Source organism: Xiphias gladius, chromosome 10 (genome assembly GCF_016859285.1).
Source record: "Xiphias gladius isolate SHS-SW01 ecotype Sanya breed wild chromosome 10, ASM1685928v1, whole genome shotgun sequence".
In the NCBI taxonomy this organism is placed as follows: Eukaryota; Metazoa; Chordata; class Actinopteri; order Istiophoriformes; family Xiphiidae; genus Xiphias; species Xiphias gladius.
In genome coordinates, this window is record NC_053409.1 from 14,397,209 (window position 1) to 14,469,297 (window position 72,089).

The 72,089-nt window shown below is 41.6% G+C and overlaps 3 protein-coding genes across 5 annotated transcripts; 1 reads left to right on the top strand and 2 right to left on the bottom strand.

The window, feature by feature from the left end:
* Positions 1-17,883: 17,883 nt before the first annotated feature.
* On the bottom strand, positions 17,884-49,638 carry rnf144aa (ring finger protein 144aa). 3 transcript variants are annotated; one of them, XM_040137660.1, is made up of 8 exons: positions 49,002-49,638; positions 31,985-32,135; positions 30,508-30,612; positions 29,333-29,393; positions 27,209-27,425; positions 25,484-25,631; positions 24,939-25,028; positions 17,884-22,958 (listed from the first exon to the last, which is right to left on the bottom strand). In XM_040137660.1, the coding sequence occupies exons 2-8, from the start codon at positions 32,117-32,119 to the stop codon at positions 22,827-22,829; spliced, it is 888 nt and encodes a 295-aa protein (XP_039993594.1). In that variant the 5' UTR covers positions 32,120-32,135; positions 49,002-49,638; the 3' UTR covers positions 17,884-22,826. The 3 variants fall into 3 exon arrangements, with proteins under 3 accessions (XP_039993594.1, XP_039993595.1, XP_039993596.1); XM_040137661.1 differs by lacking the exon at positions 49,002-49,638 and adding an exon at positions 34,110-34,189; XM_040137662.1 differs by lacking the exon at positions 49,002-49,638 and adding an exon at positions 33,546-33,646.
* Positions 49,639-51,510: 1,872 nt separating this feature from the next.
* On the bottom strand, positions 51,511-56,902 carry rsad2 (radical S-adenosyl methionine domain containing 2). The gene is made up of 7 exons (XM_040137759.1): positions 56,806-56,902; positions 53,776-54,173; positions 53,529-53,690; positions 53,105-53,334; positions 52,861-53,010; positions 52,198-52,230; positions 51,511-51,897 (listed from the first exon to the last, which is right to left on the bottom strand). The coding sequence occupies exons 2-7, from the start codon at positions 54,086-54,088 to the stop codon at positions 51,733-51,735; spliced, it is 1,053 nt and encodes a 350-aa protein (XP_039993693.1). The 5' UTR covers positions 54,089-54,173; positions 56,806-56,902; the 3' UTR covers positions 51,511-51,732.
* On the top strand, positions 54,935-59,016 carry cmpk2 (cytidine monophosphate (UMP-CMP) kinase 2, mitochondrial). Its single transcript, XM_040137758.1, has 5 exons — positions 54,935-55,571; positions 55,902-56,016; positions 56,415-56,616; positions 56,837-57,070; positions 58,616-59,016. The coding sequence occupies exons 1-5, from the start codon at positions 54,981-54,983 to the stop codon at positions 58,734-58,736; spliced, it is 1,263 nt and encodes a 420-aa protein (XP_039993692.1). The 5' UTR covers positions 54,935-54,980; the 3' UTR covers positions 58,737-59,016.
* Positions 59,017-72,089: the final 13,073 nt, after the last annotated feature.

Here is a 72,089-nt window from a genome sequence, read left to right on the forward strand (position 1 = left end):
CAGCCTTTGTGATATAATAGCTAGTTTACCTGGCAGAATGACATTTCACAGGCTCTGAGCCACCATAAAGCTAATTGTTCTAGAGCGAGAGGGAGAGAGCAGTTTGTATGTGTGTGCAGCTGATGATAAGAGGAGAGCGGTCGCTCCATTTGTGCTGTAGAGGCCAGCGGAGGGTTAGAAGTGACATTTATCTCCACATTGAGCCTCAGACCCAGCCGTGGCCTGATGTACTCTCTCTGTCTCTGCCCCTGCTTTTTGTCCCTATTGCCTTACGCAGACTTTTTGTAGTTTTATTCCTTTTAATAACTGTTTTGCATATGTGTGTGCATGCAAGTTGTTAGTACATACCTCCTCATCGACCTAAACCAGTCACAGTGTGTGAGAAAGATATGGTTTTTAATTAGGCCCAGTGGCTCTATTTCTCCTCTCAGTATTCAGCATAATGTAGAAGGAAAAGCATAAGGTGGTTTCTCTACAGTGTAATTCCGACATGTTGTTCTGGTTGCTCAGTGCTGTTTGCCCTGTCCATCTGTCTTATTTAAAATGAATATATGGTACAAGTCTGTTTGTTCGAAACAAATGTCAGCTACTAAATAAGGCACTGCTGTTTTACTGAAATATCTCACAGCACAGTCCCAACATAGATAAAATAAAGCTCTCTGTTATCTTTGATTTTTAATTTAAACAACTATCAGAGATGATGTTGAGAGAAAATATGACAGAGCTCTCAGACTGAAAAAACTCCAGTAGAGTATCATGACATTTATATATGTTACAGGGTCTTTTGAGGGACTAGAATTAGGTATTTACTTACTTTACTTAATGCATTTTAGTATTTACCGGTGTTGTTACAGTTAGCAATTTGTTGGATATGTAGCATTGTGAGTTGCTTTGTGAATTGGTTTTGATCTTGATTTATTCTGACAAACTAGAAAACAGGGCAACTGATCAATATGGGCTGATAATTAATCCCATCATAAAACATTCCCAACTCTCAAATTGGAATATATTTGAGCAGACAAACTAAATTAATTCTAAAACTTTCTGGTAATTAGTTTTCGCTAAAGATTAAATTAAGAGCAGCTGAAAGTATTGTTTTCTGTGGTTTAACTTCTCACCTTGCTGTAGTGATGTAGACGTGTACACAAGGTTGCGTCAGTACACAGTGAGATCACTGCTGACTGTGTGTTAAAGGTACAAAAAAAAAAACACACTTCTGACCACACCCAACCAAAGCCATCGGAGATGCCGGGTGTGGTCAGAGATGAACAGACTAGAAATTTCAATCATATCTTGCTTATTGATGGTAGGGTTAATGAGAGTAATTTTCGGTAATGGGTAATGGGTAGGTTTCTCATGAAGCTGCCAACACCATCACCCCACCACACCAACTCGGAAAGATTCGATTTTTTGTTGTTGTTCCTAACTTGGAACCAATCACAACATCCTGTGAAGGTTGTTGCTTTCAAATAACGTTGGTGTTCTTCTCTTGCGTTATTATCACTGCATTGGAAATGCATATTATCCCTTACTTTAATGTAACTCCTACTGTATGCTGCTTTAGTTTAACTTATGTTTGTCATAGACCATATTAATGTGATTCTCATTCTGGTTCATTGTAAAATACTGCATCTTGTGGGGCCCAGGAATTGAAATATAGCAGTATGACTGCCCATTATTCCACTGAATCAGATTCTTTATATAGAGTCTGACAACACACTCAGAGAGTAGAGACCTGCCGCTGACATGCTTTGTATTGATTCTGTCTGTCTGACATTCAGATATCCTTGTCTAGAGTTTCAGCAGAGAGAGAGAACGAGATGGAGGGACAAACAGAGAGAGAGAGAAGAGAAAGCTCCCAGAGGGAGAGCAGCTGCTCAGCAGTGCAAGATACATTTCATAATGACAACATATTGCTATTGATTCCAAGTTTGAATGGGAGCATTGATTTGATTGAACAGTCATTACATCGTGGCCCTTAACAACCATAATGTGATCAGACTAAAAGCATGTCTAATGTTATCGACCCAGGGAAACATTTTTCAAGTGTGCATGTGGAAAAGTAGTCGACTTTAAAGGAAGAGTTTGATATTTGGGGAAATATGCTTATTCCATTTTGCCAAGAGTTAGATCAATACCAGTCTAATGTCTGCATTAAACATCACTTTAAAGGAGAGATGTTGTTAGCTAACAGTAGCATAAATACTGGAAAGCAGCTAACCTGACTCTTTTCAAAGTTAAAAACACACCTACCAGCACCTCTAAAGCTCACTAATTAATGTGTGTTATTTCTTGGTGACCAGCAAGACAAACGTCCCCATAAATCCTCAACTTGTCCTTCTTTCCTTTCTGTTTGTGAATAGATTTAAACAAACAAGCAATAACTTGTTAATTTGTGATATTCAAAGGCGATGGCAGGCATATTTTTGAAGCTTTGAGAGGTCCAGGCTCGCTGTTTCCCCCCTGCTTTCAGTCTTTAAGCTAAGCTAAGCTCAACGCCTCCTAGCCCTAGTTCCATACTTAATACACAAACATGAGAGTGGTATTGCTCTTCTCCTCTAAGTCTCGACAAGGAAGCGAATAAGTGTATTTTCCAAATTACTATCAAACCATTTCGTGTAACCAGTTGGACGGAGGTTTTGAACTGGCAACGTTTCTGTAATGAGTCCCGTTTGCTAATCTTTGGTGCATCTCAATCAGTGCATCTCAAGTTTCAACAACAGCAACAACAGCAACAACACATATGAAATGAAATTTATGGACCAAAACTTGTAAAACAATTTTAAAAAAACATAATGTTAGTTGAGACTGAGAGAGAAATAAAACATCTACAGCAATGGCACGACTTGCATTTGAAAAGCCTACATTTTCAGGTTTAGTCATGCTACAAGTAAGCATCCTTTAATGTCATATTAAATATACGGCAGCACATTCATCTATGCTGGCAGGTTTTGAAGAGGCATGTCTGCCTGCTTCTTTGTTGAACAGACTGTGGGATGTCACTGTAGCGTCACTAGGTTTCTTCTGCTCTGTTCCTGTCAAAAAACCCACAGGCCCACCCATCAAAGATGGCCTCTCTGCTTCCCACTTAGAGAAATAGATGGAGTGTTTAAATGTTTTTGTCGAGTCAAATGGCACCAGGCAGATGACTGCATGCCATTACCATAATTTACCCCGATGCAGGCTGTCAGGGTGTATCATCAGCAGGTCTGTTTCCTGCCCTATGGAGCTTCCAGGAGCTTATAGACAGGTGTAGCACTCCACAGTCACTCTGTGAAGCTCTACGCAGGTTCAGATTGTTGCTCAGTTTGGCAAAGTTTTGTTTGTTTCCTGCCAGAGCTTGTCACCCAGTAAAGTTAGCTTCACTTCCTCTTCTCTTGTGACAGCTGAGGGGTGCTGAGTGGCACTCGTCCTTCAGTCTGTCTGTATGTCCATCCCCACCTGTCTCTCTCTGCTAAAGCTTTCAGGGGCTGCCCGCACAAATCTGTCAGGCAGATGGGGGGCTGGCTTTTTACATGTCACTTGAGGGACGCCCAGGCAACACAATCTGCGGCCCTCAATGCAGTGTGTTTGAACCTTGTGAAACCTGCATGGAGAATCGATGCAGCGCCATGCACAGCCCAGATTCTCTGAAGAATCCCTCCGTATCCTGGCTGTCTGTGTCTACCTTCTGCCGGGCTCTTTTAGAAGAACTCTGCATCTTTTATTTATCCCTTGAAATAAGGCTGGACCCTGACGAGAGCATTGGCTGCACAGACAGACACACTCTCTCTCACACACGCATATACACACACACACACAAATGGGCCTCCTTCTGTTAGTGAAAAGTCGGCAATTATGGAGAGAGAGGGGAGGGACAGTTGGGATTTGCATATGTCGCTGAGAGAAGAAACTACATCTCCCACAAGGCCCGGCAGTGGAAATGAACCAGCTGTCCATGGTTTGTAGATCAGATCCCATCCTCTTGATTACGAAATCACAGAATAATAAGGACCAAAAAGTTGTGGGCCACGCTGTTTGTTCCTCCTTTGTTGTTCCCTGGAACAGAAGTTATTTTGCTTCTGCTGCCTCCGAGCTGTTTGCCATGTGCCAATGTTTGGTGCACTGTGCTCCACTTGTTCTCCTTCTCACACAGAAAATCAGAAGGCTCCAGCCCTGCCCCTCCAAAGCTGTCATGTGAACTCCCGCCTTTTGTTTAATTTACATTTTGAGGCACAGCCCATCAATTCCCCCTTTTCCCGCTGCCCCCTGCCAACACCTCCACCCCACCACACCAACTGGCTTCATCAAAAATGCAGAGTTCAAACTAATTAGTGACATTTGGCCGTTTGTGAAACTTTTTCCTCTCCAAGCTCAGCTTCTGTCAAGCATGGCCTCAGCTCATGGAGGACTGGAATACTTTTTTTCATCAGTATCAAAAACCTGAATACTATACTGTATGTCAATGACAGAAAGCTATTCTATTTTTTTACCACAAAATATATACAGATTTGAGTAGAAATCTAATGCACATTAAAGAATGTGATACAAGTAACTCATGTGATAATAATCAGGTTTGAATTAAATAAAACAAAGGAATAAAAAAAGCTATGCATGTTAACATAACACTGAACAGAGTACCTATTCAAGGTTCTGTTATAATACTGAAGTATTGCATTAACTTGCTTACTGTATAGTATGACTTCATCAGTACGTTGTGATAGTTCACTTTCCATCCCTCAAAATTCGACAATACTTAAATAATAAAAATGAATGAATAAAAAATGATTTAATGTTAAAAACAATAGCACCCATTAAACAAATCCAGAAAAAAAAAAAGTTATGAAAACTGTTTGCGTGTGTGCTCATATGCACACTATGCGGGTGCCTTTCAGCAAATTTAAAGGTTTGCTTTTGTCACGAGAGACAACTGTCTCACTGAATAAAAATAGCTCTCAGTATGAAGGCAAACATCTGTAGGGACGAAAATAAATAAATGAAGTGAAAAAATGATGACATGAAAGCTTAATTACACAGATAAGTATTGGAGTTCTGATAGCAGCGTGTGCAGAAGTGTAGAATCTGGGGATTGTACATATAACACACACATTCCTGTTCAATGTGACTTGGCCAGTGCAGTGATATTTTCAAAAGGCCTGTGGTTAGGTGTCTCTGTACTGCCAGCTGTTCTTCACTGAGGGTGCAAACAGGTGCTGTGCATATAATTTTTTTTCTATAAATAGCCTTGTTTTTAGCTTGACCACCATGCATTTTTGCATTGAAATGGTTGACAATCTCAGTCTACAAATGAATCATGTAATTTGTAAAAACAAAGTTAAAGTTGCCAAACAATGTTTTTATATTAACAAAGGATCACACAACTACTTGTATGTGACTATGGTTGCACATAGCGATGAACCTACAGATAATTTACTCCCGCCCCTGCAGTTTCCCACAGTTCTACAGAGCTTTATCGTGTCATGCAGCTTTTTTTAGGGCCTACAAACCTCTAAAGATCCACTGGAAAGTACCTGTCAAACACCAAACAGAACACAAGCATTCAGCAACTCAAGAGCGAAATAAATGTCCTAGGACATGTCCCAGCATGGTGTATTCCCAGCATGGTGTATTCACCATAAATGTGGCTATTTTGGCTCTATGGTGGTGCTAACATTGCACTCGCCACCCCCATTGTTGAGATTCAGGTAGACAAGGACTCGGGCAAAACAACGTATATTGCGGCAACCGACACAAGTGTCCTACAGCTTTCCAAATAAATATGGTTTGAACATGAATCATTTAAAATGCTCGTCTCTGAGTCTGACTGAATACAAACACAGAAATTAGCCTCCTGGAATGGTCATTATGCTAATTTATAGGGATCTACATCTGGGGCAATGATGCGGCTGACCTAATCACCCTGCATATTAATCTGCACACGCCAGTGTGTTTACATGGGTGAGGCCGACTTTCATTATACCGTTATACTGTGTTCTGAGGAAACTCAAAAAGCTAATGCAATGGCGAATTATGCAGTGGAATATTATGAGGATGAGTCATTTCACGGTGGTGGTCCACTGTATTTATGCAAGCTAGAATAAACAGACGAGGAAGTAAAACAAACAGGCAGAAAGGCAACAGCACCATTCTGAAAGACAACGCACCTCAGGAACAAGCCGACTGAGTAGAAAACCTTTTGCTGCAGAATCCAGACTCGAAAAAAGAGATGTCTCTGGTGATTATAGTAATTCCAGCAGTGGAACTACAGGGATTGATTTTGCAGCGCTTCAACATGGTCCCCCTGGAGACTTTTATTTCACCTCCCCAAAATTGCCAAAAGACAGGGGCTGGATATACGGTAAGAAAAAGTGCTAACAACATGTAAAATGCTTTGTGAGGGATTACAATATGTGTCCCCACCGGCAAACACTGGCATCTGGTTATATTCTAGGACCCAATGTAAAAAAATTTCAAAAATAAAAGGAATGTAACATCTTAGATTAGTGTCATGTAGGGGGATTAGGTCAGCCGGCAAGTTGCCCCAGATGTAGGTCCTTGTTAGTTAGCCATGACCGTTCCTTGCTGCTACAATCTGTATGTATTATCCATAGTTTTTGGAGCTTGACCTATACTATCAGAATATCTCAGCCTCTGCTGTTTGGATTTTTAACATTCTTTTAAAAGCTGTTTCATGTAAATTCCCCTACCTGATGGGAGTGCAGGCCTAAATCCGTAGACTACTCCTTAGAATGACCAAAACTACAGTTAGCTATACAAATATTAATGTCATGATCTACAGCAATGGCAACGGTAGATATTTCTTGTACATTCAGCAATGCATTTTTGAATTTAGCAGCTGGACATAATCTCTTTGTCAGGATTAGAAAGATTCCTGCTGTGATGATGGAGTTGAGTCAAATTGCATCGAGTTGCAGTCCTGTCTGTCATATCATCTCCGTGAGATCCCAACATCGATTCAGACCAACGTGACACAAGTCATGACTTAGTGTTGTGTCACTATGGTTATATATATATTCCATAGGTGCGTAATTATTCATAATGTCACAGCACCCCCATCAGCTGACTCACCAGAAATTAGTGACATCTTGTCAAAAGTGTTTGCATCTCTGACCTTTACCAACATTGGTGTAGTGAAATGCATGTTGCTGTTAGCTTTGATTTGATGTTGGCTTGTTTGTTGTTTCCATCCAGATCTTCAAAAACATCTCTAAAATCGAAAAAGCATGGCTGCAAGGCCAACAATTTCTGCCAAACTTTCTTCTACCGCTATGTTCGTGTAGAGTCTGGGCGAGAGGGGAGCACTTGAAAATGAGCGAACAGCGGAACATGGTGAGGAATGGAGCAGTGCAGGTGAGGAGAGGGGAGGTAAAAAGCTGACAACGTTAATATGGAACCAAAAGGAGAGTGCAACCTGGCAGTCACTCAAATCCTGCACCTGCACCTTTATAAAACAAGCTCTCCGGTGTGCCTCTCTGGCTCCCTCTCTCTCTTTTTTCCCCTCATTTCTCTCTTTTTCTCCCTCCCTTTCTCTCTTTCTTTTCCATGCGCTGTGGCTTGGGGCGTTGTCATTTTCGGCATGTTTTCTCTATACTGTGCACTCTGTGTGTGTGTGTGTTAATTGCGGCTATCCTTGGGGAAGGAGAGAACTATGAGGAGGACCTGTTTGAGAGTAGTCGTGCCAGCTTCTGTGGTACGGCTCAGCGTGGAGCTACCGACACCTGGTCTGCCTGAAGGGCAAGAGGAAGGTAGACTTGCTTTTTCTCTTCTCCCTCCTTCTGCCCTCCCTTCGCTATCTACCCGACCTCTCTCTCTCTCTTTCTTTCTCTCTCTCTCACTTTCACACACACTCTTTGTCTCTGCTCTCCTCGAGTTTGGAGAAAACAGCTGCTGTACAGCCTGTGCGCTGGCTTCCCACCTTACCAGCCCAACCTATCCCATCAATCATGGCACACTACTCACCGCTGTTTGTATGGATGCAAGTGTGCTAGAAAGGGAGAAACTTGGAACTTTGTGGGTCAATGACTTTGAAAAAATGTATCCAGAAGGCCTGAGGCCACCATACCAGCTGACAAGGCTTCATAATTTACAATAAGACATCAGTGACCAAGCTCAACAACTCTTGATCAAAGTTAACCATTCGGGAGTAGGCACAGGATTGCCAACTCTCTGCACCTGTGGAACAGATCTTTAATATCACTTAAAGGACAATTCTGCTTTGTTACCTCTTTGGTCTTATTTTGAAAGTTTTGGTCATCATTTCTATTCGTTATGATAAAAATGTACTTTCCAAATTAATTGCAAAGATGTGGGAACATGGCTGAATCCCTGAAATGAAGTCAGACTTGTAACACAAGTAGTCAGATGATCAGACAGTTGTAAACAAACTAAACCATTTTATTTTGAGCTAAAACTGAAAGTGATTACACCTAAAATCTCAGTAATAATCCCTCTTTACATAGGAAAACTTTGTTGCTGTGTTCCTAGATCTCAGTAATTAAAGAAATTGTTTGACATTTTGGGAAAATATGCTTATTTGCTTTCTTGCTCAGAGTTAGATGAGAAGATCGAAGCTCTCTCATGCCTGTAAGTTAAGAATGAGGCAACTTCCAGCATCTGGTGAAATGTGGTTTTATAGGGGTTATGGTCTTTTTCTTGGCCGAGCACAGTAACTTCTTGAAAGTCCCAGAAAGTTACTGTGCTTACGCCAAAATAGTTTGGTCCATAACCCACCATAAAACCACAATGAACAGTTTTTGTTTTTTTTTACTGATTAAACAAATTAGATATGATGTGTTAATTAGCGAGTATGTGGAATTTGTTACATTTGAACAGAGCCAGGCTAGCATTTTCCCCTGTTTACAGTCTTTGCGCTAAGGTGGGCTAACCAGTTGCTAGTGGTATCCTCATTTTTACCGTAGAGACATGAGAGTATAGATCTTCTCATCTAACTCATGGCAAGAAAGCAGATAAGCACATTTCCCAAAATGTCAAACTACTCTTTTAACAAGTTGAGTACACGTAAATCATAACTAAAAGTAATGATGGCAAAACTACGAAAAAAAACACCCAAGTTGCAATTAACGTAAAGTAAACTTTAATCAGAAATCAGTGAATTCAGGTGACTATTGATGGTGTCAGTCTTGCCTTATTGGATTCCCTTTAAGCAGAAATATTCCTAGGATGATCTGTTGTTTTGCACAGATTCCACATTTTGATACCATATTTCAATAGAATCATATCTATGGAGATTCTTGGTGAAATTGCATCTGTAAAATGCTCACGTTTAACGTTGGACTAACTCTGAAACTGGACTGTGATCTGTGTCTGTCAGCACAGTGTGGCTTGGATTTATAGTCCTCAGTGCTTTGTTGCTTTGTCACTGCTCCTTGGCCTTTGCACTCAACTTTGACATTAACCATCAGCTTTGTGGCCATATGTGCACATGGTGGTTGAGTGATGAAAAAGTTGCCCGTTTTCATATTCAAGTCTGACATATTGAGGAATGGAAAGATGCTCATGGAGCGCTTGTGGGCAAAGACAGTGACATACGGAAACAGTCTCTCTCTCTCTCTCTCTCTCTCTCTCTCTCTCTCTCTCTCTCTCTCAGATACACACACATACACACACAACTCTTGGTCAGCAGCACAGATGAGTTCTGGGAAAACAAGCAGCTGCAGGAGGAGGAAAGGACCATAAGGCTGGACGGCTTGCCAAATTTCATCATCTATTATGGATTGCCTGAGATGCACACTCTACAGCAACCAGGGGCATTTCTCAGATTCACATGCAATCACAAATCTGCGTGCACACATACGCATGCTATCATGCACACTTCTTGATATACAATGGTGTGGCGTTCCAAACCCCCATACCCTATGTAACCAGAACATAGAAGGCCACACTGACACTGTTACATTGACACACACTCATGCATGATGCATTACAGGATGTCACCTCATTCATAATATTCTCCTTAGTAAAGTTTTATCTTCGGTAAGCTGGGCTTCAAGAGCATAAATCCTTTTTCTATTAGCAAAACAAATGATTACCATTTGTTGTTATTCTATTTTGTGCTAATAATTTATTATATCTAATATATGTGGCTTGAATATTTGTCCTTATTTTTTTACTTTCAAGTGGCATGCATGAGTCTTTTTTACACCACCACTAGGCGTCAGCAAATTCAGTAATTTTCTAATTCTACACACAAGACCTTTAATTGAAAATGAATTAATGAATTAGGCAACTGCAACAGAGAATAAATGTGTCTAGACACACAACTATTCTCTCAGTTTAAGTGAAACCGAACAGCTGACAAGACCGCTTCACGCAAAGAAATAAAAAAAAAAACACCCAAATTAGCGTCCATGCCTGATAAATGGTCACTCGTGGATACATTTGTTGCACTGGTACTATGACAGCAAGCCAAAATGAGGTGATATATGACATATACTATAGGCAGGAACTATGGATATCTTAAAGACCAGTATCTTACAGAAACAAGAGAGTCAAAAGAAGATTGTTACCACTACTTAAAATTGATGGGGTGCTTAGGAAATGTCAATAGCAGAAGGTATTGACAGTATTCTCCTGCAGATGTTGATTGTGGAGGAAGTTACGATGTCTGATAGATGCTGATTTTTACTAATTTTAAAATCAAGGCAGTGGTTTTATGTGAAGGCCTGTTTTGCTAATCTTATATCATAATTAGATATAAATTATTGAACTGCTCTTCTACGGTCTAAGCCGCTGCTACTCAGCTGTGCTCATTGCTGCTCTTAAGTTTACATGAATCTGTGTACTGCAAGTCATCTTCTGTGCTGTTTATATTTGCTATGTAACAATTAATAAGAAGATTTTGTTTACTCCAAGGTTTTTGCAATTTTTGTGCATTTAATATGCTAAGTTAATAATTATCTGCTGCATAGTTAATGTTTCTTAACCTACTGCTGAACATCAGGTACATTGTTTGGTTTCCTTTCATCCATGTCAATCTCCTAGATAGCATATTGTCTGCAAAGGCTTTGAGGTGTTTGTTGGGAAGTGGCCACATGACGTCAGTGACCGGCCTTTGCAGAGAAGATGTTCCCTAGATAGTATATTCCCTTCATGAGCAGAGGTGCCTAACAGCGGAATGGCCACATGGCAGCTGGTGACTAGTCCACATATAGTACATACAATGTAACAGCTGTTGTCAGACTTGGTGTCCAATATAATTTTGTGCTGTGCTGAGCTTGGTATATGAAGGATGAGGTCAGAGGCTAAATGGCAAATATCAGCTTTGTACACAATCTGTATTCACACAATAAATCTGTTCTATATGAGTTGGCTAACTGAAATGGAGTACAGCCTGCAAGACAGACATTTCAAGTATATTCATACATATAAAATATATATCCAGTGCACCACGTGATATTTAAGCTGTCTATTCTATACTCACTCTCTTATTTAGCTATGCTGCTGCTGCAGTGCTCATTTGCAAACACTTGCTCTTGCAGTGGATGCTACAGCTGCTTTTGTGCTGTGCTGGACTCATTACGGCTACTTACTATAAATAGCATTTCATAAGCCCCACTACCACCCCAGAATCCACCTGTATAAGGTGCAAGTATGTTTCACCAGAAGTGCTTTTCAGATGGTTGAACAGCTTCCCCCTCCCTCCATACCTTTCCAACATCAGATTTGGGAGGCTGTATCCAACAATATCTGTAACTTTCTGAAACTAACAAATCTGACATTTGCACCCACCTCATGCAGCGACTGGCCAGCTCTCTGGGTGTTAGAGAGTAAGTAGGGTTTGAACTTCTCTATCAAGCACCCTTTTTTCATTTTTCACACAACTGTTGTATGTCATAATGCAACATGTCCTTAGCAACATTATGAATTCCCTCCAGGAGAGACTGTCTGAAAATGTGCTCGGTTATCCCTCTTGCCCCTCCCTTTGATAGCAGGGTTTTCACCCCACCTGTGAGTGTGGTTGTTCGAAACAGCTATAACCTCTTTTGCCTGCCAACATGGTCAGCAAACGATTTGTATAAACTAGTTATTTTCTAGCATAATCTGGCCCTGAGTCTCAGTTTTTCATAGGGGAGAAATTTATTAGTCACTCCCCAAAACCTGGGTGGGGAGTGACAAGGCCATCTGACCCCAAACATGAATCATTTTCACTTCTTGGAGGGTCTTCACTGTAAGAATTTGTCACATTTTGTTTTAGAACTAGTTCAGCGCAGGTCATCAGCACGTGTGGTATACTCACCCTTTGGTCTCACTGAGACTTCAACAGAATAGAAGTCTCCCACCGCAAACCAGTCATGACACGTGCATGGTGTTCTGATTTTTCATTTTCATATTATTTGGTATTGGTATTTGGTACTCTAGTGAGTGGAACATTCAGGCAGGTACCTTGGACATACAGTAGGTGCCTCGTGGGCCTCAACAACACACAGCTCATCCTGTGGTTACATTTGGTCTTGGCATTCTCGGTCCCATCTTCAGGAAGGGAAATGGGAGAACTTGTTGTTGTGCATGTTTGTGTATCTTTTCAGAGGGAGTACTTTGGCAGGCACCATTACCGCTCAGCAGTAAATTGCCTTGTAAATTACAGTGCCGGGGTAATAAAGCCAGATTTGTATATCACCGGGAGTGGAGACTGTGTCTGTCTTGTAAATTTAATTAAACAGCAGGTGCAAAATCAGGTCATATGGCTTTGATGTGCCCCATGTGAGAATGACAACCAGACAAAGATTCTAATACGGGCAGCATTTACATATTTTTGCATGCGGCGGGCGGCTTGTACGGAGGTAGGGGGAGCCTCGCCTATCACCTTGTAGTGTATTAAATTGCCCCCAAATTAAAATGGATTCAAATTAGCTGTCACCTCCAATTTTAATAGATCTACAAAAAAATAAATAGTTAAGCTCTTCAAAAAACAACCTCGTGCTTGTTTAGAGTGTGCATAAACGCCGCCATTACCTACACCTAGTGCCGAAAGAAACCCTTTTAGACTAATTGGCTCTCATTGCCTGTCTACTGTACATTACACAACATCAGAAACAACCTGTAAGAGTGCGATTGAAGTACTTCTCAAGAACTTCAGTGAAGCAAAACCTGTGAATGCAGTATAGCATATTAGTCAAACTGTGGTTTTCGAGCCAACGAGAATTGTGTTTTAATATAGATCTCCTTCTGGCTGATGTGCACTGAAGCCAAAAATCATCCTCTTATGGCTGTGCTTGACCTGTGACACTGTCAACGTGCTGTCTGGGCTCCAGAAGGCCCTTTCCTGTATCTCAGTTTGAGCTTTCTGCCAGAGAGCCCACAAACGTGTCAGCGGCATCAGTTGACCTGACGGCAACACCTTCGCTTGTTTCTTTTCTTTTTTTGTTGGGAGGAAGTGGTTGATAATTACCACCTAGGATGTAGCCATCTGTGCCGCCCTTTCACGGCCTGTTAAGCTCGCTTTTCAGAAAGTTTACTGTTGACAGAGGGCACGTGAGAGGAGTGAATACCAGAGCGTGTTAAAAAGACTGCACACTCAAGCAATAATAAAAAGCAGCGCTAAGGAGCTGATTTACGGGCAGAAGGTGGAGGAGGAGGCAAAGGATGAAGGGTAGGAGGAGAGGGGTGGGGGGCAAGGAGTAGTTGGTGAAGTAGGGAGGGTGGCTTGGAGGAATTGGTAAGGTTGGTGTAAACTCAATAAGAAACTCGCATCAAGAATAGTAATCCCGGGAACTTGTATCTAAGTGCAGCTAGTGAACATCAAAACACTTACAACATAATGAAGTGAGTATTTGTACTTACTTTCGCAGTGAACTCACACAAGTTCACAATCCTTCTCATCTTTGTCCCAGCATGCACACTTTCCTCTTTGCCAGCTCTGTAACTTTTCATCACACCCATCCATCACTCAGAGCTACCTATTGTCATCAGCCATGAGGGACACCTGTGTTTCTGCAATAAGGCAGCAGTTATCACCAAGCTGTCGGATATCTGTCACTATGGCATGATCTATGTGGAAACCTTCACTGTCAAAACCTGTCAAATATCATCGAGTCTTAAAGCGAAGTCGAAACCACAAGCACAGACGTGTGTGTGTGTGTGTGTTTAAGAGAGTGCGTGTATATGTGAGAGCGAGAGACAGAGCAGGCTGAGGGAACAGGTGCATGGCTGGAAGCTGTAGTGGTGGTAGGAGCAGTAGGGGCTCAGTACAGTACATGATCTCTGATAGATGATGGTTCCCGTTCCACTGATCAAACACCAATCAACCGCCAGTGACTAAAAGACACATGACTGACGTTACATAAAGAGCAGTGGGCTAGAAACTCATGCGGCTCCATTTCACCAGCTTCTTGTTAAATCCACAGATGAAAATACTTTTTTTTTCTACTGTAGCCTCAGGTATTTAAAAAGAATCGATTTGCAAGCTCAGTTAAAAGAAAAGGTTTCCCGCTAAATCAAATGTGAACTGAAATTGAGAATATTTCTTTGAGCGATTTCCCTACAGTTCTCTTCACACCTGGCAATATCGTAGGCAACTAAAGCCTATTTGTATTTGACTGCTCACTGCAAACCGAATCCCTGAGGTCTGCGCTGTTCTCAGGTATGTCATCATGACGGAAAACAGAATTTGTTACTTTCCCCGCGGCCCTCAACAACCATTACCCTCACCAGGCGGCCTGCCATCCCAACAGGCCTGTCAGGGGCCAGGTGAGGAGGCTCAGGTGATTGACCCCAGGCAAACTTCTTCCAGACAAAATTGAGAGAAAGGAGGGAGAGTGGTGAAAGAGACAGGATGCAAGTGGAGCAGGCAAGCAAACCGAGGGGGTTGTGGAAGAAGAGGTGGGTTGAGGTAGACGAGTTTTATTAAGGCGCAAAGTGTGGAAAGAGGGCAAGTCAAGCAAGACTAAAGGTAAAGGAACAGGAGGTATGTGATGACACATGAAGAGGGGTAGAGAGAGAAGGGAGGGAAGATGGAGGATACGTGATTCAGTCTGTCACTGACATTGACAGGCTTTTATGCTGAAGCATCTCGTGTAAATCAACAAGGAGTGACAGTGTTGTATTTAACATTCTGAAATACTGGATATGGCCTCAAAAAGTTTCAGCAGAGCTGACTGAAAAAAACCATTTAACATTTTGCATTGTAATTTAATGTGAACATGATTTTGTTTTACCAGTTTGTGCTGTTGTTATTGTTATTAAAGGAATTGTTTGACAGTTTGGAAAATATGTTCATTCACTTTTATGCTGAGAGTTAGACGAGAATATTTATACCATTCATATCTGGACAATAAATGTAAATAACAGCCAGCAGCCAATTAGCTTAGCTTAGCATAAGAACTGGAGGCAGGGGGGAACATTCTTCTTTTTTACTATACAGTGCACTACAGTAACCCTGCACCATTTTATTGAGCGTCCAAATTCTGAGGGTGTTAATGTATCTACTATATAGTGCCCTCAAAAATTCCTCAATGGTACAAAAAAAGAAACGGTCATAGCACATACAGTACTTTTTAAGAACAATCCCACAATGTAATGGTTCGCATTTCATAGACGTGAAAGTTACAGTGGCGTGATTCAGTTGATAGTGATGATGCATACTGCTGATAGTTAAGTGTCAGAAATCTCAATTGACAAATCAGTAATCTATTACATAGTAAGCAGCGAATGAGGGAGTGATTTCGGACACAATCTATTTTTTGGTTGGTAACAGCGACCTCCTGGAGTCTCTGCTGGTTGCTTGGCAACCTCATGGTGACTCTCGGAGACTCCAGGAAGACATTTCAGTTTTGTACGTATTAAACACACCAGATATAACATGTTGACAAGTGAGCTTTAGAACTGACTGATTTTTATGTCTGATTTGGACCAAGCCAGGCGAGCCATTTCCCCCCATTTTCCAGCCTTGATGCTAAGCTAAGCTTATCATCTCCTGGCTGTAGCTGCAGACAGACATGAGACTGGTATCATTCTTCTCATCTAACTCTTTGCAAGAACCTGAAGATATTTTCCAAAATCTCGAACTACTCCCTTAAACTGACAAAATCTTGCTTTAATATGTTGATACATTCCAGATGTCCATCAGTGCTAACAACTATTTGCTAGAATTGGGCTTTTTCAAGTCACAATCTAAGCAGCTGATTGTTAGAACATCAACAAATATAGTACATCCTTTGTAGTTGATTTGACAGACCAGAGCGCGTTCTTGCTGAACCACAGGGAGCTAATGAGCGCTAATAGGTGTCACAGGCTTAAGGGACAGAGAGTAGTGCAACTACATGCTGGGATAAAATAGATCAGAGACAGGACTCTGTCATCTTATGTCAGTGACCGGCTGGTGTACAATGGCCCCTGGTCGTAATTAGAGTCCTTTGTGCTGTGTGTGCAAGTATGAGCAATTGCACATGCCTATTATTAACCCTTAACCCCCATCGAGAGCTGGCAGAGAGCTCTTAGCTTTAAATGTCAACGTGTGTTTAGTCCACTCTTTCCTCGGCAGGGGCACTTGCCTGTCAGTGTGACATGTCGGGACTGAGGCAAGAGCCTCCAGAATAGGAAACGGTGCTCACTGGGACAGAAAACACATAGTTGTATGATGCTGTATGGCCTGAGGACACTATCTGGTCCTCAGTGACACATGAGCTTTTTAAAAACAAGGGTGCTCAACCATGCAGAATGAATCACTGATCTGTTTGAACCCTAGCTGATTTGAAATTTAGTGGCTATTTGATATGTGTGCAAAGGTAGGAATAGATGTGTTGCCTTTTGGTATTTGATGTATTTAAAATCAATGTGTACATTATTATTGACAAACAGGCTGTGCTGTTTTTACAACCCTCTAGTTCCCTCTTCTGGCAGATTTACCATTTACCATCAAGCGGAGCCACGTATTGCTTACATTACTGCCGAGTCGTAACGCTATACATGACACCCACGTGAATCCACCTTGAGAATGCTGTTTGTTACCTAGACATCTCTCACTACCGAACTCTGGTCATGCAACATGGGGAAATCAAGACATTTGTACCAACAAGGTATTTAGATAAATGACAAGATGGCGTTTGATCAGACTGGCTTCCAGGAGGTATGGCTTTCCCGTCTTCGTCAGCTGTTACTAAATTGGCATTTTTATTTTTAGGTCTTACAAGGATTAGACCAGTGGTTCCCAATCTGGGACTTGACACCCCCACACAAAGTTGCAAGATGAATCTAAGGGGTAATGAATAGATTACTGTGGTAGGAAATTATAAAATATACAGTATATAGGTACATTTTGTTACCTAATCCACTTTATTTTTCAGACTTTTCTTTAGTCTTTGCTTGCTCTCTTGTGAAAGACTGGATAGTTATTTCTTTGGGCCTTAAAAAAGTACACAAAGTTCAGACACGTGCAACGTATGACAAAGCTTGATTAAGGGGTCACAAGAAAAATATATAAAGTGGATCAGACTCTAATCAGAAAATGTTCTATTCAGTCGAAAAAAAAAAAAGGTATTTTGACTTCTGCGTGTAATAGGACTTTTTAGACTCTTCTACTGTGATGTTATAGTATAGGGGCTGAAAAGTTAAGAGTTTGTTGTTTAGTTTGTAAGTGCAGAACAACAGGGGAGAGGATGCTGACAGAGAGCAGGAGGACAACTTGGCAGCAGGGTGTTGGAAGGTAAAGCCAGAGCGGACCAGCCTGATCGGCTGGCAGCCAGCACACGTGTGATAGCAGAACCTTGTGTTCTATACAGAGCAGATGCAAAGGCCCCATCTCTTCTCTTTTAATCCATCCATCCCTCAGCAATGCAGCTTGGCTCCCTGTCTCCTGTTTCTCTGAGGTTCCGCTCTTTGTCTTCCAGGCGATACAGTCCTCCCTGTCCCTCTCTCCATCTCCGTCCCTGCACCCCCCTGGCTCTCTCTCCCCCTGTATCATACTTCATTTTCTCAAGATAACACATCAGCTTCAACGCCCATCCACAAACCCTGTCACCATGGTGCCCACAGATGGTAACTTCCTGTGGTCCTGCCCAGTGATTGGTTGAGAGTCTTCCAAACAGAGAACAGCTGGCAAGGGATGATATATCACCGAGCGTTTGCACTTTCATTTTCAGGGTTGTCTTGTTAATGCTCCCAATCCAGCATCTGGCAGGAAATAGACACAAAAGCAGAGAGAGGGAAAGAACAACCTGTTCTTTGGCAGACCGTAACAAAAGGCTGACACGCGTCTGATGAACAGACAGAGCTGCACTGGAACAGACAGAGCTCCCTTTAATATGAAGGAAAGATGCTTGATGCAAGTAAAACAAAGACCTGATAAGAGGATGTGAACATTCTCTACAAAAGGTCATTGTTAAGATCAGAAAATGATACGCCTCCTAAGTTTAAAAAAAAACAACAGTATTTAAAAAGTTATTGTGTGACTCAAGTTATTAATTAGGAAGATTAGAACAATTTATAAATGAAAAGCAAATGACATACACTTGTGACATCCATTTTTCATTTTTGATGGTACATTATTTCGCTTGTCTCCATTTATTGTTGATTATCTCCAAGAAATAGTAAAAATGAACATTTTGTAGCATAAGGTCTAGATACCTCAAAACTAATTGTGGATTTTAGTTGCTCTATTAAAGATGTTCAGTTATAATTTTTCATATCCAATACTTGGGAGAATGACATTAGAAATGATCATCTCTTGTTTAACTGATGTCAATGATTTGTGCAAATCTTGTACTGCAGGTCCCCTGTTAACAGAAAGGAGAAATATACACTTTCAACACCAGAGGGAGCCATTTCACAACCTAATGGGCCACAAGACTTCTTCATGCTATGTTTGAAATATTTCAGTACATTAGTGTGAGTGAATGAAGAGAGCACAATCACAAAAAAACAACAACCTTTAATACCTGGTGTCACAGTGTTAGTGGAACTGCAGATATACCGAGATGCCGAGTCTAAAGTTGTACAGAACTGATCCCAATATGGCATTGTACAATGTTTATTTCCTTGTTATCACCCAGGTCAATTAACTTTCAGTTACTGGTTAAACTAGAGACATTGTTAAACATCTCTAAACAAAGAAGCCTTGTGTACGGACATCATTTCCCCTGCCAATAATCCACCCACCGAGGTGTCTGATTGAAATTTAATTGACTGATCAGGCCTCAAGAATTTCGCTCTTTAAAAAAGCTAATGCAAAAAAAACAAAACAAAAAAAACAAACAACATGAAGTCAACCTATTGAGTGGAGGAAGGCTGACCCCCCCCCACCCCATCCCTCCCCTCCAAAAAAAAACAAAAACAAAAAAATAACAAAATCAAAACAAAACAAAAAAACAACCAAAAACTGACTGCTGGGTGAAATGGTTCGACGCTACCATTCCACAGATCTTTAGAGGCTACCGTATATTAATATTTAACATGTAGAAGTCAGAGAAAAATCATGCAGCTTCATCTCTTGACACAACAGGTTATAAAATATAAATTGCTGCGCATAACAAAACTTAAGATAGTTGTAAAGTGTAGGCTTTGTAATATAAAGTTTACCTTACTTAACCATTCAAGGGCCGAATATCAGAAATATCAGGAGCAAGCCCTTAACTCAGTCAAACTGTCCTATTCCAACACCTGTGCTGATGTTAGGAGATTAACTAAACCTTTATATGGAGCCCTGGCAAACCTCTTCTGGCCCTAGGAAATGAGTATTTATGCAACGTGATGCTTCAGTGATTGTAATGTTTGCTGTTTGGCCCTTTTTTGTTTGTTGCATAATATAGTATCGACCTGTTCAGTGGTGCCAGCAAACATAGCTAAAGAAGCGTGTTGTGTAAAAAAGAAAAAATGGACGTGGCCATGATTTTATGTGACTTTTGTTAGTTTGTGCCAGCTCAAGACTCCGATGATGTTTTTGTGTTAAAATTGATATATTTGAAATTCATTTTTATCCTGGTGATATCAGACCCCTGATAGATTAAATCACGAAATCCCTTAAAAAGTACAGTTGCAATCTCTCATATGTATTGACTTTTCTGTTGAGTTGACAATGATTTCAGCTGCTGAACTCCTCCACTAAACACTGCAGGCAGACACCATACCAGACACATCACAAGTCATGTCACCAAGTAAAACAATGAAACCCATTTACGGTGCAGCGCTTACATAAAGAAGCATTGAAATATTTTCCACCCTTTAAAAACTGTTAATATATTACAAATACATGGTCAAAATGCACATACAGTAGACAGCTCTGTTTCCTTATCCCTTCCAGGAAATCTGCTTGGCACGATTGTCATGAAAACAACGAAAGCTTCTGGAAATTATTTTAGGTTTAGGACCTTAGTTTCAACAGGTACAAAATTGGACTGCCTTTGATATCAAATTATCGTGGTCATACAGTAGGTGAGGTCAGTGAAAGCAACGCAGGCTACAGGTAAGGTACTCAAAATACAAGGCTGCTAATAACGAGGATTATTATATGGAATATCAGAGCTAAATTTGAGCGAACAGGGAGTTGCAGATGATTAGCTACTGTTTAGCTTAGAATAGCTACTGTTGTTAACTATTGACCGACCTTTTTGGTAACTGTAGCCACACATCTCATGAAATGCTACATGAACACTGGTGAATTACACCAGAAGAAAGGACAAAGTAAATGGCTTATTGAAAACACTGGAATGGCTTTGCATGGTAGCAAAACCCAATAATCTGTTTAGAACTAAATTATTTAACCTGTTTTTTTTTTTTCCTTTACTGACCTAACATGAAATAAGTGTTTTTGTGAACTTGTTCAACTGTACAAAAAGAAAAAAAAAAAAAAAAAAATCAGATTCCCCGGAAGCAAAAAGACATTGACAAATGAAAAGTGTCTAAACTCTGTCCAGGATTTCAAGCTAGCAACCTTAAAATATGGCTAAAAGACGGATAACAGCAACAAATATAATGAAAGTAAAATAGATAGTTTCTGAAGAATTCCCTGATTAAATAAAAGCCATGATATGCACATGTACAGTGACATTCTGCAGCTTTCACTACACACTCCCATTACGACCAATCGATAGCCTTTTAAGAATGGTAATGCACAAACTTGCATAGATAAAGTGATATAGTATAGAGCAGCTTCGTAATTATATGCCCAAAAACGGAACATTCTTTTATATTTACTCTATAGGCTTTTCTAATGTCCCTGCAAGGAATAGCTGCTTGGTGTTGGAGGCGTACCTACCAACAAAACAAAACATCAACACTTGGACCACTAACATATGCAAGTTTGCAATTTGGGGCCTGCAGGTACTCGTTAAGTCTCAAAGAGTGAAGGATATGATCTGAGTTAAGTTTCAAATGGCTGGATGGAGGTTGATCAACTCTCCTGCTCAGAGAGGCTTAGGAAATACAGGCCCTAGGTCACACAGAACATCAGTGGAGGAAAGTTGGGTTTTTTTTTCCCTTTTTTTTTTTTAACAATATGGCTATCAACAGTGTGGCTTATGGATGACATCATTGAATCATCTGAATATAAAGGGCTTCACTGACTGTCTGTTATGCTCTAAAAATACCTTTTAACATGCTTTCCCTGGGATTATTTGGATTTTGACTTTGAACTCTTTTTTTAAAGCACAGGGAAATGCCCAATTTTGGCTATTCTCAATTTAAGGCTATTCGTTTCTATTTGGCTAAACCACCAACTGGGGACTGAGAATTACAGGAGTGACATCTCTTTTGTGAAGTACTAAAAGGGTTCCACAACACGTGGATACAAAGTCCTTTGATAAAGTTTAAATTAATGCTAACTTAAAGAGGAGCACCACTCAATTTGGGAACTTTCTGAACTAGGATCATGAAAATACGTAACATCTTCTTGAAACACAATCTCTCTCTTACAAAGATGACTCCAATATATAACGTTTGGAGGTCTGTCAACGAGAATGAATTAGGAGAGATGGTATCAACAATTACAAAAAGAACATTTGGCTATAAAACATAAGCTGATAGTTACCAAAACTAGTTATCATTGTCACTTGACCACAGAAAATCAGAGTATTTTTAGATTTGAGTGGCAATCCCCTTTAATACCTGTACCTAACAGTTCGGAAAACACTCAAAAGTACAACACGGAGACACTACTCTGGGCACTGTTCTATTAAAAGCGACAGGTTATAAAACATTGACATCATCAAGAGGACGTGCTGTACATTGAGTTGAGAGTGACAACAGCCTCCCATCTCTACCTCAGTCGTGAACATGACAAAGAAATCATGTTCTTTGTGCAAATCGAGTGAACACCAAACATGCGTGGTGTAACTCTAATGCTACTGACTGAACCTGTAGAGCTACATCAGGTGTGGTGGTGGGAAAAAAAGCTTTTGTTGCGTACGACAAACCGACAACACAGAGCGCAAAAAGTAAAAGTTTTTCTCTAAGGTGGCTCCTGCATGATGTTGTCCATACAAGAGAAAAAGCATTTCTTAACATTGATTTTTCCTTTGTAATGACCCACCAAAATACCACAGCACAGTAACCCACAGTGAGGCCACTTAAGGCGGCCTAGTCTTCCTTCACATCCCCAAACCACCAACGTCTTACACACACAGACATAGTGGTCCTTAGACCAGTCTGACCTCCTCTGACCTTTGACCCTGCACCTCTCTTCAGGCCAAGGTGTAGGGTCGCTTTTCTACCATGCCTCTCTCATGCAGAGCTATGGATCCCGAAGCGGCCGGGGGCTGGTGCAGGCTCAGCCCAAAACATGAAGCACTCAAAGCTGGTGAGAGGAGAACAATGTAAAAGGGTAAAAAGGAAAAAAAGGACGGCTCATTCACGGAGCAGCTCCAGCTCTTATGGCGTGTTTAGGTTGGCAAAGGGTCGTCATCGCCTTTGCTGCACTTGCATTTGCAGCAGAGGACGATGGGAGTGGCCAGAAGGAGGAAGGGGGAGGCAACCAGCAGGAGCAGGCCAAAGCCAGCAAAGATCCCCACAACCTGCAAGGACAGAGCAACAAAAATATAATAAACACCTTAATTTAAACTTAAAGGGCTTAAAGGATCTACTGCAAACATCTTGGTGCCAGATACCACAAGGCCTTTTTCTGGTGATTTGACTGTTTCCACAGATCTGGCCTTAAATCTTTCCAAACAACTGCAATACCACATGTTGTCCAGCAGAGGTCAACCAGTGCATCAAAACTACAAACCTTTTTCAGCACTGTTGTTTCAAAGTGCTTCAGAAAGCTATGTTTTCCTTTTAATTTGGCAATTAAAGGCTTAGTTCAAAGTAAAAAATGTGGCTTTTCTCTTCTTACTGACTACCAATTTACTCACTCATTGGTACTGAATATAAAGGTATGTCTTTGTCATCAAGAGAGAAAGCAAAGGTGCCAACAAAAAATCTCCCACTATGGAGCAGGTCAGCGACAATTAGAAAAAAGCCGGCACGCACACTGTTGTGCTACACGGTGCGATACAAAAAAGTGGAATAAATTTTGACTTTCAGGATTCGGCGCTCAGCCATGCTTGAGGGATGCACCCACCACATATGATCTTGCGGAGTTTTACTCCTTTGTAAAGTAGGTGATGTACCATGATTTTTTGATACATTGTGAGGCTGTTGCAAGCAGGGTCCCACATGTAGCGACATAATCATGTGGTTCACGAGTCAGCTGCTACACAGGATGGTTACATTCCAGCTGCAGCACTTTGTCTGTGGAAAAGGTATTCAGTGTATTGGTAGTAATCCAATTTGTGATTTGAAAATGTCTCTGTACTCTTTGCGGCAGGACAAGGTAGTTAATCTACCACATGGGGGAGCCAGACACCAGCAAATTCAAAGCCACAAAATGGAACATACAACAGGCAGTCACGTGCAAAAGTGACTTATAATAGCACAATGCTTTTCCTACTGTTTTGAGGACAAAGAAACATGTTTCTGGGGATCACTTAACAAGCAGGTTTCTGCTTTTTATCATAAACTATATTAATACATTACACACTGTTGTTTTTACAGTCAGTATACAGCTTGTGGAGTAGTGGAAAGCACAGTAGATGGACAATTTTCTGTCTTTAACAGACCCCGTTAAAGGTTTCCTTCACTTTTCAGACATTACATTCCTTCTAACTGCTTTTATGGCTCTCACTGACCCCATGTTGTCAGATACAGGCAAGGAGAGTAGAGGGTTTTTTTTGCGAGATAGTTTCGCCCTGGTACATCTGGTATTTGTGAGGGAGTCAGAGGGAGGCTTTTTAGTTGTGAAGGAGCGAGCAGGGTGAAATGAGGAGAGCAACAGAGAGACAAAGACACACAGAGCAGTGAAGCTGTAGCTGGCTTCCACCAGCTGAACTGTAATCATATGACTCAGTCTGCCCCACTGGGCAACAGATGCCAGTGTGTATGCTAATGTTGACAAAATAACAAGTATGTTGGACAAAGGGACGTGCCACCCCATGAATAGATTATCTGGCTAAGGAGAGATACTGAGGAGAAGTTGGGAACTGAAGAACAGAGTCAGCCTCTGTCAGAGTCGCACCACGTTTCATGTGGGAAATTACATGTCACGGCTAATCCTTCTTGTGTAATCCGTCATTTCACACGTGGGAAATTACATGTCATATCCAATCCTTTATATGTGATCTGTCATTTCATTTGGTTTAAAGGTAAAGAAGGACCTTGGTTATGTAAACCTTTTTTTTATAGTGAAAAGTGTACATAATAGGCTTAGTTGGAAACAGCACCACAGTGAACACCAGACACTTGTTGCCGCATGTGGATCATGCTGTCCTTTTCTTATTGTGCTGTCAAGATAATAGTAGCCCATCGCTAGTGTGAGTGTGTGAGGCAGAAAGAGAAAAAGAGGCAGAACCAGAGAACATGTGTATAGCCACATGCTGCAGTGTGGTTACAGGTGGGAGTGGAACCTGAGTGAGTGTAAGAGGATGGGGCAGGGCCGAGGACGATGGGTTTCTCACCTGTGTTCTGTGCCAGATAACAGATGCCCTGGAGTGGCCCAGTTTGTTTCGACAGGGCCCTTTGTCATAGTGGATCAGGAGAAAGTCATCCTGTCAGGAAAACATATAAACAGAATACGGATAAAGACTGACCATTAGCAGTCTGAAAGACATGGACAGCTGTTCTGAGAAAATTGCTTTTTAAATGACCTGCGGCCCCGCTAGTCTGTGCTCACACAGTCAAGATTGCATAAGGCACCACGGCTCATAAGTCACCCTTATCCAAGTTCACCCAAGGCTTTCATTTTCTTCAGCCTTTTAATGAATTTCCAAAAAAAGAAAACAAATATATCTTATTCCTTTTTTATCAACACCAAGGCTAAGCTACATTTCCTGATAATGAGAACTATTGCCATCACAGGGAGACAAGTGTCCAAGATTATGACAATGTGCAAACACGATATTGCAATATTAAACAGAGATTTTTAGAGACAAACAAATATGTAATTTGGCCCTCTGTTGCAGTGAAGGTCAAGGAAGAAAGACATTAGTAAGGACCAACTCACATCCAGGGACTCCAGACAGTACCAACAGAAGGCATGTTTGCAGTTCTTGCACATCATCTGTGCGCAGCCCTCGTCCCTCTCAATGTAAACTTTACATTTAGGACAGCGCTTGATTGGTGCATCATCCTCTTCATTCTTATAGAAAGAGCTGGGGAGAAGACAGACACAAGCCTCTTGTTTTTTTATTTCATTCCTGATATAAAATCCAAAAATCATTCAACATTCACATTTCGGGAAGTGCCGGGGTTGAGACTGCTTTAATGCAATAATCAATATTTACAACCTTTAGCCGTAACAGCATTTTGTGAAATGGTGGATAACTTTAGTTCAGAAGCCGACAGCTCTTCTAAAAAGAAATAAAAACCAAGAAAAAAACCCCCCAAAAAAACAGCAGTAATTAAAAGGCCCTGAACTCCCTCCCAGACTCGTATTCTTCCCTCCTGCTGGTTTCAGTTTGTCTGTATCATTTTCTCCTGTTTCAGCAAAGTGCTGAGTCCTGAACTCTGGAGCCAAGCAGGTAGCTGTCATTCTGGGCATTGTCCTAGGACAGCAAGCAAGTGCATTCATTTCCAGGCCAGTTCTCCGTGAATTGATGGTACTGTGCCTTTGAGTGCATTACAGCACATTGTGAAACTGGAAAAAAAAGACTGGTCTAAATTTGCTTAAAGGGAGGGAGGGTATGAGATTCTTGTTCGGCATTTAAATAGCTCCTTGTTTTTTTTTTCCAGCATTTTCCTCAGCAAAAGCTCATCAGTAAACAGTCTGAAGTGGTTGAGTTAAAATACTTCCGTATCTAAATGATAAGAAATTTGTATAAGAAACTGACACCTCATCACAGGCAGAACGAGTCTGCTGTAATGCTGAACTTTTCACTTTTAATACAAGTCTAGATCCGGTATAATGGAGGGGGCATTCAAATGAGAAGGTTAAGAATTTTTGGCTGGGGTGCACAGAAGAATCAGAATGCAGCCTTCCGAGACAACCTTATATTGAACAGATGTAGTTCAAGCACCAAGGCTCTTTACAACCAACGGCACTCATCCTAATCCTCTCTCCCTTCACTGTGGCCTCTGAGCTTGGGCCAGAACCTGTGCAGATAGAGGAAAGCTCTGCAGAGCTGATGACGTTTCCAGAGTAAGAGGATATCACAAAGAAACGGGTCAGCTGCGTATGACTCTGGCCAGCCCTCTTCTACCCTCACAGACAGATAATGTATTCTTAAAAAGCCTAATAAGCCCATCTCAGACTAGTTTACTGCAGTTTAGTTTCAGCAGATTGTTTTATGTCTACCTAATAATTTATGCTGGAGCCCTGGCTGATGCTCGACTGAGCAGTGGCTGAAAAACAGCCAGCCAGACCAGCTGTCAGACTATATTTAAAGCTGCACTGAATGAATCCTGCTGTATATTGACGAATGGTCCTGAACTCCAGTCAGGTGAGCATGACATGTGGATTGCTACGCCAGTTCTGAGAAAATGAATATCATTTCCAGGGATTGCATTGGCAGATGAGGCCCGGGTTTCAGCTCTAGCTAATGCTCTGTCGTCACCCGAAGCCTTCATGGGTCACCAGAAGTGAAGCATGTATGAATATGTCAATCAGTGTATATGGGTTATAGTGTACAGAATACAGAGGTAAGAAAAAAAAACATGCTAATATCTGATTTAAAAATAAGGAGATGAGAGACAAGGCACATTAAATAAGCAAACAGACAGAAAACAGTACCTGTTTTCTCCTGGTAGGAAGGAAGTAATGGGCAGGTTGTTCTCCTGGCAGGCCTGCCCGGGGTGCCAGTTGGCCTTGCAGGCCGAGCAGAATTCGAGGGCACAGACGGCGCATTTGACCAGCTGGGGCAGTGCTGGAGAATCTGATTCCGTTAGTTGGCACACGGCCTGGCAGGTTGAGGAAGGGCACCATGTCCGGCACGGGTCCAGCAGCACCTCTGATGGCACAAAAGAAGTATCAGCGTCATGGACGGTTGCTTTCGTAAAGGGTCAGCTCACCCAAATCACACACATATAAATAAAAATCTTCACAGGGAGTTTTATTTTGGTCAAAGGTAGTTGTCAAATCCGTGTTGAGTTTATCAGATGTTTTCAAAAATTTTTAATGATTTTGGGAGCACAAAAAAAAAAAAAACTTTCATCTCCTATGTATGTATCTCCACTGGAAATTGATTTTTTAGAGGCAGATATCTAAAAATCTCAGAAACCAGAACTATATGCGTGGCAAGACACCGCTAGATATAGATTTTTGTGTTTTGGGTTAACATACCCTCTAAGGAAGGTACAATTAACTTACAACTCAACATTTAAGTAAGCTTACAAATTTGTAAAAGGCCTCCAACACATTTTTTAAAATGCACAATTTTCAAGGCTCATATTTGTATCCGCTTATGTTGGAAAATTGCTTTTGGGGAAATTTTGTTCTTTTCTTGCTGTATGACTTCGTCAAGCCCTTTTGAATACTTTGTTATTTTTCAAAGTGGTGAAGAGACCAGTTTGTGTTATCCGCCAGTTCTAAGTTCTAGCGTGATGCACTTGCCCTTGTATCCTCTCCTTCCTTCCCCTTGCCTCTCTGCCAAGAACCCCGAGCACACATTCCACATGCACTCTTGGCTCAGCCTGAGAAATATGGAACGGTTACAGCGAATATTCTGCCTGAATGGACTGGGACATTGATGAGACGGCTGACTGCCCTTATTCAGGCAGCATCAACAGCTCTTTCTGAGGCTTTCTGAGGATTTTTATTCATTTACAGGACCCCCCCTCTGTATTCCTATATATGTTCGTCTTTTTGTTCAAGCATTTACTCCCACAATCTGCGTGATCTGCATGGTCTGTATACAGTTTGACTTTGTGTAGGTGGAGAACCTGCAGGGCGAGTACCATCAAAGAGTGATAGCACGGCTTAGTTACTGCTTTCTCTTGGTAGCGACGGAATGGATTATTATTAGTGATTATCATGTCTACATTGACAGCATGGAGTGAAGCAACACAAAGCTCCCATTATCTTTCCAGCACTGACATCCAAACCTTTATCAGAAGGTTAATATTTATTCTACAAACAGTGTTAACTGCAGACACTGAATATGTAGCCACACACTGAGGCAAGAGATAAAAAGGATTTCATTTAAATATCTCTCAATGCTAACAGACCTGCCTCCATCAGAGTCAGTCAGACAGTTTACAAGTCTAGAGCCAAACCAATCCAATTAAAATCTCTTTAAACAAAGTCCGGGAGGCTTTCCCCTTCATGTATATTTAAAGGGAGTTGGTGTTACACTTTGATGAGGATGACAGCGTTGAATACTGCAGTACAAATCAGACAGTTAGGCCTCAGTAGCTGTCTCAGGAATACTCCTTGCCTGCATGATTACTTGCAGTTGATGAATGGTAATGAACACGGAATTTGTCAGAAGTCAAAATTTTAACACTTAATTCAGAATCAGTTGACTGCTGTTGTGGTACTCAACAGCAGTCAACTGCTTCATGGTGAAGTGTATGGAAAGAAAACAGACAACTTGACAACACCTGTTAGTACTGAAGACTGAAATGTACTGAGCTAACAAGCACTGCTCAAATTTTTTCTATTAGCTGTCTACAGATATCCCGTGGCGTAATTCAATAGCAAAAATGTCCGCGGGGGGGAACGATTGATTCCAGACAGAACGAGCGATAGTTCAGCTACACATGAAAGACAGGACTGTCGTCATCCTTTAGTGTGTCACGGTAAAATACAGTATCCCTGGACGACAGGAGGATCCACATGTCTCTGCAATTGACAGTCGCTGCCCACACACTGAGAAGTGATCACTGATGTAGTGCGGCTGCTTTTGCATTCTCTCACCCCTTTCAAACTGAAGCTTCTTGTATCTCTGCATCATCTCCGTGGCCACCATGCACTCGATCTACAGGGAGAAGAGAGGAGAAGTGGGGGGGTAAGCAGGTCATTGTGCATATTTATAGACAGAAGCAGCAAGAAGCAATTATACATTCAGTAATGTGAATATCATTTCCAGAACAATGTCAAATTCAAATTTCTACAAGATAAGTACTTGCTACTTGCTTACCAATAAGGCCCTTTATCCCACACTCAGATAGAAAAACAGAATCAGATTGCCAGAATGTATTCAAGGTGCATACGCAAGCCCACTCAAGGTTAAATTTACTCATTATTTTGGCAATGAAACGAGTACTTGGGCTTTGTAATTGACTGTAAAGTGGTCAATTACAAGGTGATGGCACTGCTGTCAGAGTAGACAGGAGTGAAGCATGCTTTGCCTGACTGGCAGGACTAGCTGGGGTTCCATTAAGGGCCCGTCACACCGATTGATTAGACACATAAGGCCATGGTGTGCTGAACCATGCTGAGCCTACGGGCTTCAGAGACAGAGTGAAAGAGTGAGTGAGTCCATCAACCAAAATACCTGGAGGATGAAGAGCACTTTGCCCTCAGATTGACCCTACGCTAGGAAGGCAGGAACGCAGGAACAGTCATTATAATGGAATAAACACTGGCGGGTGGAGCGCAGTAGTCATCTTGAGTAAGGCTAGAGCTTTTAGGGGGCATAGAGGCGTTAAACTAACTGCAGACATGTTAGTTTCACCAATTCCTACTTTTTTTTAAGTGGTAGCAGCATTTTAAGAGATGCATAACATGGAAAAAAAATTATTTGGGTCACATTTAACTTTTTTTGTTCAAGTACAGGCATTACCAGTTCTGCACATGCAACATTAGCATGTACAGTACGTACATGTACATGCAAATACCAGCTTGTTGTGCAGGTTCTCTGCATGCACACCATCATGTATATTACATTGTGAGAATAAAAAGTGACCATTGTTTTTGTAAATTGCTGCACTGATAAGGTCTACTCTCAGAGAGCTAAGACATACTGGACATAATTAGGCAAGTTCATGAGCTGTAAGGAATGTTCTGATATAGGCAACCAGTCACCAGCGAAATGAAAAACTAATGTTATGACAATCAAAGTAAAACTGAATTTTTCCTTAGATCAGTACCTCATTTTCCTGCAAGTGTCCTCTTTTGGGGCAGGCAGAGTCTGGACAGCTAATTGCAGTTTCAAGGCCTTCTTTAATCAGGAGTTCCACATACTGCTTCAGGCACTGAGGGAAAAGAGACAGTCAGACAAATGCGACATTGACCCAGTTCAATATCCAGTCAGTCAGTTAAATGAAAAAATAAAAACAAAGCAAACAGACAGTTTTAGAGTTTGAAACTTAAAGCTGCACTAAACAATATTTTTTATTAACAATGGATCATAGGACTATATGTAATGTGAAAGGGTTCACTAGCAGTGACAAACCCACAACAATTATCACCCAACTCAACATTTTCCCTCAGCTCAAAAGAGCGTTTTAGCTTATTTCAGCTCATTGTTTTGGTTGTGCAGCCCACAGCTTCACTGTCTTGGGTCAGTTTCACCGCTCTCAACCCTGTTTTGAGCTGCACTGAGCAGCTGTTTTTTATCTAAAATGCTAAGATAAACACGGTTAGCAACTAGCTGGGGAATAAAGTGAGCATTTAGCTGTCTGACACCAAAACAGAGCTAAAGAGTGAATATTAGACTTACATTTGTCAGGTGGACATAAACATGTCTCGTGTAAATGAATAACTGTTTGCTAACACATTTGCCATATCAAATTCATACAGATAAAAATATATACCTTTGTTTTCGGCTTGACCCACTAGACCCAAGTAGCTAAATAAATAAATCAATAATTGTAATAATAAATAATAAAACGTCTACCTAAGAGACAGACATTAACCAGCATATCACGGTCTTCTGTTCTATGTTTATTTATTGGTCCAGTAAACTGTGTACTTTTCATAAATGTGAGCAAAACATTTTAAAATGAACATCAAATGGTAAAATGGTAAAATAAAATGGTTCATAAAAAAAGTTGCTCCAGAAAAATATCGGTCCCTCTTTGTGTTTACACTGTGGTTGACCACAATAAACTCCGCTAACTGAACTTCGGTAATTACTGCCACCACCCAGACTGTGTTTGAGGAAGTGGCTTCTATTTTTGGTGGTCATTCTCGGGCATTGTTTCCTCATCTCTGGAGTGGATTTGTTACAATCTGACAGCAAATGGGCGTTACTGTTCCTCCGTCCTGGCCTTTTCACACGGGTCCGCTGTTACACAGGAGCGAAAGTGCAACATTTGTAATAGATCCTGAAGCCATTACTGATTTCAATACGGTGAAAATCCTGTATGGCTCTTATTAGGTTAAAATCGATTTTGATAATTGCATTTACTGTGATGTGGAGACAGATCTTCTGGAAATGCATGTACTGCAAATAGCTGTTTTTCTGGAAACTATTGTTCTTTGAAGTGCATTGTGAATAGACTGCTCATCCTTTTTGTGTATTGTATAAACTTGTTTGGTGGATCTTTTTTTTTTTTTGCTTAAATCATCATCCTTTTGATAGCTGCTGGAGCTTTGTTGGTGTTTGTCGAGTGTCCTGCTCACCAGTGTACAGAAGACACATTGGCACTGTGTGATGGTGGTCATCTGCTCCAGAGGGAACTCTCCAAGGCACAGCTTACATGAGACCAGGGGGTCCACGGCCAGCTCCCAGGTGGGACGGTATCGTGCTGTGGTCATCTTCACTGCCACAGAGCTGAAATAATTAAAAAAGAGGGAAGGGAATGAGGGTGGAAAAGGAGAGAGAGCTACAGTTAATTAAGCAAAATGAATCATGAGAAATAGCAAGACAAAGAATACCCGTAGTTCTGCTTAAAGTGAGAATATATGTGGCTCAGTTTTGTTTGTGTCCATCTACATAATAAATCTAGAGTCCAAGAAGTGCTTTATTCGTTGTGACACAATCAGCATGATGGTATGGGCACAGACTGAAAACGCATTGTGAGTTGTGTCCAGTGAGCGTGCACATACACAGACAGGCCCGCTGTATGCATGATGACACCAGCTCTTTGCTTAAATGCCCCTTGTCAGCTGTGCTCATTTTTATTCGAAGCCTCACGCTTTCTGGCAATTAAAAAAAAATAGAAAAAAAGAAAATATAGTTCAAAGGCTCCTCAAAAACTCCTGTAGCTATTGGCTGTCTCAGCTCGCTGTGAAATTTTCGCTCAGGATGAAATCACACTTTTTTTTCCTCCACTGCACGTCATTCACGTCTCAGAAAAGGTTATTTTAGGCCGTCTCGTCTCACTCATATCTTTCCCTCTGTAGCTGAGAGCAGAGAGCAACCACTCGGCTATTTACAGGAAGCAGTCCAGCGCACACAACGTCAACACTGTCAAGCTCTCCTCGTGCTGCTTAGCAACCGCCTGAAGGAGAATTCTGGAGGTGGAGGGGGGCCTGGATAGGATAGAGAGGCACGGCAGAGGACAAGAGACAGGGAAAGATCGCAGTTTGCTTTCAACGGTCACAGTGCTGTCTGCCTCAGTGTGCAGCTGCCTGTTTGCAGACACAGAAGAAGAGCACAGCCAGTCGGTGCAGAGGGGTTGAGGAGTTCACATGATCACTCCATGGACTCTTTCGCTGTCTACACGCGCTACCCAAAGAGGGGAGTGGAGAGAAAAACAGACAGAGTGTGTTCTGGTTTAGCAGAGATGTGACATCACTTCAATACTGCCCCTCTTAACAACACTTTTAATCTTTTAAGGAGGAGGAAAAATACAGTCTGTTCCTCTGGATCCACCGTTGCTCCACTTCATGAGGGTGGTAGGTAAAGGCAATCCACAGATGATACATGCTAGAGCAATAAAATAAAAATGAGACAGACACTGATCTGTCGGGGTAATGAGGCAAAACCTGGGATAATGTGATGGATAGGATAGTGCACTTTTCTAAACCCACGTTACAAAGTGCTTCACACAAGGCAACAACTAAGAAACAAGCAGATCATAAAAACAAATTCCAATAGAGTAATAAGCAAATAAAATAAAACCAATTACTGTGTCGACAGCAAAAGGGCAGTCAATAAAAATCAAGTAAAATCAGTAAAAGCTTTCCAAAAAAGTATGTTTTAAGAAGAGATTTAAAGGAGGTCATTGATTGTGCTGACCTGATGTCCTCAGGCAGCTCGTTTCATGGCTTCGGGGCTCTGACTGTAAACACTCTGTCACATCTAGTTTTCAGCCGCGCCTCAGGAGCAGATGAAAGACCTCTGCCCGAGGATCTCAGGCTACCTGCTGGCTTGTATGGAAGAGCTCAGATGTAGGACACTAAGAGCCTTAAAAGTCAACAAAAGACTTTGCTCTCATTACTGACTTGTGTATGGTGCGGTCTTTCAGCAATAAACACACTTGTATTGTCTGTAAGTGTAGTTTCCTGTTCAGTCACAGTGGAGTAATCAATCCTATTGGGCAGAAACCCCATAATTACATTTTTTTTCCCCCAAAAAGATTACTGAACTATTTCAACAAATAATGAGGCACCCTCATCATAATCAGGATTAATTAATAATGAATTTTCAAGAGAAAAAACAGCCCGCAAATAAAAAAGATGCAAAAAAAAAAAAAAAAATTAATGGGAAGGAAACTACTTGTCAAAAAGTGGAGATTCAAGTGACAACATGAAAAATATTTCATTACATTACAAAAATCTAAGACAAAAAGATGATACAAACCAGCTACAAGCCCACTCTCATCGATTAAAAGATGTCAATTCAGATGATGCCAGACTAGGAAAAATGTCTCATTTGATAAAAAAATCTGATTGCCTCGCTTGTTCTTCCTCCGCATCTTCTCATCGTGTCTGCAGTAGGAGGACCGAGGAAGAAATGCAAAGTGAGATGAAACTGAGAGGGCAAATACGAGAAATGAGATATTCCTCATGTCTGACTCACTCAAAATCACCTGGAACTCATCCATCCACTCTCCGTCACACTGACTAGAAATCACTGGGCAGTGAGGAAGGTCTATTATGCAAGTGCTGAACTCATATCCAAAAGATTAAAAATGGCATTTTGTATCAGGTTGGAGCCAAAGACTTTCAAACTTGACCCCGAGAGGAGCTTTTGGGAAAGCACAACAGACACGAAAGACGACTTTACCACAGAAATAATTAAATCCCAATTAAATCACAACTGAAATGCAGCTGCAAAGATGAGACACATTTAGTTGACTGCTAATGAACGGTATGTGCTCTCATCTTAAAAACAGGTCTGACAGTTATCAATGTGCAAAGCAACATGAAGCATCTAACACTAAGTTTGAAAGGGGCATATGTAGGTAAGTATCAGTCATAAAAACTTCAAAATGATTTAATGTGGCAACAGGAGCAGTTTCAAAACTGTGCAACTGATAAGTTGAATGACAGCAGTTCCAAGTGGAACGACATTAGTCTGTTTCTTTATCTTTCTCCTTGTCTAAACTACTGAACTCTAAGAGCCCTGTGGCAAAAAAATAAACTGACAGTACAAAGTAATTCAAACTGTACAGAGCAAGCCTTTGTAATACAGTGTGTGCTTTTACTTTAGAATCAGTTTCTCTCCTCCCAAACTTTGTATTGGCTGTGCAAATACTGACAGACTGGGTCGATGGGGACAAATGAAATAGTTTTGTAAGGATGGCCGGAGGATGGGAGAGGGAGGGAGTGAAAGAGAGCCACAAAGGGAAAATTAGTTTTCATGAGAAAAGCTGCTGCAGTGCGATCCTTCTGCAGCATTATTAACTAGATGGTCCATTATCACTGTGAAACACACACGCACACACACACACACACACACACACACACACACATAAATACATACACGTAAACAGTATAGTCCAAGAGATGGGACTGTGCACTAGGGCCTCTTGTGTTCATCTCATATATAGCCTTCAAGAGTACTATACGTCTGAAAAGGTCAGGTCAGTGAGCTAAAAATCAATTAAACAGGAGTCAGAAGTGAGTCAGAAGTCAAACATCCATCCTGAGCAGTGTGTCAGTCATCAGTCTGAAGGGGCTCCGCTCACAGCTTAACTGGCTACAGGAGCATTCATCTGCTAATGACTCCGTATCCAAGAGACAAACGCACATACACGCACACACATATCAAGGGGATGGAAATGGTCATGAAGGAGCGACTGATGAGAACTTCTCGAGGGGGCTAGAAGCGAAAAGGATTTCTTCCTGCAGTCTACATGATACCATCCATTACAGATTGGACTATTTATTCTGCAGCTAAGGTGCAGTGAAGCTGACAAAAAAAAAAAAAAGGTTAACTACAGAACACAAAACATAGATACAGACTCATGGATACACATATACAGCAAAAGCAGTAACAGTGAACCTAGCTTCCGTCTTTTATAGTAAATTGATTCTCATCTTGAACGCAGACCAGGCCAAAAATCACATCAAAAAATGACCTCACTTCAGTGACGTCAGCCTTCAACTGAAACTCACAAGGACCTTAAAACAAGACCAGACGCAGACTTTTCTACACGCAGCACAGAAGCATTACTGCTCTCATTATACTTTGGGAATTACTGTGTAATGTGGCTTCCAAACATTGAGTAACTTTATGGATGTCTTGCTGTTTCCAAGAGATGTCTCAAATTGCATCCAGCACTGATAACAACGCATGCCTTTGATGAATAAAGTGCAGGTTATTGCACAACACAGTAAGGTGATTTCTTGGTGACGTTTGTTCAAGCCAGCAACAGTCCCTAGAGCTGAAAATTTTGTTTTATTATCAAAACTCATTGAAATTTTGATCAGTTATGGTATTTATATCAACAGAAACGTAATGGTTAACAATATTAAATTGAAAATTTATGAAAAAAATCAAGCAAAAATGATGTTCCATCCTCTCAAATGTTGGAATTAGCTTTTCATTTCGCCTTTTTTGTATTATTGTAAATTGAATACTTTCAGTTTTGGACTGTTGATGGTTAAAGCAAGCAATCTGAAGATGTGGCAGTGGGCTCTGGGAAATTGTGAATGGCATTTTCCACTATTTTTTGACATTTTATATACCACGCAATTAATCAGTTATTCAAAAACTAATTGATAGATTCATTTATAATGAAAATAATTATCACTTAGGGCCCCTAGATTTCTTTTTCTAATTATGTCTGATACAATAAAAATGAGACTGACACTACCACCATTAGTGTTTTTGCCGTCACTCTGTTTAGTGTTCACTAGAGAGACCAGCCCTGCTCTGCTTTCAAATAAATGCTGCTTCCCAGCGCATAATGAACAAAATAAAATTAATATTCTCTGGGAGAGATGGGAAGTAGGAGCGCATTTTCATATGCTACAACATGTAGCTGCACACTGCAGAGCAATGCAGGCTTTGCATTCATGAGCTAAACTCAATTAAGAAGTCTGAATGCACCAGTGTGAACAGTCTGACTTCAGTCATTTGCTCCTATGGAAGAGAGAGTATATTGAAAGAATGTGAGATGTTCACCTGGGTTAACAGCTTATACTGTGTGTAATTATATAACGTCACATCACAGCATTGCATAAGGCTCTATTTATATACTGTACCTCACCTATGGCTGATGTGAAAGAAAGCTGCTAACAACTGTTGGCTACTCTCGGAGAGGGAGCAGCCCACGCATTCTTTCTCACTCACTCTCTGACACACACATGCACTTATCAACATCCTTTCAACACATGCACAAAGCTGTCCTTCAGCTGATTTACAAGAATCTGCTGTCAGCCAATTACGGAAGTTGGAGAGAGTGCACTGAAGGACGAAAACTGAAAGCTGCACTGTGTTCAGCTAGATACAGACGCAGGGGAGGAATGAGACCATGAAACCATGCTGATAATATTCTACCTGGAGTCTGGGGACAAGCCAATAGATGTTAACTTTATTTGCTGCAGCAGAATGAATGTAGTGAAAAGCCTGATATGATACCAGCTGACGCAAACAAACCTTGTTCTGACTGGCCTCATCAGCGAAATTGAATCTTGTCTCAAGTTTACTCTTGTCAACATTTCAGTCAGGCACACTCGTACAATAATTTCCTCGTTGTCTCACTGGAATTGCTGATGTAATTGCAGTCCACTGACATGTATGTTCACAACGCATGCGATTTCTTTCACCTCAAAATCCACGTATACTCAGTCACCTGACATCATGGCACAATGAACAGCAGAGGTTAATTGTGGGTACGTAAAGAAAAAAAAGAAGCCTAGCTTGGCCTGTCTGCACGGGGATCTGAGTGAGCTCGGGGTCTGAAATAAGTACTTAGTGATCCTGCCGTCAGCTCCTCCCTCCCCTGTTCCTTCCTGCCTTTCCTCTCTCAAGAGCCCAGCCCTGCTCTTCATGGCCAATTAGTAGGTCCTTTAAGTTTCATTTATGTCATATCCTCTCTGTGTCCACCGCTGCAGAGAAAAAAGGGGAGAGACACAGTAAAAGGAAGTAGACAAGGAGAGTGGCAAAGTGCCAATTTCTTCTGTTTTGCAGGCTCCCTTGACTCACACCTTTACCGCCTGCCATAACTTCTTGTCACCTTGTTGTGAAAGCTCCCACTGGGCAACAGAGCAAAGAGGAGAGGACAGATCACAGAGGAAACACACAAACACGCTCAGGCAGACATGCATGCACATGCAAATGGTTACTGAAAACATACTGTAGATGAACGGAACATACTACACATACTCGAATGGGGCTTTTTGATTTTAGGGCATAATAAATGATCGTCTATCATCTGATCGACAATCAATTGATCCCTAAAATACATTATTCATTTTATTTTAAAAATTATATTATTGGACTATTTCAACTATTGTTGCAGCACAATCAAAATACCAAATTAATTATTAATATCATAAATATCATTAAACAATGTGCTCAGGAATAATTTCTACTCCTGCTGCACTCAAATTTTTTTATTCAGCTAATGTACCTTATTATATTTTAATATGTTTCTGATGCATTGTTCTAAAGGCTGTTGTGTTCACTCCCTGGTGACAACATGAAATAATACTATAAGAGCATGGTTGGTATTATGACCACTGAAGGGTACAAATTAAACCAACACTAGACACCAACATCTGTTCAACACTGTGATTATTAAATCCTCCGCATCCTACAGCGGCCACCGCAGTGAAGGGAGGGTAGAGCCTGCTAATGCTCAGTCTTGCAAGGAGGCAAATAAAACGTGATGGTGTACCCTCTGATGGACACCAGCACAGGGTATGATATTCACAACCTTCACCTTTTGTAACCAGAGACATGAATGATGAGACTTATGGTAAAACCAGTATTTGAGGGACAAATCCTGCCCTTGCCTGGATAGAAATCGACATCCTCTCCAGTAGTTGCAACAGTTGTGCATTTGCAAAACCAAGATTCAAGGCAACAATTGAGTCAGTAATAAAATGAATAACCTGTGACTATCTTTATATATACACGCAGTTTATCTCCATATGAATTATTATATTGGTGCAGTATTAAAATAACATCATTGTGAGACATGCCACTGCTAACATCTCCTGATGAAAAGTAACATTGATCAAATCATGCCAGTGTCTATTTTGAGCATGTTTATCAAGGCAGAATGTAGGGCATATGGGTCATAGGTTGATGTAGATCAATACTGAAACAACAGTGCAGTCATGCTGTGCATAGCCATAACTCACGTACTCAGGATGCCGCAGCGTGTTATTCTCTTCGTCGGCTATCAACTAACCCACATTCATAACCCAAACCTCACACACGTGGGGACTTTATTTTTTGGACAGCTCAATCGCTGAATGTGAAAGGTGACATGCCCTCGTGTAGGGACAGCGGTTGGGGACAGTCACCGTCTGTCCTCGACATGGAGGGGGAGCTCTAAGATGGTAGCCAAGAGTGGTGATAGGCCTAGTTTTTCCATGCCCTGAGGAGTTACGCAATCACCCAGATGTATTTTGGCATTGTAAGTGTTGTGGGGAAGCTGTGTGTGTGTGTGTGTCTGTGTTATTGTGCCTATCAAATCAAAGTCCGTTTTGCAGTTTCTGCCAGACAGACAGCGACAGGGGTCATGCCTGGGTATATAGGGCAAAAAAACCTGTAGTGTCATGTCTGCTTGGTCTCTTGCCATTTTTACTTGTTCTGTTTTTTTTTTGGCAAGGTAAGCTAAATATCCTCAGTTACTGCAAGGACTGTCGTTGGTCTGCTTGACCTGGTTTGTATTCACTTTGTCGAGTGTGTTTTTTTGATGTGAGAATGAGATGGAATGTGTTGAAGAACGGCTAAATTACCATTATAATTAACGCTAAATTTGTTTCTTCTAATCGAGCAAATCTAGTCTCATCCTTCTCCTTGCGACCAGCACTACTACTCTATCAAAAAGTGAATGAGAAATGTAAACATGATTATTTCAGGTTTACTGTGATTGCATGACACTGTCTGTTAATGCTGTGAAAGAGCCACAATACTGAAACAAATAGTACATAAATTGTGACAACCAATATACCCTAGAAATCATAGCATAACCACTAAAACACTAGGACAGGAAACAGAAGTTTGCTGTGACCACAGGGTCAGTTTATACTTTTCTTTTGGTATTCATCATGTTTGCCATATAGAGGGTCTGTATGACATGCGCAGCACTCCCCTTTGGAGGGACAAACATGACCATAAGTGTTGAAAATGACAAAAATGGCAAATCTGCAGTCAGTCCAGAAGTTGTGATGGCTTAAATGGTCATTGTGTTTTGTTATGGTCAGGTCAACAGCTAGAGGAAATTTGTGAGCTCTGCGAACACAGCAATGCTCCTCGTATTTACCAGAAAAACACTGTCCATCAGGAAAGATAACTGTCTCACAGCATTTATGCCGCTCAGTGATAGCAAACCTTAAAGTTACCTTAAGAGGCATGAAAAAAAAAACAAAGCAGAACAAAGAAGATCAGTGAGATGGGACAAAAGAAGAAAGAGGAAGGAAAATCGGGAAGGAAACACCAGTCATCAGTGCTCATGCAAAAAAAGAGTGAAATGAGGCAAATAAAAAGGAAAAACAGACAGTAAGAGGACAGGAGGTAATGCAAGAAAATGTGAAATTGTAATAAAGAAGGACTTTTTTCCACACCACTGTCAGCCTCTGAGGTGGACCATTAGAAAAACAAGTAGAGGCGTTGGCAGTATTTAATGACAGAGTGTAAATATTCATGAGATTCAGTAGTATTTTAAATGTTGTGTTTGTTCCTTTAAGTTTTAAAAAGTCTACATTGAAGAAATATTCAATGCTTGCCTGACTGGACCGCAAGTTTGGTGTCACTAATTTGCTTTTAAGTTCCCAAAGCTCCTCTTCCAAGTGGTAGTAAGTTGTTTTTTTTCCTCCTAAATTAGTTAATTTCCACCAGATGACTTCTCAGCACCTGGAGGAGAAGAGACAGCGAATAGCACACCCTGCTGTTCTCATTTCACAAGAAAGAAAGCACCCCCAAAAAGACTTAATTACATAATGGTGTGCAACACGCACAGAAGAAAAGACTAGAGGCCCAAGCAAGAGTCCATCCTTGCCCACAGAGTCTTATTGTCCAAGGCAACACCATGACTAGACTGTACTGAACAAGTGGAAACAAACAGTTCTCCACAACACAAAGAACAATAAAGAACGAAAAAAAAAAAACTGAGATAAGACAGCTAGAAGACCGTCCTTCTTTAAGACAGTGGCAAAAGACATCGTATCTTTCCGATTCCACAACTGCTTAAAACAAGGCTCTCAGCAGCGACAACAGGCTCGCTCTCCTACACTAGTGTCTTAGAAGCTAAGTGAAGGCGACAGGCATACCTCACTGAGCCTATTTCTATTGACAGATACAGAGCCCGAGCAAAGGGTCGACTTTGCTGGCAATCTGTTGTCCCTCACTGCTCTACAGCTTCAGTCTTTATGTTAACATGCACACTATAACCAGATTAAAGTGAATGCTCAGATTAAACTCTCTATTGTAGATGTTCGGGCAATCTTGAATCTTACCTGTATTTACGCAGTACAAGCAAATTCCTTAAAATACACTTGGCATTGAATGAGAGAGAATATTTTTCTAATGCCATGATGCCGCTCATCTGTTTATGGACATGTCTGGACTCAACTGCTCTCTAATTTGTGTTACCATTGGGAGTTACTTTCAGTTTGCCATTAAAGACAGTTGCATCCATCCATTAAACAAAAAAAACGTACTGCGTTTGTTTTGACAGATACTTTATTAGCGATCAATTCCCACTAAAATCGTGACTCATCATATGAGTTAGGATGATAATGGATGATAAAAATGATGATGTGATTTTTGCTGGGGTCTGTACCAAACGAGCCTGTTCCCTTACGTTTGAGAAAAGGATTTGTAGGGGGGGGGGCATCTCTGTAGCACCACAATGCTTCATTTACAATGGTATGTTGTGACACATTTTACCTTTGTCAGAAAACTGCAAGTGCTGTGATCTGGATATTACACTTGGCCATACTGCGATTTCGATGATATCTTGATAAATTTTGCAGCCCTACCATAAATCCAAAGTTCTGTTTGTACTTCTACTCAAAACAGAATCCAACAAAAATAAACTGGCAAAACTAACTGTTTCAAAACTCACTCAGTTTTGTTGGTTAATGTTGTTGGCTTTGATTATTTTATTGTGCTTTTGCTGCCAGGCTTTTTTTTTTTTTTTTTTTAAACTTTCAATGCATCTTTGAAGTGAGCCTCATTAGAATTCCTTGTGAATTTCTATCCAGAACAAAATGTTAGAAAAATATTGCAGTGATACTTGGATCTGATTAGTTGTAGCTGAGTAGATTTACTAAATGGACAGTTCTTCTCTCCAAAATAAATAGATGAATAAATATCCATTTTCATCAACACAGCCAACAAACACAAGGTGACACCCACTGAGGGCAGCAACCGAAAACCAGCAAATAAGAGCTGCATTCACAGCCTGTCTGAAGGGAAACTGGTGGACACACTTCTTGCAGGGTTTCTGAGAGAGTTCATTTTGAGAAGCTGAGATGAATGAACTAATGATTTTCAAGAGAAAAGAGTTCTATGGCATGGAGGCAAAAGCTTTACCAAACTCTGGCTAGACAGACAATAGTTGTTAGTTGGATTCATTCTTTTGATTAATTCAATTGTTCTGATAGCATAAAATGGAAGCATTATCCTTTAATAATCAGAAAGTTGGTCAGACTGTGACGAATGTGAAAAGCACACATACACAGGCTCTTATGAGATGGGTGGAGGTAACTTGAAACAGAGCGTCAACACTCACATGATTGAGCACATGCAAATGATTTATTTTACATGCCAAGAGGAAGCTGAACATTCAGTGCGTGATTGCCATATCTTCGTTTTTAATGTACAGACTTTCTCTGCTAGATCCTTTCAGACTACATCATAAACACACACACACACACACACACACACACACACACACACACACACACACACACACACACACACACACACAAAATGCAGGTTGTGGCTAGATCTGCGGTATGGCTGCACATAATGAGAACAGAAGTAAAGAACTTCACTTTAAAAGTGATTTCATAGTAACCAGGACCATCATGTTTTATTCCTTTCACTGAAATTATTTTCATGAGGACACTACATCGCTAATGCTAAACTAACGAGTGTGACTGCTGCACAGTGAGGACTGTGGTCACCTATCTGGACAATAGTGTTTTCATGGACACACAAGGAGAGAGCCACTACAGCAGAGAGGCACTCAGAGCCTAATCTATGGGTTACAGTGGCACTCTCATTGGCAGTCGGCTAAACAATTCACAAGCAATTTCTGTAATCGCTGAGTTAGAGCAATGCAGACAAAGCAAAAGGGTATAGACTCGAGAATTTCGTGTGTCATCCCAGCATCTCATGCATTCACTTTTGCCTCTTTGTTCTTTGTAGTCTCTCCACCGCAAAGACACTTCAACATATGAACTTCCACAGAATGACAGCTCACACCATATATACCTCACAACAACAGCACACCCTGTCTCTTGCTTTCTGATCTGCCCTCCAGCCTTTACTTTCCTTGCTGCTGGTGAGCTGCTGCCTTGTAAAGCAAACACAGTCTCTCGGTCCCTTTACAGGAGAATGGGAAGGAGGAAGCCAAAAACGACCTTTGGAAATGCGCTGACGTCCTGTTTATGGGTTTCTAGCAGATACAAAAGGAATATAAACCCACTTTTAATGACGAGGTGAGGAAACACTCTGAAGGCAGATGAATACTTTACATATTGAAAGAGTGATTAAAAAAAAAAAAAAGAAATTACAACACCCTGGTGACACATTTTAAGGGAGTGCTATGAGCAGTGCTTGCATTCATCTATTCATCTTTTTCACTAATGAAATTACAGTGCATGGGCTTTGCTAGCTGCAAGGCCCGTATTTAGGCAAGAGATGTTCTACACCAGTCCATTCATTCTGATGCGTGCAAACAAATGAAGCGTCTCTGGGTTTCAAGTTTTGCGAGTTTAAAAATCTAGAGTGTAGATAGAGCTGCTCTAAGTGAGCCGCTCACTGTCAGGGTTTGGACTTAATGGATTATCTCACTGGGAATTCACACAGTAATAGGCAAGGGAGGAAATTGTTATAACAATTACTGATAAAACTGTTATTTTCTGATAACCTGACAAGGCTGGACTCTCGTTATGCTTCCTAGGGCCCTGACATTGCAGGCAGTGATGAAGGTAAACTGATTAAACACTTTGCACTGCCCATGTTTTCTGTCAAGAGTTGTGCTTGAAAACACAAGTGGCAACTACTACAGCTCAGAAATGTACATGTAGCATCACATAAACACAAACAAAATCCAGCCAAACATTTTCACACCACTTTAACTTGTAATCTTTAGGATTTTAATGAAATCAAACCCCATTTTTGATACTCTTTATGGTCACCGTTTTTTTTTCTGCCATAGCCTGTCATCTTATTTCCATACAGGAATTATCTTTCTGTTTAGTGGTTTTTATCGGTAGTGGTGGAGTCCTCTTTTCCGGCACTGGATTTAGATTGCTGCCTAAGCATGAGGGATTCACAGGAAAACGGTTGATGACAGCCGCACTGTTTACTGATTGCTCTGTTTACACCACAGCAGAGCTGTATTAAGTTACTGCTAATGCGAACAGAACATCTCATTGCTGCTAGTTCACATTAAAAGCATACAACTGACCAAACACACGATGGCTTTTATTTAAGCTGCCATTCTTTCTTTGAACCTGCCAACGGAAACACAATGTTAGCACTAACACTGGTTATATGACAAATGCATCTACAAAACAAGACATAAGTCATTTTTAGACAGAGACACACTTGCTCTCTCTGTTGGGTTTCGTAGTGTTTTTTGTGTGTCGCCAACTTAAAATCTTTTCTTTATTTTTAGTTTTGATAGAACTATGAGGCCGCAGGTTCACTTGGGAGTAAAAAGTGTCTCCAGTGCTTAGACCATAACGGTATTCCAAGTGCTAGCAAGAAGTTTAGTTTTTAGGAGCATATGCCCAAATAATATTAGCATGCTACAACGTCACATGCTCAAATCTGTCCTGAACATGGGTACTTTACATGGTCACCGCTCCGCTCATCAGAGCCTTCTTCCCCCGGGGGCATTAGCTCATGCTTCATGCTACGCCAGCTTGCACCAGCTTTTTGCTCACCACTCGCAATCCCAGACCCCGGCCTGCCTCCTGACTCATCTACTTCTACTTCAGTTGGGGATTTCCAACATTTCTGAGAATGACTCCCAGTAGAGTACGAACCCGAACGTGTTATATTCCGCTGTTTTCATGTGTAGGTGGATGGCATCAGTGATAGAGAGAGACATAGTAAGAGCAAAGGGTTGGCTTATTCCCAGTTGAGCTGAAGTGTGAGTTGTACCCCTTTAATGAACATGAAACATGATTTGTTGTTGGACTACAGTCCACTGAGGCTACCGTGGGTGGAAAAACTAATGTTTCTTCCTGCAAAATATTCCTTCCTGACTTACTTTTCAAAATGAGTAACTTTAGAAAGAAGCCCATTCAGTGTGAATGCGTGGGTCGGACACCAAAATCTGAACTTTACAAATGTTTTAGAAACCTGAATTGTCTTCATCCTGTACAACTCCATTATAGCTGCGTTGGAAATGTCTCCACACAATGGTGTAACGTCATCTATATTTGGGCCCTTTTCTGCAGGACTCTGAAAAGTGGTGTAATGGAAAATTTTAATACTATTCACATTTTACTATTCACCTGTTAAGCTGTAGTTATATTATCTAAGGAATGCACTGATGCTCAATGTTCAGTTGAAAGGTACAGCCTGACCCTCAGGGATAAAACAAACCAGTTGGTACCAGGCAGTTGTCCTTCATCCCTGAGCTGCAATTTATCTCACCAATTAATTATGAAACTAAGTCTATATGTGTGTGTTTTATCTCTTTTACACAGCAACCCCTCCCGTCTGTACTCACTAAAGGGTATAAATGCTCTACTAAGTTTTGTGCTTTGTGCTCATTGTCATACGCTGCTCATTGCTGTGCGAACTTTGATCTCTGTATGCTTGAGACCATTTGCGGCTGCTGAACTAAACTTACAGAAACACAAGAGTTGACTCTAAGTGCTTTACTGAACAGAAATTGACCACAGAATTGATACAGAATTGCAGTGACAAGTGTTCTTAAAAACATTTTGGCAGCATCCCTCATTTGGCAGTCAGTACGTGTTAATGTAAGGTGCTAAAGTATCACTGCTTGAAAGCTGCTCAACAGTCAGTATGACGCATACAGAGTATCTACTTGAAATGGCTCTTTGTTTCAATGTCGGAGGAAGACGAACACATAATTGTGAGCTCATGGGCAAAACTCTGCTGTTTCAAAAAAAAATGGATGTTCATTTGGAGTTCAGTTTTTTTTCTTGTCTAAAACGACTTGTGCGTATTGCTCGTTTGTGTGGGATTCACTCAACCCCAATGCCTCGCTGCAATTTACGCATTCCTGAAATGCTAAAGCGTCAGACGGTCAGCAGAATCTGCCGTGCATTTATTACATAACAGTGTCTCACTATATGAGCCCTACCTGTCTGAGAGAATGGAGCCTGGGAGAACAGTTCAAAACGCCAAGCAGCCGCCTGGAAGAAGCACTGCACTCACAAGCATCACATAATGCTCTCATAACAATCCTTATTTCATCCTAACGCAGTCCTTACTGGCTGGATACAAGCCATAACACAAAGAGCTAAAGCGCTCTCTGAGTAATGAACATCATTTTCACGAGCTATTTAGAACTCAAGTGATTGCATTGTTGACTGTCTAGTGTGTACACTGCCCTTCCCTCAACCCCAACACGAAAACACACACGCAAACACACATTGTAAACCTGGAAACCACCCTGAACACACACTCAACAACACCCTGCTGAAATGGCATTGAAGCTGTTGCATAATCTTTGGCACCCTGACTGCACACAGGCAGACTACAACCCCTGAAATCAAATTACACCAAAAAGACAACTTCTCTAGAAATGTAAATGACACAAGAATAAAGGAGTGATTCAAGAAAAGCGCACTGTGGTAATATCGTATGTTACCCAACCACGGTAGTTTTACACTGAATGTTGTCTGGTCCTTACAGACCCTCCTGAACGCAGTGAAACCACTCTAACAAGACCTTACAGGTAATGAGGAACTGACAATAATTGAGTTTTAATTACTGGTTAAGTGTATTTAAACTGAATGGGTGTCACATTTCTAGCTCATGTCTGTCTCAGGCTGACTAATCTCCTTAACAGCATGTGCCGCTGTGTGATCTAGAGCTGACCAGAGTTACACCTCTTGCAAAGACAGATGCCCCCTTCAAGATCTGGATTCGTTATTATACCAAAGATGTAAAAGGCAAGGCAACGATATTGCAGTTTATAGTTTCATTGTATTAGTTTAGTCTATATAGGGCTTATAATCCGTCACCAAACCATAAAACTACGGATCTGTCAAATGCTTTGTTTTGCAGAACAAAGTTTAAAGAGCCGACCCAAAGCTGAGTCAATGTGAAACAAATCCAGGCAACCACTTCGTTTTGGGAGTGTCTGTTAGGTTTATCAAAGTGCCTTATCATCAGCATCACAAAAACACATTCAGCAGCGATCTAGTAATGTTTTTTTTTATTAATCCATTAATTCGTATGAAGCGAACATAACACACCACAAAAAAAAAAAATCATTTATGTGTGTGTATTTCTGACCATGTGTGTACTCCCTCCACACTGGAATGACATGTTTTCGGCATCATAACCTGATTCCCTCTTACTCTTAAGTAAACACATCTCCACTTTTCCATCTTTCTCTTGTTTTGAAAAAACCAAAAACAAAACTGTAACAGGGGGCAGTGGCTTGATGCCTTTATTCCCCAGCGGGAACAGGCTCTTTCTCAGAAGAATGGAAAAAGTGCATCACTACGTCTGTGCGCCTGTGAAATTCCATGTGAAATACACAACTTTCCTTAAATGCGTGTTCATGTGTGTGTCAAAGAAAGAGTAAGGGTGTTTCAGTGTGTAGCTCCTGTAATATGGCTAGAGGCGTGAAATTGGAGAGAGAATCAATAGCCCACAAGGAGAGGGATCTTAAAGCCACGGTTTATAACAGGATGTACATCATATGTATACGTCGCCATATGATGAATGTCTTTCATGAACCTTGCACAGGGACAAACCAAGGCACCTACACGCACCAGGTGGAAGTAAACCACCTTTTCTCCACATGTTGACACCCGACATTTAACGCACATGAGGTCTTTACAGGATGTTGACATTTTCTGGGCTTCATTAGCTGAGAGGGGTCCAGGAGACAAACCTCAGATTATCACTGTCAAGTCTCTGTAAGGTACAAACATGTTGACATGCCTGGAAGGATATAACGGCGTGAGAGATGAGAACACTGCGTACAGGTAGGACAGACATAAGAAATCAGTTGATTGTACCACACACACCTCAAGGCCAGCACGGACTGCAGGAATACTCTGTTTTCTACTAGCCCGGACGCATAGTTGTATCTATAATCTGACCGTACCCTGAGGGGGGGACCTGCTGCTTAAAATGGAAATAGCAGGGCACACTGAGTGACCTTTCAGAGCTCAGTGGAGCCATCCACTCTGAGCATGCTATGCTCGGAGTTCAGATGCAACGCTGCAGCTGCTGTAGAAGCAACAACATATGATCTAAGGCTGTGGGGAACAACAATTACAGCAACTCTGATCAAGTGTCAGCGACGAACACTGTCACTACCCCCCCTCTCACACACACACACACACACACACACACACACACACTGACAACCTTACTGATGTCATTCTGAAGCCAGTTCTTTGTCACATATTCACTCAATTTAATCTAGTCCAAAATAAGACGAACAAAAAGGGGTTTCACAAATCAGATTTAAGAAGTCACGGGTGACATCGCTGGTAGCCGGCTGGCTGTGAGTCAGGTACAGGATATCTCGCTGTTAAAACGAGGAAATGGCGAAAATATGCGATGGCAGGTTATAATTGAGACTGACGGATCATAAGCTCCGACAGCTCCCGCTGTGTTACATGGCATACAAGCAGAGAAAGGAAGGGGGGAAAAAATCCTTACCTGGCTTTCTGAGATAACGCCGTCTTGATGGTGTAACCTCAGGAAAGGTTGAAAAGATGATCTCCTGAATAGGATTAACGAAGAGGCGGCCAACCAGTCAGGCGGAGGATGATGATGATGATGAGGAGGAGGAGGAGGAGGAGGAGGAGGAGATCTCTGAAGGGGTGATGCCCATGTTCAGTCTGTGTCCCTCCGACGTCGGGGTGGAAACATTTGACCTGCTACTGTCGCCTGCAGCGCCTGACACCAGGCCCCGGTGAAACACTAACACAGAAAAAACATCGGCGAGAAAAGAAAAAAGAAAAAAAAAAAACCCCCAACAACACCGCAGATAAATAAGCAACCCAGAGGGAAGCACGGGCTGCAGCTGACACCCTCCGGTCTGTTTAGCTTGACAGCAGGATTGTTTGTACACCGGGACAGCGGTCTACTCGCGATTGCCGACGGGTGCCGCAACGTCCAGCCGCCAAGCCTGCTACACGGACCCTGCGTGAAGCAGCGCGCTCATCTTGCTTCAAAAGAAATTCCGGGGCGGCGGTGTGTTTACCTCCCCACCGTTCCCGCCGCCGCGCTCGGCCGGAGATCGGCTGCTTCGCACTGGAGGGACGCCATTTGTCCGTGAGACGCTTCCCGTCTGCCGCCGTGAGGGCTGCCGCGTAGAGGAGAGCCCAGCACCTGCCCCCCGTTTCGCGGACGACAGCGCGCCCTGCTGGCAAAGGGCCGTAATCGCCCTCTCTAAACGTCGCTTCGCGTTACAGTAAGCATACAGTATATTCCCACTCGCCCCCTAGTGGTGGTTTTTAACTCATGGACAAATAACATGAGACTGAGACACAGGAGGCGAATGGGTTTTAGTTTTTGGTGCTCACAGTAAAACTTACTTAAAAAAAAAAAAAAATCTCCAACGTATGTTTCCCGGTGACTATTTTATCGGTTTTATCAGAACTTCCTTCTACCAGGGCAATGCTGCTGTTGAATATTTTAGATGTAATATTTCAATGTGACCCCCCCCCCCCCAAAAAAAACAACTGCATTTCATTTGCCTCCACTGAATTAGGAAAGGTGCAGAAATCTAAGAGACCAGTATCGCAACACCTGAGCAGGTAAAAACCCAAAACTATCGGCATGGATAAATACAACTACAGGAAGATGAGACAATGTTTTTTTTGGGGGGGGAATGTGAGTGAACCCACCCTTTAAAAATCGGCTGATTAAAAAAAAATAGGTTCTCCCGAAATCCAGGTGTCCTCAAGTCTGCAGAGGCCCCAGCAAAATCAGCCTTAGTTTAGTTTCTGTATTATTCCACTCACTTAAATGACATACCAATAATCTCTCAGTTGCAGGGCTCCTAAGTGAAACCTTCGTTAAATGTGGTGTATGACCTCACATTAAAATATTTAAAGCCAGTTTTTTGGTTTGGTCCTTTATAGAAAACAACACATGAGACATAGCCAGAAATAAAATGATGAAGTCCTGGACTTTTTTTAATCCTTCATCAGTTCACCAGCCCTCCTCAAAACAGACACAGTCACCAGAATATTGCTACAGCTCTCATGATTTGGACTCCTATATAAACTCCCCATTTACCCAGGAGAGGAAAAAGCAGAAAAATACCAATGTACTTAGTATTTGAATGGTTGTGACTACCAGGATGCTACAGCAGTGGTAACAAGTAGAGAGCTGTCCTCCACAGGAGAGACAGCAGGAGAGGCCAGTCTACTTAGTGTAGCAAGGATTAAAACATCCAGAATAATAGAATGGCCTAGCACCTGACTGCATGATGTAATGGCCACACACTGCAGTCTCGGGAGGTGGTCGACCACTCCTGGCTCAACTTGAGGACGGAATTACTTTCATTTGTCAAAGTCCAACACGACATCCGTTCCTCCTACTTTAAATGGACTCGCATTATTTCAAGAGTAGAGTAGACAATGCTTCAAATAGGGATGTTGCCGCAAAGAAGCCACAAATTCTTAAACGTGGATGATTCACACACATCTTCAACCCCGGCAGCACAGAAGATCCATACGATCACCACAGTTTTATGGTGGACACCAAAGATTAGTGTCACCAAGTAAGTGTCTGACCACATGTGAAATACGGTCATAATCTGTCCCCATCTGTCCCTGAGTTACGGCGTTCAATTATGGCCAGAAAAGTGTTTTTACAGAACATCATGATGTCACAATGAAGTTGACCTTTGACCTTACGGATATAAAATTTCATCGCTTCATAATTTGATTCTGTTAGACATTTGTGTGGAATTTTGTCATAATTAGTGTATGAATTTATGAGTTAAGTTAAAAACGTGTTTTGTGAGGTCACAGTGATGAAATTCCCTTCAGGCGTTTCTGGATCAGGATCACGAGAATGGGACAGACGTTCAACTGGAAAACATAATCCCTCCGGCCGGGGCTGTCGCTGGAACCGAGGCGCAAAAAATGAAGAAAAAACACTTTTTCACATTTTTTTTTAATAAAATATTTGTATCAAGTTATATTTAGTCACAAACTTCCATATTTGCAGTGCAAGGAAACAGCAATGCTTATCTGTAATTGAAACAGCAAAGTGCAAAAAATACTTTGAATAGAACAGGTTTTTCAACAATCACAAGTGGTACGGTAAGCTAGAAAAGTAAGAGACATAAATAAAGATAAAAACATTCACACTTTACAAATTAACAGTGCATTGGCTTAGCAAAGGTAAATCAAAATACATGAGCAGCAGAATTTCACCAGTCCAGCTTCATGTCAGCTTTGCTCCACAGATATTTCCCTCCTCTCTTTAAGAACATCTTTTCATCAAAGCCACTAAAGCAAATGGCGTTATTTACGCCAACATCAAGGATGGACTTGGACGGGTCCTTCCTTCCCTCTCGACAGTCCAGGAAACGCATCTGAAAAATGAGGAAAGGCAAACAATTTGGGACTTACATATTGAAATGCTCAACCTGTCTGCTCTATTCAACAGCTTTCAAACAATCATCATTTAATGACTCCTAACTGCCTCAGACTTGGAGGGAAGTGCTTTTAGTTCAATACTTAACATAATTTTTAACAAAAATAAAAACTAACTTTTAGCAAAAGTAGTGGCACAGTCAAACTAACAGTAACTCTAAGGTAAGATGCATGTGACCTGTAAAAGTAGTGAGCTGAAGAGGAATGAGTTAAATCCATAAACAATATAAAGTACTTACATACTCATCCAGGATGAGGTAGGAGTTCCTCATCTGTGAAGACAATAAAGACCACAGATTTAAAATTTGCACACACGGAATAAAACTCTTTTTTCACTTCTCTCTCACCTCTAGAACCTGGTCTTTGATGTGCACTACTACTACTACTACTACTAGTACTACTGATGTGCACAGTGTGAGGCATATATTCGGATGTTAGCAAATAAATTTAGCCACAAGTAGAGCTGTGACCATTGTTTATTTCTCATTTATACCCCGGTATTAGTAAATTATTACGACAGGTTGTACAGTGCTTAATCAGGAAACCCCAGGTGAATGGGCATATTTTTTGGGAGTGGAAAACAGGGGAAACATTAATATCATAGTATTATTTTGATATGTATTCAAACGCAACAAACTCACATGATAGGAACTAATTCATTTTCAATCGTTCAATAAAAAGTGACATATTTTGGTGAGATTTAACTTGCTATCGTAATTTCAGAGATGAGAATCATTAGTCACAGTTTCTCGTGAATTTTGTTTGTCAAAGGGGGCCAAAGGTTCATATAAGAAGCCTACTTCAACTGAAATATTTTCCAGACAATGGGTGTAAGTTACTCTGTGCATTTAAACATACAGTATATACAGTCGTACTTGTTGCCACCGTTCGGTGTCGCATACCTTCTCATTCGACTCAGGAACAAGGCAGGAGACGCTGCTGTGTCTATCAAGAAACTCCTGAAACTGCTGATCGCTGATGACGAACCTCTCCGCCTCTCTCAGGGCTGACTCTCCTGCATTCTCCCCATCAATCAACAGACACTGGAATACCTGTACACAAGAATGATGAGTGGGGGGGGTGAGAGCGATAGGTGTGATGACACGAACATGAGCTAACACACACACCCTCCGTTTCTAACGTTACCTTCCAGCGAACCGGGTTGAGCTGGATGATGTGCTCCTTCATGTCTTCGTCAACGTTGAAGGTGTTGATGACCGAGTTGACTTTGAATGCCACTTTATACTGCTGGCACCAGTTGCGAATCTTGTAAAGGTTGTCAAGGTGGCTCTTCCTGCCCTGAGCTCTGCCGATCAGCTGGTTGGTTGCTTCATCAAAACTGTCACAGGAGATGGCCAAGATGTCCAGATAGTCACCTGAGAGAGAGAGAGAGAGAGCATAATTCTGAATACTCTGCTTAACATTTGCTTTGGTGCAGAATGAGAGAATAAAGTATTTTCTTCGTTATATGGCGCCAACAAGTGCACCATATGGTAAAAAAGAGGTAGCACACAAATAATGTATGTAATGATGAATTTGTCACACTGAAGACACTGATTTGGGGTCTTACCATATTTCTGGAACCATTTTTCTTTGATCATGCTTCCATTGCTGACGATGCTGACACTGGGGAGCTGGAGGTCCTGTTTACAGTACTGAACTAACTTGCCCAGAAACTCCCCCTTTTCATGCAGGAAGGGCTCTCCTCCAGAGAAGTTGATCTTTTCCATACCTAGGAAGCAGACAGATCGAATGAACAGCGTGCAAGAGTTTTGACATCATCTAAAAGAACAGAATATATCATCCGATAGATTTACCTGATTCCGTCAGAAGTTTGATGCCCCTCTTGGCTTCTTCTAGGGGCATAACGAAGGATGTTTTTGCAGTGTGGAAACAAAATCCACACTTATAATTACACTTGCGTGTAAAATGATAGTTGACACTTGTTGGAGTCGTTGCATTTTGGACTCTCCTTTTGTCCAGTGCCCTGCCAGGTGAGGCTGCAGCCCCGCAGGCTTCCGTTTTCCAGCAAGAAATTTTTGAAAAGATGCTTGCAAAAATGCAGTACAGGGTGCTGACGCAGAGCTGCAGCAGCAGCCTCGGAGAGGCGGCCAACGAGGAGTACACCATCTTGCAGCCGACCACCTGTATCACCACTTGCTCTGCTCGCACCGTGGATGTTGACGACTCTTAAGTAAGGAGCCGCAGGGTGCGCCTGTGACAGGGAGAGGGGCAGTGGATCAGCTGAGCGGCTGGGCGGTTTCTGTTTACATATCGCGAAAACGAAACCCAGCCGGGTGCGTGGCCCCTGATGACTGTGTACTGTGCGCAGCCCGGTGAAGTAATCAAATGTCACGCTCCGGGCGCGCGTCTGACCGGTCCATTCTTAGATACACCTCCAGTCATTACACAGATGCCGCAGGGATAAGAATTGGGAATTGAATGGGATGATTATAGAGTTTGGGGGGATTAAGGGGTTATAGCCACGGCAGTTAGTAACGTGTGATGCCATAATTATATACTACTAATAATAATAATCGCTGAGTTGTGAACGCTTTTGATGAGCTTTTAAAAGTCGTAAAGAAGCAAGGCTATCACTGTAAAGGGCCTTGCCCCCCCATTAATTTGTGCCTGTGTCTGCATCCTGGCTTATGCTTTTGCATGCTTTGAGCACGTCCTCTAAAATATTACTTTCAGTAATTAATATAAGTAATATATTAATGCTTCCTTAATGATGCCATATTTCATTCCGTGTTTTTTCCTGATTTTATCCCGCAGTTGATCAGACCTAGTTTCACTCTTAATGGTCCACCTGTTGACCTTGCTGAGACACAACTACTTAGCCTGAGTACATTTTTCTATAAACATAACTTAAGGAAATTTTCTCTCTGAGTCAGCTTTATCTTGCTCCACCCATTTTAGGCCAATGTTCCCTTTCACTTTCGTTTCCCCCCCCCCCGCGGCTTATGTAATGCCTGGCGGTGGCTATCAGCGGCTGGCCCAGTGCGTCCTGGTGCGAGGCATGGCGCGCCGCACAATGTCTCTTCTTCCCCACTGGTCCTCTCGTATTTTCTCAGTGGAGCTGGACGGAGCGAGCCACTACTTCGCAATTCAAGAGAAGCACCGGGGGGAAGAAGTGCCACGGGTGTTCAGAAAACTGCCGGACCATGACCGGTGTTACTCCCTGCTCGTCTGCAGCGGCGACAGAATCCGAGGAGCCAAGGTTTACGGGGAGCTGAAAGACAAATTGCTGAGGCTCTTGTCTCCAGAGTGTGACTTGTCTCCCATGTCCTCGTTTCTGCCAAACGTCAAGGACTCTCTCGTCAAGGGGTATTTTTTTAAAGGTAGCTCTGGGAGTTGCTCCCCGACAGAACGACTCTTGCGAGATTTCGCGCAGCGTGACCCGGTGCTGGTGTGTTCATACTTAAGAGGCGAAGACGGTCAACTGTGGACTCAGCATCTGTGGCCACATGCAGAGAGCCAGTTGATGGACGTTTCGAAGGAGTACTATGTGGTGCCCTCGGAGGCGCCAGATCATCACCCATCGACTCTCAACCTCGTCAACTCGGATGTTTTCTACAGTTTTGAGGAGGCCTATGAAGTCCTAAAAAAGGTTTCCACAGTCCCATGCCAAGCACAGACCCGTTCCATGTACAAATTGTGTAGAACTGTAGCTCAATTTGCATGATGCGGCAAACTGGCGCAGCCGTGCGGTAGAGGAAGGCATAGCAGTGGATAACAAAGTGGCCCAAAGCGCTTGATTCTTCCATTAATCTATCCGTGCCAGGTGGCCAACGGAAGTGTGTGTGTGTGTGTGTGTGTGTGTGTGTGTGTGTGTGTGTGTGTGTGTGTGTGTGTGTGTGTGTGTTCATGTGCATCGCAGTCTGTGACTCCCTCCTGCCTCCTCTCACAGCAGCGAACTGGTTTTTTGTCTGTTCTGCAGTGCGGTGACATCATCCCAGAGGCGAAGTCTGTACTGGAGCTGCTGCCCAGCAGAGTGGAGGCCAGAAGTAAACCAGCCTCCCCTGTTATTGTCATAGAAGGCCTGGATGCCACAGGTTAATGCCATTACCTCGTAAATAAATATGTGATCAGTTTTGATGTATAGATGTCTCGCCAAAGTGACGGCCGGTTGTTCTCTGCTAAAGCTATTATCTGCCAGTCAGCTTCACCTAATGGAATATCGTGTATCATGACCTCAGAAAAGTTACATCACTGTGAAAGTGGTTCATTTAATAGCTCGCTCATCTAATACTCTTTGTAAACCTCATGTAGGTAGGAAGGGAGTTTTAGGTCTAGTTTTCAAGAGTCTCATCAGTCCCTTATGAGATTTACAATAGAAAAAAAAAAAAAAAAGACAAATTCTGTCTTTTATGCTCTGAAAATTTGCCCAGTCATTGTTTCTCCTCTTTGTTTGTGAGGTAACTCTTTCGCCCACACCCTCTGCCCATCACAGGTAAGACCACTCTGACTCAGTCTCTGAGGGATGCTCTGAGGGCCGTTCTGCTGCAGTCCCCTCCCCAGTGCATGTCCCCCTGGAGGGCCCGGTTTGATCGGGAGCCCCCCCTTATCCGCAGGGCCTTCTACGCTCTGGGGAACTACTTCACAGCAGAAACAATAGCCCAGCAGAGCATGGAGACACCTGTCATCATTGACAGGTAGAGACAGCTGAGATGTCGCTGGTGGAGTGAAGTTTCTTGACCTTTTTTCTCTTGTAAGAAGTTGAGGAAGACAGAGGGGGCAACACAACACCTTCCACAGGGATCTAGACCTACAGTTCCACATTTAACATCTCCGAGGCTACCTATGTGGCTAGTCACCTGATAGTACATCCATCCATCATTCACCTTTAATCCACCATCCATTATCTGTCCCCAGATTCTGGCACAGTACGGCAGCCTATGCCATCGCCACAGCAGTGAGCGGTCCACTGTGCAACCTTCCAGATGAGGGTTCGGAGGTGTACCGTTGGCCCAGTGACCTGCTCCAGCCCAGTCTGGTGGTCTTACTCACTCTGCACCCTGAGGAGAGGAAGAAGAGACTGAGGAACAGAGGTCAAGGAAAGACTGAAGAGGAGCAAGAGCTGGACCACAACCGGCTGTTCAGACTCAGGTGAGATCCTACAAATAGGAGTTTACAAGTTTACAATCTGGCATTTAAAATACTGCATAGGGATGCAACTAATTATTATTGTCACTCATTCATTCACCAGTTACTCAAGTGATTAGTCATTTAGTTCATAAAATGTCAAATATTTGAAAAATGTCCATCACTGTTTCTCAGAAACCCAAAGTGATGTCTTCAGATTGCTTGTTATGTGCATCCAACAGTCAAAAACCCAGAGACATTAAATTTACAGTCAAACAACAATGAACAAACAACACAGTAAAGCAACAAATGCTGGCGTTTGACTTATCGATTAATAGACTAATCCCCTCAGCACTAATACTGGGATTACTTTTCCTAACACAAGTTAAAAAACTGCGTTTTTGAGTTCGTTTTAATTGTTTTCAATGTAGATAATCTAGTTTTAATCAGATCAATGAATTGTGATGTTCATCATTCAAGCGTAGAGAGTTATCTGTTTTATTAGATGTTCCTGAAACAAGTGAAAGTGCACCGGAAAGTACTTCATCAAAAAAATTACACTTGTTTTAGGTAAAATAAGTTAATAAAATAAAATAAGTTTTAACAATCACTAAACCATATATGCTGAAAGTCTAAATCATTGGATAAGTAGGACGTTTTTTAGTAGGTGTACATTGTAACATAAATATAGTTCTGATAATATCGGTGTCTTCGGGATTGCATTGTATTCTCCTTCTGTTAATGTAACGGTAGTCCAGTATGACAGTACTTCTGTATGGTACCCACAGTGGGTAAAACAGAAAAAAACCCACGGTAGACACACTTAGCTATGTGACATGTGTGGACAAATGTTTTAACAGTCTGTGGTGACAGGAGTTCTCTCTGAGCGTGAAAGCATGAAACCACAGATGGGGTTCAAACTGCACGTTTCACAGATTCAGGTCAGCTTAGTCTTAGTCTGATCCATCAAACACTTAACAATCAATTACTGTCTCGTGGGGGAAGCAGCTGATGAGAAAGAACAGGTGATTAGTTGCTGAGCTGTTGTGCTCCATTAAGCTGGCCAAAACTCGAAGGCACTGCCGGCCCAGTTAGTCGCTACGCAGACAGGTCGATGGCTACTTTCATTCATTCTGTATCCTGACATAATGGCCTTTCCACACGGGACAGCCAGATGTTGGGCCAGCAGAATTAGAAAACGGAGGGAGTTGACTGTCTGCAGCTGAGAGAGTGAGAGATTCTGCAGACTTGGTCAATCACAATCACAAGGACTATTCTTCATTTGTCTTGGCTGGAAATGGCTGCACTCTGAACTACAGATCTCAGTCGTTGTGCTTTTTATCACTGTACTCACTTTTCACCAAAACTGTGAGCTGTGAAAATACTCAAGCTTATCCTGAAAACAGATTATGCGGTGTAATGTAAAGTGTCATTCTCCATGTTTATATGTATTTTTTTTCCATTTGTTGAGCAATGGTGGCGCGTGTGTGTGTGTGTGTGTGTGTGTGTGTGTGTGTGTGTGTGTGTGTGTGTGTGTGTGTGTGTGTGTGTCTCTTTGTGTGTCTGCAGAGTGGAAGAGGTTTACCGGAGGATCAGTGGCCCAGCTTGCATCACTGTGGATGCTAGTCCTTCGGCAGACCAAGTGCTCCAACAAGTGCTGCTTTTAATTAGGGGCAAATGCCACTTGTAAACAGTTCTCCATCTCCCCTGCCGTCAGCCAAGCATCAAGTGGATGCAGTACCTCCTTTGACCACTGGGTGCCAGTAAGGTGTCGTGAATGTGATAGGAGGAGGAATGGTGGCCAGATTGGAGTGCGGAGAAGAGATACTATTCAGAATGAGTAAAGGTTGAATGGCCAGGGGCCAGAACTGCATGCTACAATCAGAAATACATATTCATGTAGACACACACACAGACACAGACAGACAGACACACACACACACACACACACACACACACACACACACACACACACACACACACACACACACACACACACACACACACACACACACAAAAACAAATATATTATTAAGAGGAAGTGTGCATTTTACAGTTGTTGTGACTTCTCAGAAATCAGACACGGTGTAGCTGCACTTAATAACAACCACTTGTTCTTGGACTGACACTGAGGAAATCGTTTGAAACATTAATATGAGCACCAGTGACACAGACATCATTTAAGTTCACAAACAGGCAAAATCCAAAATTCGAAATATACAATAAACCCACAAAAATGAAAACATTTGAAGAAACTATAGAATCCAATTTGCATTCAGATAAAACACTCTTAATTTGTTTAAAAACTGTTTCTGATTAAAGGAAAATTACTCTAAACATCTGAATGTGGTCTCTCTTTATGTATTGCATAAGCCACAGAGGTTCGTTATTTAAACTGTATGTACCAGTATGTCTGTGTTTTATCTTGCTTATGTAAGTGCCTGTGAACTTTCTGCGAACACATTGTTTTCCATCTTAAAAACGACTCCTTTATGCACCGCACTGCAGATGGTTATTCCCTTTTGTCCAGCTGTGTGATACTGACACAACTGGTACCACTTGTATTGATAACCTGTGCGGCTCACAATAGGGCTATAAAGCACACTGAGAACATATAGTGATGTTTGCACTTGATGTTCTCATGGGCACAGGCACTCACAAGCGTGCAGACACAAATGCACACATGCAACCTACTTGTGTAAACACACACAAGCATGTACAGTTCCTAAGAGCATATACTGTAATTCATTTATGTGGGGAGGAAGTGTATATTCGGCCTATGAGATGGGAAGATTAATTGGGAGTTTTAGTAATTATGAGCTTGGCAAAGCTGCAGGCTGGAGAAGACAGAGTGACCCATCTCTTTTACTGTGATGCATCAGCAGAGCGCCAACCACTGCAGACCCTATTCATATGGCAATTAATGGAGCGCTGTATATCAATGTCATTCCAATGCTCCCCCACATAAGCGCATGGATTACTCCTATTACCAATTACAGCAATCCGATGTTTTACTGAGTGCAGAGGTGCTGTGGATGCAAATCTTACCATCACATGTAATCACATAAACTAAGATAAGGTGTCATTATGTTTATGGAGTATGGATTGCTCCACGAGGTAAGTTTCCGAGGACAGTTTACTGGATTCATAAGTCCTCAGCTGCCTGCTGACGCTGTGGATGTGCAGTGTGGCACAAAACGAATGAAGCACAGACCTGTGAGGAATTTTGATGGCTATTAACACAGTAGCCTCTGTCTCAAGAGAGTCCAAAATTTATGAAGTAGGAGGGCAGAGCAATTAAGCATTGCGCCATACATCATACCTGAATGCAAAGTTGTGTGTGCCTGCGGTGTCAGCCATATTTCCATGTCAGATGTTGTTATGCTTTGTTATCCTTGGCAACAAAAAGTGACTGGTGATTTCATGCCATTATTGCCCCTCGACATGACTGTAATATGACATTAATGGCCCATAATCACAGTACATTACACATGCACTGAAATAATTCTCCCCTACATTTGTTAATAGTGTTTTTCCTTTTTGAGACATTAGGGATTTTTTCAGTTGTTTTTGTCAGATGGCCAGGATACACTCAGAGGTCTTAACAGTAACAACAACTCACACATTCACACACAAGATGTCTGTGTTTCAAAGTTGGACTGAGGTTTGAGGAAAAAGTAAATAACTAATGCAATCTGCTTCCAGCCTGTGACCTCACTACTGAAGTTTTCAAGATAAAAGTCCAAGGCACATTTAAGGAGAAACTAAGATCTGTCTGAGAGCTGCAGGAGGAGCCTCTGCCTTACACACAAATATACTGTGTACTTACAGACACAAAGTTGCAGATGAGCACACACACACACACACACACACACACACACACACACACACACACACACACACACACACACACACACACACACACACACACACACACACCTCACCCTGTATGGGGCCACTTCGCGCTACACTCCTCAACTTCAATATTTCATCTGCACAACAGAGAAGGAGCAGCAGAGAGGAGGAAAGCCCTCCGTGAAATAATTAAAGATCCAGCAGGGATTCAGCAGCACAGCAGCCACCGTCCCATCCTAAGTAATAGATCAAATGAAAGCTGTCCCTCAGATCATTAATAATGAGTGTGGTATGGAGACTGAGGGGGTAAGGGTGGGAGGGGAATGGGAGGGCATAGGGCTGGTATAGGTTGGGGGAGGGAGAGAGGGCATCAAGGAAGCACAAGGTGTTTTTATGTGTGTGTGTGTGTGTGTGTGTGTGTGTGTGTGTGTGTGTGTGTGTGTGTGTGCGTGTGTGTTAGGAGTGTGGCTGGGTGAGGGAGGGGGGTTTGAATAGTAGTCTGGGTCTCCTGGCAAAGACCCCAGTGGACCTCCCTTGGCAGCCACATGAAGCAGCATGGCAAGAGGAGTCATGCATATGATTTGGCACCAAGTGTCTGCCTAACTCTAAAGACCCAACAGCAATGTCTATATACATTTCTTGTCCAGTAAACACCCTTTTACACAGTGAATGGGCAGGTTAGCAGGGGCTAATAATGCTCCTTTCAATCAGCGGGGCCCCAGAAAAGTGGCTGGATACGATGTTGGATTTTTGGTGAGCTGAGTACACTGGCAGGGATGGGCTGTCTGCGACGGGGGAGGGGTGATAACAAGGGGGGGGCGTAGATAAGAGTGAAGGGAGATGCTGCAGATGTTGTCATCTGTGGGCTCAAGTCTCTCCAGATCTCTCCAGCTGGCAGGTACAGTGTGTTTCCCAAATACAATCCTCACAACCAAATATAGCATGTAGCATTCCCCAAGTAGCTTTAAATACCATCCGAGGTCCTTCCTAAATAGTCACCAACCCCAACCTCCTTAACAAATCCCAGGTTTGGTGTGTAAAGGCATCACATTGGATTGGATTATACAAATCTGATTAAAGCAGATTGAATACAAAAACAAAATTCCAATGTATAAAAATCTAAGATTAAAATAGCCCAGTCTGTTAACCTCATCTATTAAAGACTTTTAAGCAAGATCAAGGAAAATAATCCGATTATATCACTAAGTTTGAGTTGTCGGGTAGACTAAATTGAAGTACATGATCACAATTATGAATTCTTAACCTTCTCTCACCTCCCAAAATTTTGTCAAACCAGCCAAATCTCTTGTACAACCCAACCGCCCTTCCAGCACATGACCCAGAAAAAAAAAAAAATACAGAAAAGCTCAAAATGAGGTGGAAAAGACAGCAGAAAGGCAGAGATGGGGGGAGAGAAAAAAAAGTTTTGAAAATATCCCATCAAAAAACAGATGTATAATTCAACAGCTTTTCATCATCATGCTCACTCTTTGTCATGGTGTCTGAATACTTATTTGGAGGGGAAAAGACAGCATCTCAGTCAATAGGTGAGGGTATTAGGCACAGCAGGCTGTGTATTCAGAATGCCATTATATATTCAGGTTGTGCTTATTTTCTGATGTTTTCAGGGGATAGGTGCTGTATAGTCTGTGATGATTGCATGAAACTTCACCAGTTTTGCCTGGCGGCTGTTGGGGAGGCTTCACCAGGAACAGTTAAATATTTAAACACTGCTGTGAGATCTCATTAAAAACGACACATCAGCCCCCATAAGGCCCCTACAGCACTCCTTTCACACACTCCCGAAAACCCAGTTAGAACCCGGTGGAGTGTGACAAAACAGTTATTGTCTATTTACTGTGGAGAACTTGTGATAAATCATCATATCCTGTCAAATAAGGCAGCTGGCAGTAGTGTTGACAAGTGGTAAGTTGTCGTATTAGTGGAGAAAATGATTGAGATTCACTTCGGTGTTGACAGCTGCAGACAAGCAGAAATATGCCAAAAACAAAATAACATGACAACTAGACCAGACCAACATTTCCATAACACACATATGAAAAGAAGACAGAGAACAAACTTTGGCTCTCTGGAGTCTTCTTGCCTTCTCACAAAATCTGGGCAATTACTTCCAACGCTATTGTTTGGGGCTTCCCTATTTTTAGCCTGGCTGCCCTCTCAAATAAATTGATTTCCTGTGGCGAACTTGGAATGTTCCTTGTGTGCCATGTTTCCCCCCCCCCTCCAAACACACAAATACCATCATTCTTCTCCCAGAGGAATAAATCAAAGGCAACACTGCCAAGCTCTACACAGCTGTGTATGTGCATCTCTTTTTATACTTAAAAATGGTTTATTTTTGTTTCCGTTCCATTAATGCTTAGGCATGTCTCCTACTTCATCAGGCATCAGTAAACAGCTGAGAAGCTACTTGCTTGACAGGCAAGTGGCTAACTGACTCTCAAAATACCTAGACTGACTGATTCTCTCTCTCTCTCTCTCTCTCTCTCTCTCTATCTCTATCTCTCTATCTCTGGTCTTAATCTTTGATTCGATCTCTCATGAGACACAGAGGTCTGGTTTTTCATGGTCCCTACCACAGAAATAATGGCTGGGTCAAAACAGACTAAGCTCTCAGATCGCAAGAAGATATTTAAACACCCAGCACACATAAATAAAAGTAGAGCAACTTGATCCTGGATTCTTGTAACGGTGTCAGGGGAGCCACTGGTCTTTGATGAACACTACCAAAGACAGATGCATGGCGGTTGGGGGAAGCTGCGCTTGCAGGGAAAGAAGAAATTACAATGCACAGCCTGATAAAGAAAGTGAGAATAATAATACCGAGGAATATAAATCATTAAGCAGAGCAAATGTTTGCTCAACTTCACTTGGACAACTCTGTAAAAGTGCACCACAAACTGCCATACATCAAATTACTTTTTAATTATCATGCTGTTAAGTCAGTGTACCAAATGCTTGCTTAAGTTGAGTGCGTATTGTGAATTCATGAGTGCATTTTCTAAAACCAGATGACCAGGGATTTGGTAAGGCGTGCATTTCAGTTTCTGTTATCCACTTCCGTTGTCACGGACTCATGTGAGAAGTAAATGATTGTAAATAAGACCTTTGTGGTGTGGAAACAGACAGTGACAGAGAGGGAGAGAAGGGAGGAGAGAGCTAGAGAGACACAAATGAGAGAAACATACCACTAGATCCCAGTTCCTTATCCTGACTAAGCCATCTGAATCCCTCTACACCCATTTAGCTTGCTCACTCTACAGCTCTCCTGTGTGAGAGCTGAGGCATTTGCCTACTTTACAGTCTCCTCACTGCACCTTGGAAAATATTGAGTTTATAGCCACTCATCTCCATAATCAACACCATATACCCAGTAGCCTACAGGAGGGACTGCAAGCAAACGGGAGAAGGATTCACACTGGCTTTACCTTCCAACTCTTCCCACAAGTCACTCCTGCTGCCTTTTAAAGAGAGTTTAGTGAATGAGTCCTTATGGGCCGAAGAAATGTTTTCATAAGTCTCATTCTTACTCACTTTGAAGCACTTCCAATGCTGTTCATTTCTGATAAGAAAAGTTTAACAATCAAGTCTGTGGAGAACGGGCATTATTGTAAAAGGGCTACCACCTGATCCTTTGAATGTTTAGTGTTTTCTTATCTTAATTTGCAGCCACTAAAACATAGAAGATAAAGTCAATTTGTTGAGTCTCAGATGATGTAGTGTGCCATGACAGAGAAGCTCAGAAACCTCACTCTCTGAAAACAAGATTTGTCTTAGGAACAGTCCCAAACAGGTAAACCACACTGTAACGAAGTAAATGAAAACTCTACCAGTGACAAAAAACAAAAAAAAGCAAACAAACATCTTGCCTTTCAAGCACCCTCTGCAGAGCCAAGTGATGATGTAGCTAGCTAGAGTCTGGCTGGAGCAGTTATCCATCTCGTCCTGTGCTGCCAGCTGTCAGAGTACACAGCTCCAGCTAGCCGCCGGTGGCAGGTGTAATCAATATGGACTCCACAGAGAGTTGCACTACCAGAGGCCAGTCTCCACTCTCTAACCCATCTCTGTCTCTCCAGGGGAAACAGTAGGCAGGCGGGCAGGGAGAGTACTTTGATGTCTCCTCCGGGCCAAGATGGAGCAACCCACTATAGCTCTGTAGCAGGGAGATGATTAATCCTGCCTATTGAATGCAGCATCATGTTTGAGTTAGAGAAAACTGTTTTTATCTGACTGAGTGGAGTAAAATGCTCCTTCAAGAAGATTCAGAAAATTGTAATTAGGAAACAACTGTCGCTTAGTGCTTACGCAAATATCAACATTTTATAGCTGGGTTTTTAAAAAAAATTTTTTTTGGTATTATCAGTTTCTTCCATCCATCCAGCATATATTAAGCAGCAGAGTTCAATTTGTGATTTGGCTGTGAAAAATGAGTTCCATGCCAACAATGATATCATCCACACAAAACAAGAACAAAACACTAAAACTAAACATATAACACTATAAAATGTGTGGTGTACAAAATGTACTTTTAAGAGCATGAACACACGAGTATTAGACATTATATTAAAACCTAACAATACAGTTAATAATAAAATAACGTTCATATTAACAATCAAAATTATAGGCTTACATTTTGCGCCCATAGTAAACATTTTAGCATGTTTTACCAAGTTTGTGCAAGTAAAGTACAAGTACAAGTAAATTTTGTATTGAATTTAACCCCTTTTTATATACTGAATATAGTCATTAGCACTAATGGTAATATATAATGACAGTAGTATACACTTATTAAAAATGTACTATTTGTGTAGGATTTTTGACTAATGCATCAATAACACTAATTTGAGAGAGGGACAGCGAGACAGTCATATAAGCACACACACAGACGTACACACGCAGTAGCGCCCCTGAAGGTATTCACTTCTCCACCTAATTTAAAGCGCTCTCAAAGCAAAGCCATGGAGAAGAATAAACAGTGAATTTAAAATGATCTTTCATTTTAATGACTTGTTGTTGTCTTTAAAAAATCATTTTCTGAGATGTTTTCAGGGGATCTATGGAGGAGTCAGCTAATTTAAAATAGTGTAGATCTTGCCTGAAGACAAAAATCTTATGTATTTGCATGTACTATGCATTTTTTCAGCATATTCTGCTCCATATGCACATATAGAAGCACTTGCAGAAGGGAAATAGTTTGGCAGGAGAACGGGGATTTCTTTTCCAAATTCTAGTGTCTTAGAGGCATTTGTACTATAATTACTGCATTCTTGGTTTTGCTCTTTAGAAAGAAAGTTACTTTGTTTGAGCTAGAATTTTGTTTGCATTTAACATCTACAGTGCGGCAACAGTTGTGATAGTTCTAAAGTTGTCAGGTTCAAAGTCAACTTGCAGAGCAAATTAAGCCGTTGCGTTGTGTAGTATCACAATGGTCCGATGTTCCAAAAGAAAGCTGAAAGAAGGGTATGAGTTGAAAAGCAACTGAGTCATCTTTCACAGAGGAGTTAAAGGCAAATGTAACTGGTAAATCTCAAAACTACCTGACAAAGACTGACCTCTGGGTTACCCTGAAGGAAGTCTAACAACAAAAGGCAAAGATACTATTACAAGGTCAGGTCTATCTTACAGATGCATGCACCCCTACCCCTCAATTCCACATTAACCGGAGACACACCTACATGAACACAGGCAGACATTCATAAAAGGGGAGGAAATGTCTCTGACAACCATTGCATTCTGAAGTAGACTAGTGGAGATGGAAAACAGTATAAAACAAAGTAGTACCAGGAGTAATAATCTGCTGTAAAACCACTGACCATCAAACTGCTTTTAATACATCAGCAAAACCAATTCTAGACCCACACTCCTACACTGAGGTAGTTAATGGATACTTGCCAGTAGGCAAGTAACTGAAACACCCTTAGGGTGTGATAGTCCTCTATCTTAGTGTGATTAATATGCACAGTGCAACATTTTAATTTGAAAAATCACTGGTCCATTGGATTTCTCTGTTACATCCATGTCAGCCCAGAGACGCTCACGCTGCTTTCCAGTAGAATCTGACACCATATTATTTGGCCAAAAAACACTCTCCGTCTGTCCCTCTGACTCTCCACGTTTTTCTTTACTATCTAGTCATTTCTAAACCCCTTCTGTCTCCTTTACTCCATCTCATCTTTCTTTCTTTCCTTACTTGTTGTGCAAGACCTCATGAAAGTATCAACAGGGAGAAGAAGCCAAAAAGCATTAGATTTACTGCTTGCTTTGGCACGATCGGAGGGAGAGAGGAGTATAGTAGAGAGTATCAAATGGAGGTAAATAAGATGGGAAAGAATTTATATTACACAAAAGAATATGTTCTTCATTCTGAGGAGGGCTCTCTGTAGCTGTCACTATGTTATGGCTGATGAGAGATGAAGGCAGGAAAGTCTAGTTTAGGAGACATATTTGTGTGTGCATTTTGCGCTTACGGCTAAATCCAAAGACACCAAAGCTGACTTCTTTAATTCTGATGCCAGAAACCTTTGAACTGATCTTCAATTTACTCTATGAAAACCTGAAACTCATTCATATCATCATTACCAAAGCACTGAGGTTTAAAGCAGTTGATCACAGGCACCTACACAAATCTACGGAGCCGGGAGGAGGTATATTCAACATCTACAATGAAGACCACCACAGCTGTGTGGCTGTATATGTGAGTGCTAGGTACGTGTCTTTCTATCGCTTTCACACCGATCCTCCCACACTCCCTTTCCTCTTTCCCTCTGGCCTCGATTTTCCGCCCTCCTAAACGACTGATCCTTTCCCCTGACCTCAAACTAGTCAGACTGCTCTGAGAATGATGGATTGGTGCAACACGGTGGCCCATTTAAAGTTAACTCCTCTACTTTACAGTATGTCTAATGCAATAAAGCACCATGCCTTGCAGTATGCAAGTGTGTCGACTACATGGATACAACAAGACTCAAAGCTGTTCAGTTTATTTAAAATTCAGACAGTATTTATTGGACGATGTTCACATAGTGTTATTATACAGCTTTAAGAGGACCTTCATTTGGATATACTTCAAGGAGAATGTGTTGTTGCAGCCTGTAGCACAATCCTAAGCTTGATGTCTCTTATTACTTCTAACAATTGTTTGAAAGCAGAGAGGCAGAGATCACACCTGTTCACATGGCATAAAAAGGCTTACTCGAGGGCTGTTCCTGACTCTAATGTTTATACCATCTACTGCGTCGTCCCCAAAGGCCACTGAAAACACTGTGGATTATTTAATAGTGCTGTATACTGATGGTAGGCTACAGTTCCACTGCCACTTTATGATCCAGAGCTGGGAAAGCTATCTTTCAGCTGAAAAGGTGGCAAATGCATGTGGAAGAGGCATCATTCATGGCCGTACAGCGAGCTTTACACGCCATCGCTAGTTCCTCACCCGGTTCCGAGGTGTACACAAGTCACAGGGCAAGACAACCTCCCTGTGCACATTAAATCTAGGTCTGCAGATAAATTGGTCAGAGCTTGGCCGGAGATTGCTTTGATTTACGGCATAATTACCGGGTTTTGCTGCAGCATTGATATGCCCGGCTATCTGTGCCTCGTTTGTTGTGTATGGTTAATAACAATGAAGCTGTCAGGCCTCAGAGGCAAGCAGACAGGTCTGATGTTACCGGTGGTATGATGTGTGTGGTGGCATATCTCATGTAGCAACCACAAGTCATATAGAGGCATGTTATATTACACTGCAGTCTCCAGTATGTCTGCGCATCCTGGCTGAGAGAGTAATCAGATAAGATAATGTAGTCAGGAGAGAGCGAGAGAGAAAGAGAGAGAGAGAGAGAGAGAGAGAGAGAGAGAGAGAGAGCAATGACTATACATTCACTGTCAGGATGGTAGTGAATCCCTGCGAGGGAGGATCTATCACTCTCAACACTCAAACTCACAAACACAGTCACGCCTGATGCACACACTTAAACCCACACCCACACACAAAGTTGAGCTGAAGAGAAGAGGCTGCGAGGCGCTAGTTGTAGACAGGGAGGATGTTTATAAAGCTGCCAGGCTCAGTGCATCTTTCAGGTTGCATTATGGGTCCCATCTAATTGGTGGTGGTGGAGGCAGAGGTGGGCCTCATTGGAGGTTCAACCAGAGGCTAGCAGTCTCATAGCATCTCAGCAGCTCGTATTTCACTGCGCTCGGTGTGCTAAGAGGGTCAGTCTGTCTGTCGCTTGTTACACACACACACACACACACACACACACACACACACACGGAAATGTGTGCACATGTACATGCATTTGAGTGACTGTACCTTCACACATGCAAATACTCAAACAAAAGTTGACCATAGAAAGAATAAGCAGGGACGTACCGAACATCCCCGACACCGCGCTTAAACTATTTATTTAAACAAATTCGCACTCTTACAGATTTTCTGTCCATGTACACATGTGGACACGACGACACGCTGATCTAATGCCAGTTAAGTGCTTTTCTTCATCAGGAAGATGAGTGAGTCAGTCTCTTTTTAATTGTGTTACTTTCTTAGTTAATAAACTTTAATCTGTGTTCTTTACTGTAGAGTTTAAAAGCCCCACTCTCAGCAAAAACACGACAAGCACTACTGAGCAAATTGAAACAATAGGATTTTGATACAATGAAATATTGAAAAACATATCCTCATATCCTCACCATGTTTTGCAACTTAGTCTGTTGTACTTGGTATGATAACCTCATATTTATAATATGATTAAAATATACATACTTCAATGAGCTTGCCTGTTCAAAATCTCTACTGCACTCTGTTAGCTGGCTGTGTACAAGATAACAGACTGCATTTAATAGCTGAAAAAAAAATGTAAATTTGGGGCAAAAGCCTAACAACATGGAACAGCAGAGATTTAATTTTAAATAAGCAGCTTCAATGAGGCATAATCTCAGCACACAAATTTTTCTCTGCCGTATGCTTTTTCAATTATATTTTCCAGCTAAAAATAGGGAGAAATACAATATTTTACAATCACCCGATGAGAAAAACAACAACAGTTTTTTTTACTGTTTGTTCATTAGAACATAGTTCATGTTTATTATTTATCATTTTGAACGACACTGACTGATTTGATTAGATTAGTGTGAATTGATACACCCCTTCTCTGCATAACAGATCTTGGGTTGTCACAGCTCCCTGCTGGTTGTGGGAGATCGTGGGAGATCATGGTGATGCTCTCCTCCAGTAAAACCTTTGGACCCTCAGGTCCTTTTCACGTCAATTTAATTTTCACTCAATTGCAGATTAATTTGGAAACATTGTTTATATCCTAAGCGTGGTTCAGTTTTGCTTCAGTCCACCTAAGAGCTTTCAAATCATTTTTGAAAAAGTTCTGTCTGTAATAAAACACCAAAACCATACAAAAGTGGTTTATTTCCTTCTTCTCCTCTCTTTTGGTTCTCAAGCAACTACACTGTACTTTACAGCCATCATCTAAGGTTATGGAATATATCAGCTGAAAGACATGAGTGGATACTTTTCTTGGTTTACACGACCATGTCTGTGAACACTAACAATCATATAACAGCATTTTAGAAAAGCTTCCTTTCCCCAGTCAACACAATATCATTGCACCTGCATTTTATCCACACTAATGAGAGAAAAGCTCAGTTTCAGTGACAGAAAACAGCAGTTGCGTGTGGATGAAAACCCACATAAGAAAAACAGATAGCATTTCAAAATGTTCCCTATTAGTGCAAGTCTAGACTCTAAGCCACACTCCCACCTGTAGGAAAGAAGACTGCACTAACAGGCATCTGCCTGCGTCTCCCATGCTCTCCTTGTCTCTTGTCAGTCGGATTCTTTCACTGCCTTGTTTTAACTTCCACTAGATATGAAGGTTTCTTTGCATCAAATATAATACATCCTCTATGCCCTCTCCACCCCAGTTCCTTTCTTTCCACCAGCAACTACTCTGCTCTAGTGTGAAGTGGCCAGCTCCTTCTGATCACTGGGCTGAGCAGATACCACTGTGAGAGACTTGAGGGGCTCGACTGTGTGATTAAGCAAGCCTTGGTTCCACCAGAGGGCCACCGGAGCAGATGTTCTCATTAAAAATGCAGGCTCTTTGAGCGAAGGAGATTGCCTTGTTCCAGACAGAACCTGGCCGGAGGTTTAAAGTTCTAATTCCTCTCACTTGTAAGGCCCGCCAAGTTTCAATGCCTATACACCCTTTAAGCAATGTGGCAACCAGAAAAGATGAATTATTCCATCAGCACTGTGCAGTCTTGGGTTATTCTCGTTAATTCGCTGTTAAAAGGAATGACAGGATCACTTTAGTTTGTGTTAAAAATCCAATTCCAACTGTAAGCTTGTGGTTTTTGAGGTTTTCCACTGTTTCTGGCTTCCTCATCGCTACTTTACAGAACTCATTAGAGTGTACTTGTTGAACATCTCATTTAGTGACTGAAGAGAAGAGAAGCAAATATATTCGGTGACAAATAAAGCTTCGAAAAGACATTTTAAAAAGTCATCTCAAAATGGATGTGATGCCTATTGTTGAGTCTGGAACAATGTGTTTAAACGAGTCTCATTTCAAAGTGTATAAATTCACTTTTTTGACTGTAAAAACTTAACTTCACCACCCAAAAAATGTCAGGTAGTGCAACCCAGTATTTGTAAACTTATATCTAACCTTTGGCAAGTATCTCTGTCTACAGAGCCTAACACATTATTAATTTCTGGTTGTGTTTTGTATTTACAATAATTTAAGATTACTGCATTCTTGTGGCCTTGCCAAAATGGATTGAGATTTAACAGCAATGAACTCATGTTTGACAAAATATTTCAAAACATTTTGAAATGTTAGTTCGACACTGTTAGAGCATTAATATCCCATTTGTAACAGATCATCTTAGAGCTTTAAATAACATTATTTATTTGACATAGAGACATTCCTTGCAGTTGCGCCAGCTGATTTAATGGTTGTGCCACTTGACTTTTGCAACTAATTTCAAATGAAACACTTCTAACTTCTCACTGGAACACCTGTATTAGCTTTTGCCTTTGCTATCAAGTTCATATGTATAATTTTTAAATTAGAATAAAGCGTTTTATGACGGTTGTACCACCTGACCAGCCTACCTACGAGTTGACTGTAGCTATTTTAATCAAGATTTGGTT

What these genes read in the sequence shown, in the direction of transcription:
- rsad2 (XM_040137759.1), bottom strand. Translation starts at nt 54,088, where the DNA reads ATGGTGTACTCCTCGTTGGCCGCCTCTCCGAGGCTGCTGCTGCAGCTC. An exon ending in TCAACCCGGTTCGCTGGAAG is followed by an intron (nt 53,011 to 53,104) that starts GTAACGTTAGAA and finishes TCTTGTGTACAG; the next exon opens with GTATTCCAGTGTCTGTTGAT. An exon ending in TTCCTGAGTCGAATGAGAAG is followed by an intron (nt 52,231 to 52,860) that starts GTATGCGACACC and finishes TTGTCTTCACAG; the next exon opens with ATGAGGAACTCCTACCTCAT.
- rnf144aa (XM_040137660.1), bottom strand. Translation starts at nt 32,119, where the DNA reads ATGACCACAGCACGATACCGTCCCACCTGGGAGCTGGCCGTGGACCCC. An exon ending in AATGTGTCTTCTGTACACTG is followed by an intron (nt 30,613 to 31,984) that starts GTGAGCAGGACA and finishes CTTTTCCCTCAG; the next exon opens with TGCCTGAAGCAGTATGTGGA. An exon ending in GAAGCTTCAGTTTGAAAGGG is followed by an intron (nt 27,426 to 29,332) that starts GTGAGAGAATGC and finishes TTGTGCCATCAG; the next exon opens with AGGTGCTGCTGGACCCGTGC.
- cmpk2 (XM_040137758.1), top strand. Translation starts at nt 54,981, where the DNA reads ATGGCGCGCCGCACAATGTCTCTTCTTCCCCACTGGTCCTCTCGTATT. An exon ending in ACACCTGTCATCATTGACAG is followed by an intron (nt 56,617 to 56,836) that starts GTAGAGACAGCT and finishes ATCTGTCCCCAG; the next exon opens with ATTCTGGCACAGTACGGCAG. An exon ending in AACCGGCTGTTCAGACTCAG is followed by an intron (nt 57,071 to 58,615) that starts GTGAGATCCTAC and finishes GTGTGTCTGCAG; the next exon opens with AGTGGAAGAGGTTTACCGGA.